At 44.3% G+C, this 72,089-nt stretch overlaps 2 protein-coding genes across 11 annotated transcripts in view; both read right to left on the bottom strand.

The window, feature by feature from the left end:
- Positions 1-7,473, bottom strand: part of RAD51B (RAD51 paralog B) — a 417,762-nt gene extending 410,289 nt beyond the window's left edge. For 2 of the 3 annotated variants that reach the window (XM_063332868.1, XM_063332870.1), the window contains exons 1-4: positions 7,174-7,459; positions 5,525-5,618; positions 4,605-4,718; positions 1,209-1,325 (exon numbers count right to left, since the gene is read on the bottom strand). In XM_063332868.1, the coding sequence (XP_063188938.1) occupies positions 1,209-1,325; positions 4,605-4,718; positions 5,525-5,608 (315 nt within the window). In that variant the 5' untranslated portion in view covers positions 5,609-5,618; positions 7,174-7,459. Of the gene's footprint in view, positions 1-1,208; positions 1,326-4,604; positions 4,719-5,524; positions 5,619-7,173 lie in introns of all 3 variants that reach the window. The other variant, XM_063332869.1, reaches the window with a different exon arrangement.
- Positions 7,474-21,732: 14,259 nt separating this feature from the next.
- TMEM229B (transmembrane protein 229B) lies at positions 21,733-64,612 on the bottom strand. 8 transcript variants are annotated; one of them, XM_063332876.1, is made up of 4 exons: positions 56,482-56,599; positions 54,041-54,159; positions 51,234-51,403; positions 21,733-29,129 (listed from the first exon to the last, which is right to left on the bottom strand). In XM_063332876.1, exon 4 carries the CDS (start codon positions 29,100-29,102, stop codon positions 28,599-28,601), a length of 504 nt encoding a protein of 167 aa, XP_063188946.1. In that variant the 5' UTR covers positions 29,103-29,129; positions 51,234-51,403; positions 54,041-54,159; positions 56,482-56,599; the 3' UTR covers positions 21,733-28,598. The 8 variants fall into 8 exon arrangements, with proteins under 8 accessions (XP_063188946.1, XP_063188943.1, XP_063188945.1 ...); XM_063332873.1 differs by lacking the exons at positions 54,041-54,159; positions 56,482-56,599 and adding an exon at positions 64,481-64,612; XM_063332875.1 differs by lacking the exons at positions 54,041-54,159; positions 56,482-56,599 and adding an exon at positions 62,221-62,531.
- Positions 64,613-72,089: the final 7,477 nt, after the last annotated feature.

Below are 72,089 nucleotides of genomic sequence, written 5' to 3'. Positions count from 1 at the left end.
CAAACTTCTCACTTCTACTCCTTTACTGTGGCAACTTGCCACAGCAGACAAAGAAAAGCACTTGGTAAGGACTGTTAAAGTGTTTAAGGAAAAAAAAATGGTTTCAACCTGTCTAAATTCAGAGCATGAGGCAAATTATATATTTTTTCCACTCATTTCAAGGGCACAGCTGAACTCAGAACTTTACTTTAAGAAGCAAAGTATGGCCACATAGCATAAAACCAAGGTCCATCTAGCTCTGGATTCTGTCTCTACCAAAGGACAACAACAGATGGCCGGGGCAATAACATAAGAACAAGGCACACATATATTGATACTCCCTCCAATATATATACGTTTCCTCATCTCCATTTGTAGCTCAGCAAATTCCTAAGACAGAGATTGCATCTGTCTATTTTTATAATACTCAATGATTCCTATGAACATCCACACAAATCCTTTCTTTCCAGATCATAGAAACTATGCAAACTGTTACGACTTTCTGCAAGGCCATAGAGAAATCCATGTACTAGAAGATTAAGCATTCCCTTGTTCTTAAAAGAAAATTCTAAGCAAAAACATAGCAGTGCATCCAAAAGCCAGAGTGTGACAGAGTTATAGATAGACAGATATGCAATTTGTAGTATGGCAATGTATGCACATATAATACAGGCCTTAATTACACTCTCTTTATAAAAGAATGCATTACATATTTATTGCATAAATTAGTCACATTTATATATAAAAGCTCTGTAAAGTCATTCTCATGACTATATGCTTCACATTTTTGTCCTAATTGCTTATTGTACCTTCATAAAAACTAATAACTTGGTAAAGTCCGAGTGAGTCAGTATTAAAAGGACAGACTCCTGATTTAGCACCTTGTGTTCTGACCATGAAACCACACTGCAACTTCCCCACTGTAAAATCCAGCCAACAATTCTCCCAAATTTCCTGGGAAAATTTTCACTTTTTTTAAACAAAAGTGGGGTCACCAGATTTTTTAATTGCTTCATTTTCTTACTTACCTGACATGCTGGGGGGAAGAAAAAAAAAAAAAGCCCACCCAAAAAATGTGCAGCCTCTACCAATTTAAAAAAAAACCACACTTCTGATCCAAATTTTTTATATATTTTGTGTTTAAAGCACCTGACACAATCCAGTCCAATCTATCTGTGACTTTTGACTTCTAGGTGTGCAATTGCAGTAAAATATGTGAAACAAGTTACCTCTGTGAGGGATCCACAGGGTACTCCACCATGCAAGACTTTATCCAAACTATGCAGCGTCGTGGATAAAAAGGCTGAAGAGGAATTGACGGAGTTCCTCAGTTTCATTTCATAAGCCTACAAAAGGAGGGGAAAAAAGCAAAAGAAAACACACAAATCAGAAAATTACTTTTTTTTTGTTAATGGAAATAGCAAGCTTCTCGAATTTGCTTTCATCAACCCGGAATGACTTAACACATGCCAATGAGCAAAGTATTCTTACCTTCAGCTATAGTCCTCCCTTAGCTCATCACCCTTCCTCACATTTATATCCCATTTATAGCTCACAGAGTAGATTTAAAATTTTACAGTATCTCCCTCACCACAATATTTAATTATAACAAGCCTTAAATAATGTTTCAAAGGTTTTCTCTACTCCTATTCAACAAGGCTCGCTTTCAACCCATAAAACTCCAACTTTTAAATAAGGAAACACTGTATGTATGGTTAGTGACCAATGCAGAAGACTCACGTGAAACCTAAAACCAAGGACTCCCTTGCCAATGTTCATTACCAATTTGAAATTACCTGGGTTCAAGAAAAGGTTTGATAAAAATTCCCAAGTCTTTGAGCAAGCCTGGGCTGAACCTGCAGCCATTAATAGTTTTCCACTTTTGTGAGGAAGACTAGTCAAGACAACATGACAGATACAGAACTGAAAATAGTTGAAATTCTAGTTCCTCCACTGACTAGAGGAACTGGCCCAAGATCAGAATTCTAGTTTGTAAGAATTATTTTCATTTAGGGAATCAATTTAAACCAGACAAAGAAGAAACAGCAAAACAGAAATGGTGATACGGCAATGCCATAACATGATGTTTCCAAAAGAAACAGGTCTTGCTCGCACCTTGTGGACCCCTGCTAAAACTGACACGTCTCAACCACTGGGCATCCTGAACATCAGAAGTCTGATTTTAAAAGGAACAGTCCAAGATCTAATGGTTGTTGCTCTAGTTATAGTTAAGAGTTCCCAGAGGTTTCAGGGTCCTCGCCCAACAACCGAGATTCTTGAAGCCCTGTCACAGTATACCACCATAACCTGCCATGATTGACCACTCCAGAAAACCTGATTTTCTCTATGCCTGAGAGAAATATGGGCATCAGATTTATCCCAGCCTTAAGACAGTCTTCTGGGAGTATGGCGTACTATGGAAGCAACATCCACAGGAATCATCAATAACTAACTAAATAGCTACACCATTGAATCCCAGATGGTTTAGTCCACACTTGTTGGGCCAACAAGTGTGCATTTTTTGCTGAAGTTGACCAGAAAATTTTCCAGCTAGTTCAACCAACAGCTTAAGATAAGATAGCTTGTGCTTTCCTTTTTTATGCTACCGTTCTTTCCTATGTTATGACAGGTAGCATATTAGAATAACGATTTGAAATTCATTCAGACCTTCTCTGTTCTTCAGTACTATTGAGGAGAAATACAGATAAAATAGCTTTCAAGACACACAACAGGCCAATACAAAAAATCAATTAATTTTACCTCACTCATATGGGATCAGAGTTTTTGCTCAGATTCACTTTAAGAGTGAATACATATACTGATGAAGAAGGATTTGCAACATAATTTAATCATTTTTTTTTTAAGCTCTGACAGGACTTGAACCCTGTAGACTGGAAACAAACCCTGTAGACCATGGAAACAAACAATATTCTAGTCTAGCTTTCCTACCCAGTGATTTCAGTATTTATCCCACAAAATTATGGTTGAACCAGACTGTCTTTCAGTAAAATAAAAATATTAAAAATTCAGTTATTAAATCAGAGTTCAAGTGAATTAATCTTTTCCAATGGTAACTTATGTTAGTTTCTAAAGATTTTCTTATTGCTTCCCATTTCAGGGATTTATTTTTTAATTTATCTTCCAGACACTGGATCTTGTTCAGCTAGACTCTAGAGACCTCTAACATAATTATCTTTTTCTACTCAGTGTATAATGTGATCAAGTTACCCCTTAACTAGCTTCCTCTCTGATAAGCTCAGTAGGCTTCACTCTGTACTTCATACTGCGAGCCAGGTTTTCCAGAAATTAAGAATTTTACTGTGTATCTTGGCATACTCTTAAGTTTTGCTGCCAGTGCTTTCAACAACTATCTGAACAATATTTTCCCCTTATTTATAACTCCTACTACCTAATTTTTTATTTTTTATTTACTCAAAGATATAGTCAAACTTTCTTACTACATCAGTCATGATGTTACATCAGTCACTCTGACCTCAAAGTCCATTTGAAATCCTGTGTTTGCAAAGATTCAATCCACAACCCCTGAAAATAGCCAACACCATCTGCTTCTGGAAGTACAGCTCTGTATCATACGTGTTTACGTATTTGGTCATCTATCAGCTGTCTCTGTATTAACAGTCCTTGACAACTGCTGTCTGACAAACTTCACTATCTGCCAAGCTTCTTGGCAAAGATTTTATTCCAGAAATTTGACTGAATAGTGATGCATGGATGACAGGCAAAAGCCAATGCTAGAACTCTACTTAAAACTTTCATCTGTATTCAATTTATTGATGATTATTAACCGCTATTGATGGAAAACTAGGAATTAGCTAACTTTTAATCCATTCATATAAGGCATATTAATTCTGCATATCACTAACTGTAACACAGTATTTTTGTGAAATTAAAGTTTCACAGAGTTACTGCTACACTTACTACGCCAATTACACATAATAAACTTTGACATGGCTTATTTTTTTCAGGAAAAAAAGCAGGCTGCATTGACACAAGTCAGAACTGTCCACGTCCTCTCTATTCTAAACAAGACACTATTTTTGACATCTTTTCACCTGAATTCAAAAAAAGAAAATGAAATCTAGCCACTGCATTGCAGCTAACATCTGTTTCCTTCTTGCAGTCTCCCCAGTTAGGCTACCTGTAGCCTAAACCACACTACAGCTCATTTACACGGATGGAAAAAATCCTCGAGAAATTATTTTCAGGATCACTTCACTTCTTGGCACCAATTTCGTCTAAAAACAATTTATACTGAAATTCTTATTCTTTGCTTGTACTAAACAATGCCTTTTTTTCTTTTAGTTGCAGGGTCCAAACTAGAAGCAATTTTTACATGCTTGGTTGCAAGAGAGACTGCCGTATTTCCCTATTGCACTCAGAACCAATTCTGCAAACCTGAACAATCTCTTGAGGCTATAATACCTAACAAAAGTCACTGCATCAAAATAAAGTGCCTCAGAGATCTAAATTTAAAAATAAAAGTATTATTTCATTGTGCAATCAAACTGAGACATCAGAAAGCTCCCAGGTAAAAACATGAGTGACATTGTTTAGCTTTTTCACAGATATTGCATGAAAAACAGAATCAACACAAGCATACTTACTGTCTGCATTTTGGGAGCACAAGCCCGGCTGACTTTACAAAGAAGTTTCTGCACATCATAGTAGCTCTGTCCCGTCACTTTCATTAGCTCCAAGAAGGAAAGACACAAAAAGTCCTGAAAAATGATGGAACAGTTCAGAGAGCTCAAGCTAGAAATTCAAGACTGGGGACTAACTTGATGCAATTTATATACACCTAATACACATTCTACAGGTTTACCAACTGTGCCACGCTATTATGCTATACCTCTCCTACGTTGCTCTTATACCAGTATAATAAAGGAAATTGTATTCATATTTTAAAGGACGTGGAGTCAAAGGATCAATCATTCAAGAACTGTGTGATGGAATTGCAACAAGGTAACACCTTTTTGCCCAGAAAAGTCTCTACTAACTAAAAAAAAAAACATTCAAATTACATCATGTCTTCTAGATTGCAGTCCTAGGGCTAGGGCCGGTATTTATCATGCATACTACTGAAATATGTAGGGCCTCATGGCTCTCTTTGGGTGAGCATTCATAACAACTTCAGAACATACTGCTGAATCAACCCATGACTGATACTGTAACATCGCAGTATGTTCACACACTAGATTATGTAATATAAATGTGCTTTTGTGAAATGGATGTTTTACTTCATAGCAGTAGTAGCTGCACACCCCTGCTAACATAAAGCATCTTCAGATTCTTTAGAAGGGAAGGTAGTAAGTACATACATGTTCAAACGTTTTAGTTAGGCATCCATCCCTTTAAAGCTAGTTTTTACAGGGCAGCAGGCCAGATGGAGCCTGAAATGCCTCCTACTTTATAGAAAGTAAAGCTCCCTGTAAATTAAACTACAAAAAAGTAAACAATACATGCGTTAAAACACACACACTCCCCAAAAAAACACACCCCCACGAACACAAAACAATCCTTTCACCTGACAGGTAGTGATCTGATGGCGACTCAGCCTTTCACACAGCTCCTGAGACAACCTTGCTCTCCTTAGTTTCTTAGCAGCCATGCTTCCCAGCCTACAGGGTAAACAAATAAAAAAATTTTTGAAAGATGCTTGGAATACAATTATGCAGACAATTACACTCTCTCCTTACTAAAGAACAGGAAGTGTGCACATGTGTGTATGTATATATATACATAATTTAATATGATATAGGCTTCCCATATAAGTCCATGTCACATTAAATTACATTACCACTCTGAAAGCAGTTATGTAAAATTACGTCTCCTCATATTTGACCATGTATAAGATCATTCCAGTAAGAACAGAAGAGTCAGCAATGCTTATAGGCCAGAGGTTTCTGGGACATAAGAAAGCTGCAAATTACTCAGTGGTGAACTGAAGGAGAACTCCACATGCTACACTGCACTAGAAAGAAATGTTTATCTTTGGATGCCTAAACACGAACAGCAGAGTAATCACAGTAAGTATTTAACCCTCGAACATATCCTGCTAGAACACAACACTCAGTTCTGGTGATCTAGGATTCGTGACAGATGTTCAAAGTGTAGGAAGGCCCCAGGAAGACTGAAGAGCTGGAAACATCATTTAGCATGCAAGACTCAAGATAGTCAGACCCATCTCATAACATTCTATGTAACAATTTATGAAACAAACACAGTTAATAAAAAGTTCTTTAATTTCGCCAACAGTGTAAAAGAAACCAGAGGCCAAAGCTAAGCATAGGAAGAGAACTACAATGTAAATATTATTTTATTCTAAAAGCAAACAGAAATACCATTGGACCAAAGCAGCAACAATTGTGGTATATTCAGTCACTTAAGCAAATTGTGTTTACTGAGACTCCTGCTTAAAGCGTAGCCGATTATTTTAGGTAGGCCTTAAGAATATTTCCTTAAGCAGGTAAAATTATACTACCACTATGAATCCTTCTCCCCCTAGCCCTCAGCTATTTACATTTGTCCCTTTTTTATTTTATCATTCCATTCTACTGAACAAAACCCCAGAGGGTGGTATTGAGCTCGGTACAATCTAAAGCACGCGTGTTTTCCTCACCTATATGTATGTTCGAGTCATATTATTGGGAAATACTCCTAGCATTTATTTAGCCAGAAGTTTAGGCAATAAGGTTTGTAAATAACGTGGAATTGCTACAACGTCTGCAGATGCACAGGCCTCCGCACCTCCACGAGATGGAAACTTTATTGCCCCCTCTCCAAAACCCTCTTTAGAGAGTGGGGGGACGGGGAGGGGGGGGAAAACCAAGCATGTGAGGAGCTCGGTGTCCTTCCCAGCCACCAGCTCCATGTCCGCCAACCACCAGGGCTCACGCAAACCGCTCTGCCCCCAGCGCTACGGAGGACGCCGCTTTGGCGCCTGTCCCTGCAGCTGAACACAAGCCGAGGCGCGGCCTCCGGTAGCCGATGCCGTCAGTGAAGCGATCGCAGCGGCTGCCCGCGGCCCTTCCGGGGTCCCGGGAGGGGCGGGGGGGCGCACAAAGGACACCGGTGAGGGGACAACCACAGAGATATACCGGCACGGAGCCACGGCAGGTGCTGGTGAAGGACCTGGGCATTATCCCCTCGCCTGGAATGAGAAAATGAACTTACGGCCCCAAGACCTGAGGGACAGCAGGGGCTGCGCGGCGCCGCACAGGTGACTCAGGCGCCGGCCCGCCCCATCGCTCCGGGACCCGGGGCTGCGCCCGCAGCCGGAGCGCTAGCACGGTCCTCGCCGCCGGCACCCGAAACCTCGCTCCCGCCGCAAACCAGCCTCGTCCCCGCAGCTGCAGGGGGCTCCCGCCGGGCCGGGCCGAACCCGCCCGCCCGGGTAGGAGGGAGGCAACAGAGCCACCGGCGCACCTGAGAACTTTTTCAAAGCCTCCCCGCGGCGGGCCCGACGGGGCGGGCAAGGCCTGCACTCGCGATTGGCTCCGCTCCCGCCAATCCCCCGCGCCCGTGAAGGCCGGTGGCGCGCAGTGCGTGCCGGGAGCGGTGGTTCCCGGGGGAGGCGGGAGCCGTCCTGTCATGGCGGGTGGGGTCGGCCGCGGCCCTTGCGGCCTAGGGAGGGCCCTGCGGCCGCCTCCGCAGCCGGGGGGCCGCCCGGGGTAGCGCCCTTCCAGCTCTGGGAGCAAGGAAGGGCCGAGGGGTTGTTCAGTGTTTATCCCCGCTCGTAAACGTGAGCGCTTCCCCGGAGGTGGGAGGCGCCGGGCCAGGCTGTGGGGGTGCAGTAAGCGTGCTCCAGGCAGGGAGACCTCGGTGCGGGCGTGCTCGGGGTTTGCCTTTCACAGTGCTTCCGTGCTTCTCCCTAGGAATTCCTGCCGTCCTCTGCACATAAAACATCTACAAAACTTGAAAGTCTTCAGCATCCGTTCATTTTTTTGGGGTAAACGCTATTGGAATGCTGATTCTTGTCTTCAGATTGAGGGCTTACAGACATCTGGTCGGTTGCCAGCTCTGGGATAAATGCCTTCTGACTCAAGAAGCTATTACCCTGTAACATAAATGTAACAGGGAGAATCAGTCATCGAACATGACTGATGTGCCTTTATTAATGTCTGTAGGGTGTGTTTTCCAACTTACTCTAGCTTATCATAGAATCATAGAATGATGCAGGTTGGAAGGGACCTTAAAGATCATCTAGTTCCAAACCACTGCCCTGGGCAGGGGCATCTCCCACTAGACCAGGCTGCTCAAAGCCTCATCCACCCTGGCCTTGAACACTTCCAGGGATGGGGCATCCACAGCTTCTCTGGGCAACTTGTTCCAGTGCGTCACCACCCCCACAGTAAAGAATTTCTTCCTAATATCCAATCTAAATCTCCCCTCCTTCAGTTTGAAACTGTTAACCCTTGTCCTATCATAATACTCCTTGATAAAGAGTCCCTCCCCATCCTTCCTGTAGGCCCCCTTTAGGTACTGGAAGGCTGCTATAAGGTCTCCCTGGAGCCTTCTCTTCTCCAGGCTGAACAACCCCAACTCTCTCAGCCTGTCCTCATAGCAGAGGTGCTCCAGCCCTATGATCATCTTCATGGCCCTCCGCTGGACCCCTTCCAATGGGTCTGTGTCCTTTTTATATTATGTTGCATGCCCCAGAGCTGGCTGCAGTACTCCAGGTGGGGTCTCACCAGAGCAGAGTAGAGGGGCAGAATCACCTCCCTCGACCTGCTGGCCACACTTCTTTTGATGCAGCCCAGGATACAGTTGGCTTTCTGGGCTGCAAGCACACATTGCCGGCTCATGTTGAGCTTCTCGTCCACTGGCACCCCCAAGTCCTTCTCCTCAGGGCTGCTCTCAAGCAAATTCTCCACCAAACCTGTATTTGTGCTTGGCATTGCCATGACCCAGGTGCAGGACCTTGCACTTGGCCTGGTTGAACTTCATGAGGTTCTCACAGGCCCACCTCTCAAGCCTGTCCAGGTCCCTCGGGATGGCTTACACTAGAAAGTACTGAAGTTAGTATTTTATATGTGTTGTCTGTTCAGTTCTAGAAATTAACCTAACTGAAGGGAAAAATGGACCAATGTTACTCGAGACATTCCCATGCATTGCGAACTGCATGGCTGTTGTTTTTTTTCTGTACTGAAAAAGAAACACAACAGTGAAGCTGCAAAATACAGAATGCTTCAGCCAGTTTTCCGAACTAGCAAACAGTAAGAAGTGTACAGTTATGAAATGCCCAAAAACCACAGTATCAAAAAGGGTCAGTGAAATTAGTGTTTCATTCATACCCTGAAGGGAGCTTACATGCCCAAAAAAGTCCAGAGGATTTAAGAAGCTGGACGGGGAGTAAGCAGCCCATAGAAAAGCAACTCAGAGCTTTAGTGAATAGCTAGCTGAGCAGGGAGAGAAGAGGTGAAATGGAGGAAGAGCTCCTCCTAGTGTAGTTGGCCTTTAAAAGGTGACTTGAAAATTCAGTCTAAGTCACAACTGAGAAAAGCTGTCTAAAGGAAGGGAAAGGATGTCTGTTGCTGCGGTTTAGTTTCAGTGGAAACAGAAGGGCATGACCATAGTGTAATTCTGTCATAGACTACTATTTCCTGCTTGGTACAGGGGTACAGGAGCCCTACTTTCCCACCAGAGGTGCAGGAAAAAGTAACATTGCCTGATGACTTTTTTGCCTCACAAAAATACAGCAGGGCTTCCCCTTCATCTCCAGGCCAACAGGCTTCCTTTAAACCTACTGGCAAATAGTCATGCATCATCTTCTTCATGTAACTCAAGAAAGTTGATTTGATATTATATATCTAGAGGATAATCAGAGAAGTGTTCACATACGCCTAATCACCATCAACGTTCTCAAGCAGCAACCCAGCAGGCAGCTCCACAGGTTCCTATGTTTGACTAGGACAGTAGTCACTAGGGAATCTGGGCACACTGCAAAGAGCTCTCCTCTGTGACCTCTGTCAAGTCCCTAAATGACAGGGTGTCTCTTTTCCTTCTCAGTTTTGATTTTACCTATTTAGACTGTAGACAGAGTAAGTAGCGCTGTCCCAATAGACTTACGTGTCGGGCATGACAGAGCAGAGAGCTGCTCTGGTCTAAGCCTTTAGCTGCCCCTGGAACTCATAATAAGAACGGATTAATAAAGCTAAGAGACGATTACTTTACAAGAACAGAGCTTCGCCACATTAATTTAAGAAGGTCCTTTAAACTAGGAAGACTGGAGCAAGACTTGCAGAAAGGCAAAGCATAACAGCAACAACAAACGAAGTCTCATAGAAGCAGAGTGCTCGAACATCAAACACACCAATTACAATAAAAAAGGGAATGGTGATTAGCTTGCTAAGGGGGAAGCCAAAAGGGACAGAGTCTGATTTGAAGGGCACAGGATGAAATAATTCTCAGTTCTCACCCGAATAAATACTCAGGAGTTAAGTAATTCTGCAAGCCTCCAGAAGTGAAAAGATAATGGCAAAATTTCTCCCTTCTGGAACAGAATCCACAGAAAAGTTTCTTCCTCAAACCCAAGACAGCCTTTGTGAGCATCTTCAGATAATAGTTTCGCATTCCGGAACGTTTCAGATCATTCACTTAATTATTAACACAGCATCAGCTCACTGATACTGAGTACAGTCCTCAGCTTTATTACTATTTTCCAACTATCAATTCTTGCCTTAAAATTAGCAGTGTTCCCCTGGCCCTGTGAAAGGAAAGTGTCTCCCTAAAAGAGTTCACTCTATCAGAATACAGCAACAACTCTGACTCACAAGGGTAATCCAGATATTCAAAGCAATTCCCCCACCTTATGCTCACTGACTAGCAGTTAATTAGTCTAATATATTCTTATTCCTTGGGGTTATCTACTTGATGTCTATCACGTTCTTTAAAAAAGCCCACCCATGCGTTCCTGAGACTGGAAAGCGATTATAGGCCAGCTCACGCTTTCCTGGGATTAAAGTCCCAATAGGTTGCTCAATAACAGTACACAAAGGAGCCTCCAGTGAAGTATTCTCCGTGTTGCTCTCTCCTCAAAGGAGATGAAGATTTACTTCCAACCCTTTGAGGCTTCCCCCCATCTCAAAAAAGGGAATTTAAAGGATCTCACAAGGAGGCCTGCACCCTGGTTAAAAGTGCTTTATTTTCCATGCTGTACATACCAGTACAGCTTTAGGAAAGCCACTTCACTTGAGACTTTCCTAGCTGCATCTGACCGAGGGATGGGGTAGAGGGAAAGGAAACCACCTCTCTGTTGTTTCTACAAGCTGCTCAGCACAACCTCGCTGTTATCATTGTCCATAACAAACAGAGGAAGAACAACAGACCTGTGAAAAAATAGCCCAGTCCTCTGAACAGTCTGTGGACCAGATAAATGCTTCTCCCCAGGCAATTAACCTTTTTCTTCTGCTCAGGAAGGATTAAAACCAATTATAATGAATCCTCCTCAGGTATTAGTGAGAACCTGTCTGACCACACACATTTACACCCAGAAAAAAGCACCTTTTCTCTCAGGACAGGCAGAAGGCATTTCTCTGTTTTCTACCTCTTCATACATGCTACTGTAGATTCAGAATTATCCATCGGGGTGATTTCCGATGGATAGCATTTCAGAAATATTCTCTAGCAATGTAGAGTTTTTGAAAGAGAGCACCTGTACCTCCTACCCTTTTTACAGAAAAGCAGACGAGCCACCTTCGCTGCTATTGCGGGCAGAAGGCCAGACCCACCTGCACATTACAGCTTCGAAAAATTCAGCTGCATTTGCTTTCTGACCAAATTACAGCAAACAAAATGAGAGACCTCAGGGATTATTCCACTTTTAGCCTGTACTCATCTAAGCAGATTGCCCTCCAAGATCAGCTTCCTACTTCATTTAGCTTTTTCTGGTTAAAGGGACAGCAGGAGTCATGCAAGTCTTTGGGCGTTTTTTATTTCTGTAAGGTTCTGTTAGATGAGAAGGCCATGGCCTGGCAGAGCGACAGCATAATAATCAATCTGGAGTTGTTGTAACCAGAGCAGATCTTTACGCCTACATCCTAAACCCATTTTACCCTACATAAAACAAACCTCGTCCTTGCCTTTCACCCGTGCCCTACCACCATCCTTTTTTTACTCCTCATCTTGAGTTTCTGTTTACCGAGGTGCTGGGATTGTCCCAGCAGGGATGTCTGCAATCACCAGGCCTTGCCACTCTCGCCACAAAATTTCCTTCAGCTTTCCCTGGGATGCTGAGGTAGAATGATGCTGAGAAATGACAAATATCACAGCAGTAGGCCTTTCGGAGCATTGCACGAAGCAGATAATATCTCACCAAGGTAATCCTTAGGCCCCACTGCAGCTTTTTGTTGCTAGAGCATGGGAAAATCTGCAACATACCCTATTACTCAGAAACTTGAGCTATATTTAGACTTTTGTCCTATGAAGCAGATCTGTTTCACTGTAACCAGCTACGGAAGCAAACTCAGTAGTTCAGTCATTCCGCTTTGATCAGCCTGGTACTCTGGGGACGTGTGCATCCAGCATGTCACCCTGTGATCCTTCACAGCAGCCAGCCTCTATTGAAAACCTACAACTAGACTAGAAAAATCCAAGCACCTCACAGTGACCAGTACAGAAAGTGCACTGTGTACCCCTTGTCATCGTACACAGAGTCAGACACCACGACATTAGTACTGATGATGCCTGGGTTTAGCAGTTATGGTAGGACATCTGTTGCTCTCAGGTACAGCCCTCGCTCCATCTGCAGAGTTCTTCAATGGAGAAGCAAGACAACCGGAGCTGGTGGACTTTTTCGAGAGATGAGCTTTTTTGTTTGGACAACACCAGCAGAGAAGGGTAGATCCCAGACACTGATCTCTGTGCAGCTGGCGGAAGCAGGGATGCCCCTGAAAAAAAAATCAGACTCATTCACATGCAATGTCAAAAAAAACCCTGATGTGACTATTTCAGTCGAGCTCACCACCTGAGGACCATGTTCCAAATCCGTAATGGCAGTGAAAGTGCCTTGTTTTTTGGGGAAAAGTCTTCACTTTGTGATGTTACAGATTAATCGCTCTGATAACCCAGCAGCTGAACTGAGCCCAGTAGCTCTTATTTCAAACAACACACAAACCAGCAAGCAAACAAAGCCTGGAACATTTCATTCCATGAATCATTTCAGTCTAGGGCCTTTAGCTCTTGCATGCTTTTCATTCTACTTCTTTTTAAAGTGACGAATGAGACCCCTATGGCTGAGACTACAAAGCTCCAGATGTCCTCACCATCCTTCCCAGAAGATGTTGCTGCACTGTTTCCAAAGGTGGCTGAGTGGTGTGGAAGAGAGAAGAAACCACCAAACCTGGGCAGAGAAAGCAGAGGAAGGTCTCCACTCCCACAGTGTTTGTGCCTTACAGTTTTCTGTCTGGCCCTGAAAGAATGAGACATCTTCATGCCCTGCAATTGAATGTTACTCACTTTCACAAACCACCTACAAGGAACTCGTCGGTCTCAAACAAGATCAAAACAGAGCCCCAGCGTCCTATGTCTTAGCAGTGTTAGCGAAAAGATGCAAGAGATCTCTTAGTGGCTAATTATAGAAGAATTTAGCCACAGAGGACAGAAGACATCAAATTAATTCTGTGGTGATTATTTTTTACCTTGAAGCATGATGCTTCTTATCCATTTTACTGGGATGAGCGCACAGCAATAATATATTCCAATATCACCCCAGGACTCCACAACCGCAAACTCAATTGCTATAGAGTAGCCAGGCAAGCATGTCTGCCGTTCACTGTTTGGGCATGATGCCATAGCTATGATCACATTATCCTCACCCTACATTGACTACCCATGACAAATTGATTTTACAGACTCATAGCTATTTTTTAAATCACTACAGCATATTTTATTAAATGAACTGTGCAGCAAATTAAGCCTATACTTAATTGAAGTAAAATAGAACATTTGTACAGCAAGAAGCTGAATGCATGATTAGCTGTTTTGCTGATCCGGGGTCCTATTAATTGTCTGATAACTGAACTTTTGTTTCAGTGGTCTTTAGGATATAAGCTTATAAATCTGCAGGAAGCACCACAGTCCAATCCAATCCGTTCCAGTCACTGGAGGCATATTTTTCCCAAACCTCAGGAGTTTTCACACCCAAGAGGGAAAGGGCATGAAACGAGAACGCTCCCAGCTTTGCAAAATAAAGTGCAGCGTGAGGAAAGGTGCCCGTGAGCTGACAGAAGATGGAGCCCTCCTGCATTTGTCACTGACTTTCCCGGTAGCTGTGCTGTCATGGCATCAGCGGGGATAGGTGTATCCTGGGCTGTGTGACTCAACAGCCTCATGGTACCAAACGTTTAATTCAAACTGGCTCTCATTCAGCTTCCACTGGGAGCTGCGTGTTTTCATCACCTCTCAGCGGGGACTCACCAACTCAGATAGGAAGGTCAAATGATTTTTAAAAGCCTCTGATTTGAGCTGGCTTGATTTTAGGGTTTCCAGCTTGAAATACTTTCAGCCCCAGGGGTGCACAGCTGCCATACTTTTAACTGGAGCCATCTGAAGGAAATCAGGATAGAGAGGTCCTAAACTGGTAAAACTTTAATCACTCTAAATCTGTGGTCGCTTTTCAAATATCTGGGCTTGAATAATAAGATCAGGAATGTAGACAAGCCATCGGGGCTGGGAAATGGGCAGATGAGCAGGAGACTTGTTTGTCTTAACTCTCAATGTTATGTTTAAAACAAATACTCTTTAAATATATCACTCGACTTCCTTCCGACATTGGTGAGGATCCAGAATAAGGTCGGTGAAATGAGTAAAGTTACACAAAGCACACAAAGCAAGACTAAGAACAGAATCATTTTTGGGGGTATTAAAAATATGGACCATAAACACACAGTTTTGACTGTTTCTTCTCTCTACCTTTAAACCGACAGGGAAAAAAAGAAGAAGCTGGGAGGATGAATGAATGTCAGATGTGAAGAAAATCTTTGGGCTTTCAATTTCCTATTATAAACCAGGACTAGAATAGTAAAAAAGCAGCAGAGGTCAGGAATGAGATACAGTGAAAAAAAGCAGCGTGCACACTCTTATTCCAGGGATAATGGTCTCAATCTGCTGCGTATGAAGAGACACTGGGAGAGAAAGGCCAGAAATAGCAGAAGGTTTTACAGGGCACGGGAGGGATACTGTTATTTGTACTAGATCTACGTATGGTTCAGTCTGAGGTTTTGTAGCTGTAATCCTGAGAGCCTGGCATCTGCCACCCCACGCCGCAGTCTCTTACCTAAACCACAGCGTGAGTGCACATGCCCTGCTTTGCCGTCAGGGAGGAGTCAGAAGAAGAAGAACAATTCTGGAGCCACCCCAGAAGCCAAGACCTCTGTCTCCATCCCAGAGTGCCCGAGGAGGGCAGATGTTTGGTTTCTGTTGGATTAAGCTTTTGGCTGGAGATCAAGCTTTGTTGTGGGTTAGCTGCTGATCTTAACTGGCTAGCTTTCCTACATATCTGCCAAAAATGCCTAGAGTAACACATTGGCTCTTCTCATGCACTCCGTCAACAACCAAAGTCAACATAAAACATAAAAACTACATATTTTAAAAGCAGTGGAAAAAATAGGTTGGGATGGGCATGAATTCCCTCAGTTTCTTCTCCACACTGCTAACTTCCCCTGCTTACCAGTGCCTCTGTTCCCTCTTGTGCCTGTTCAAAATATGGAGATAAAAGGAAATTGCTGCCACCACATCAGCCACAAAACTGTCTATTGAAGGAGTCCAAGAAGAGCAAGACATTGCTCATATACAACAGGGAGAGAGGACTGATGACTTGAGTAAAATGACATTTGTTATTGCATTGCTTCTGAATAACTGTGCTCCAGGCATACTGCTCAAAAACTCATTTACTTCCAAGCCTGAAAAAGGTTAGGTGTAGATCCAAGCATCACAGCCCAACGTGGCATTTCTGTCTGGTTTGCCGACTGGGGGAGCTCAGAGAAGCACCGCAGACTCCTTGTTCCTCTAGATGTCACAGTGACGTCCTGACCCCCCAGTCCCCTGAGGCTGGCTACTGCAGTGCTGCTGGTCCCTAGCAAGGGGAAAGCACATCCTGACAGGCATCCTCAACCATCCTCTTACCATGGCTAAATTTACTCCCCTGCACGGGGACTATAGCACATGGCAGCTGTTTGCAGGGTAAAGAGAGAAACCAGGGCTATTTGTGACATCTCTTGAAGGGCTCTTTAATATATACGCAGCCTCTCATGTGATCGGTGCTTTATCTAACCATAGTTTCTACATTCCACCGCACAAACGCTTCCTGACATTTACTGTTTCTGGCACCATTAAACTCTGTGCACGAGGGTGGGGGGAACATGGTGGGGCAGTTCACATTTGAAGGCCAGCTGCAGTGCGAATCTGAAGTGATGCCCCATATGGCTCTGCAGGCGTTGGAGGGCACCTGCTAAAACCAGCTCCTTGGGCAGATTTTAGCACTTGAGGTAAATCCTGGTTTCCTTGGTTAATGTTTTCTTCTTCCTTAGGAAAACACTCATGGAAAGTCGAAGCCGCTTTGTCTGAGGAAGGATTTAGTAATAAGTGAGGTCCGTGCTCCCCTTGGTTGTCATCCAGTGCTGTTACTTATTTCAGCATTCAGGGAGCGTAAAACATTCCCTTTGTGATTTAGTAGCATTTTGCACTGAGCCTGTGAGCTACGGGTGACTGCACGAGACACAGAACAATGGAGAAATCAGTCTGGGCCAAGGATGCTACCTTTTCCTTTTTTTTTCAGGAACTGCTGTGGGAAAGCCCATGTCTGTGCTGGTGTGTGCGTTTGCCTTGGAAGCAGGTGGGCTGCCCCGGCACTCCCTCTTGGGATAGCCCAGCATCACCACCCGCCGGAGCCCCGGGGAGCACCACCTGCCTGCACTGGGCCAGGCTGGTGCTGGAGGGGGCTCCAGTGCCTTCCGAGCACTGAGAGTTACTGATATTCTCAGGGCTGGATTTTAGAGGTGCTGGTGTCAAGGTTTGGATTCCTAAAACTTGTGGAATTGGAAATTCCCATTCTAGCAGGGCTTGCTCAGTCTTAATCCTTCAACATAGAAAGCAGATAAATTAACAGTCATGCAGGACTGGGAGTAGGAGGAGGCAGCTTCTTTGTAAAACCCCATTACATCTCTGGCTTGTCAAACCCCAGATCATCTCTGGCTTGTCACTGTGTACAGCGGGGACCCCGTGACGGGTTTTGTTGCATCTTTGGACCTAATTCTCTCCCTTGCAACGTCTTCTGTGCTGGCCAGATGATGATTGCCTTGGCCAAGATAACTGCATTTCACAAACACCGTACTGTCACAAAGTGCCCTTTTCTGCCTGCTTTTACAGAGACAGTTTTCCCTCACATGATCAACCTTTTTACAGTCCAATGAGGAAGCGCTGCGCCTCTGCTCAGGCTCAGCTCCTTTACTCAAGCTGCAAGGTGTTGCAGCACTGTGAGCCATTTGATCAACTGCTATTATTATAATAAAAGCTATCCCTGACAGAGCAGTAGGTAAAAATCTCTCTTGGGAGCAGCATTTCCTGCTGACTCCATATAGAAGGCTTGGCAGAACGCCCTGTGCTTTACAGATATTTTTTGCTGGAAACAGAAAAAATCCCCCCGCGGGGCCATAGAGCCAGGCCCCTAAAGCCCTTGACCCCAAATGTGTAATCTCCCTGGAGACCCAATGTACACAAAGAAATATAATCTTCTTGAAGCATCTGCTGTCTGCGTTGCGTTAAAATATGACTGGGACACAACCGTCAAATCTCCAGGTCGGGCAATAAAAACCCCTGACCCAATCTGAAAGGAGCTCTTGCACACAAAAGGATCTCCCTGTATTGCTTTAAGGAGGGCTGTTTTACCACGGCTGCAGCCTGAGAGGTTTCTGTGGCATCCAACAGACATTTCACCTGCTTTTGTGTCCTGGGAAAGTAACAGCACACAACAGATGGGAAACGCAGCCGAGTTTCGGGAGGTCACTGTAACGGCATCACATGCAAATCCTTCTCCCGCTGGGACCTGCACGGCGCCTGAGCTGCGCTGGGGATGCCGGAAAGCGCTTTCCTGCTGGCACAGGGGCAGAAGCTCAGGCAGAGCATTCGGCGAGGAGGCCTGGGAGGGCTGCCTTCGAAAATGGATCAGTCTGACAGATCAGCTTTCCCACTGGGGTGAAAGGGGAGGGGAGGTGTCTGTTATCACAGAAGACACAGAGAAAAGGGGTGCCTGCTGATTTTTTAATTTCTTTATACATTTTTAGAGCCAGATGGAAGACTTGGTCTCTGCTTTGAAGACAGAGGTGCAGGGAGCAGGAAAAAGTGGGAGCTTAAATGCAAAACTAGCGAGGAAAGAGCACTGATGTGGCTTGTCAGTGACACTCTGATCTGCTCTTGTTTCAGTTTTCTGCTTTCTTTTTTCAACAGTGTAAAGTTGCGTCCTTGACATCTGCCCTGCCCTTGCTCTCGGTCTCCCCATCCCCCACTTCGCCCTTTAATGTTGGTGTCCTCATTTCCCCTTTTGTACGCAGGACCCTTTCACTATGCAGGGATTAGTATCTCTCTCAAAAATATGTGAAACAGATATGCAGATGGTTTCATTTGCTAGGTTTTGTAGGGTTGGTGAGACAGACTGGCATGGGCAGAAGGGTATGTTCTAGCAGGTCAGCTGAAGAAAACATCTTGTGTATGGAATGAGTAATGGGAAACAGGCATAGGGAACACCAGCACCAGCCCAGCAGGGAGACCTCAGGGATGGGGACGAGGTGGTAAGACATAAAGGCTGGGCAAATAAAGAAGAGCAGGAGAGAAGGTCCAAGATGTCTCTGACTCCCCCATTTGTTATGTGTCTGCCAAGGAGAAAGGACAACAGTGGGGAAAGTGAGAAGCTAAAGGGGAGCAGAAGTCCGCTTTGGCTACGGGCAGTTTGAGTTGCTGGCAACTCATTCGGGAAGAGATGCCAGAGGAGCCAAGAAAAATGCAGGTGTGGAGAGATGTTGGCAAGGTAGGAGGGAGGCAGAGAGAGGTCTGAGATATGAGGAGGAGATGGCAGTAAAAGCTGTGTAACTGGATGAGGGCACCCAGACGAGGGACACATGTGAACTTACCATGGATACCCGAGGAGGAGGAGAGACAACAGAGAGGCCATAATAAGGTGACAAAGAAGAGCTGGAGATGACTCTGTTGTGGAGCCCTGGCCAAGGAAAAGTTGTCAAGTGGCAAGGACTAAGTTGCCAGGTCCAAACCAGGAAGTTGAGACAAACACCAAAGCCTGACATGCAATGAGACCTTGCCAGGAGGCAGCTGGTGAGGCGGAGAGGAAGGACAGGACTGAGGCGATGGGAGATAAAGCAGAGAAATAGGGTTTAATGGACCATACACAGTGGCAGCCAAGGCCAGGCTTCTGGCTGGTTTTGCGGGCAGGCGTAAGGTCACAGGCAGCCTTGGTGGGACACAGTGTAGTGGCACCACCACCTTCACCACCAGCGTCATGCTGAGTGCATGCTTGGCTCTCGCCCAGAGACCAGTGGCCAGGACAACTGTAGCCTATGCTGGGCGTTTGGAAATGTTCATGCTGCTTTCATCAGTCACGCAGCACAAAGTCCCACCAAGCGTGGTGCCATGCTGTGGGCCACGCTGCCTTTGCTGCGAGATGAAAGGGAAGCTGTGCTTTGCCAGCGCATTTGTCAACCAAAATATAATTACCATGCTAACTCCAGTCGGGCTCTGCTGAAGAGGCAGATGACTGTCCAATGACCTTAAAAATTTGTTTTGCTAGAGCACGCCAGCAGCCGGCTAACATGGACACCCGTGTGTCATCTGCAGAGGAGTCCTAGGGAGGAGGCTCCTCGTGTACCACCAGTCGTGCTGCCCTCCAGTGACGCTGCTGGCATGCTCGGGTCATCAGCAGGGATTTGCTTTCCTGCGTGATGCTCGAAGACAAGGCTGGATGCAAAGGGGCAACAGAGGTGCCTCTTGGACATTTCAGCCAAGCTGTTTTATTAGTTTTATTAGTGGAACAGAGCTGGGATGTTTACTCTTATCTTCAAAGTCTTCAAGAGACTTTAATGCTTCCTATGGTATCATAGCAATTACAGATCGTGTTGGGGACAGGCTCACGTCGATGTTACAGCAAAAAGACAAGTCCCGGCCTGGAGAATTTGGAACGTGACTGAGATCAGAGATGGCAGATAGGCACCAGTGGCCAACAGATGGAGCAGCAGAAGAACAGAAGGACACCTAGGATCAGCACGGCAGCCTGGGTGGGAGAAGTACTTTTGGTGATGCCTTAGCTGAGGACGGGGAGTGGATGGGTCTGACTCAGGCTGGGTACACGCTGCTCTCGTTAGCAATAAGAGGGTGCAGACAGAGGGGAAGGCAAACCCTACTGAAGACATCAGAAGGTCCCCAAGGCGATAACTCCTCTTTTTTACAAAAGATGGAGCAGGATAGGATGGCAGGTTTGTCTTAGACATTAATCTGATTTGAAAAACTTATGTAAAACACATTTGAAAACTATGGGCCTAACCCCCCTCTCCGATCCCAGCACTCATCAATAAGAGGCTTTAAGCCGCTGCCAGATCAAACTGAGGCCTTCCCACGCACCAAAGCACGCAGACACACAGCTTGCGAGGTCGAGAGCTGTCAGCTCACATCTTAACCTGCTTCATGTGTTTGCGGAGCTTCGTTTTGGATCTTCTCTGGATCTCATATGCTCAAGAAAGTGGCAGTGAGTGGGCCCAGCCTGCTGTTGGCAGCTAAGAAGTGATGGCTCTTCTTTGCCAGTAGAAGTTGTGATGCAATCAGTGGTGCAGCGTGGAGGCCATCCGCTATGTTTATGCATCTAAAGACACACACTCAGTATGCATATATGCATTTATATGAAGGATCAGTTGAAATTACTTATTATTCCACATACACTGAAACTCAAAACAGATAGATGGAGAAGCATTTTGCTGAATATAGTCCTGAAAGTCTATTATGTACCGTTGTGTGGATGTTATAGCAAAGGCACTGAACAATAATTGCAAACTTGCTGCTATACTTGTGCCTGAAGGCAAGCGTGGAAAATGTTTTCTGTTCTGAGCTTCCAAAGCACTGACAACTGCAGCTGTTGTGGGCTTTAATGGAAGCTATAGCTCATCAGCAATCAGCCCATTTGTGTTAAATTGGCAAAGGTGGGGTTCAGATGGGAGCCTTAGGGTACCTGTGATTGCAGCATGGACTTACAGTGGAGGTGAGGCATGGAAAGGGACAGGTTACCAAAGGAGCTGACAGAGAAACAGGAGCAATAGGAAGAGCTGTGGCATCATATGAGTGGTCTGACAACAGAAGCAGTAACACAGATAAGCTCTGCAGTAACTGCAACAACACGAGCTGATGGAGCAGATGGTGACCTCAGTTTAGCCTCTAACGTGGCTTGCTGCCCCTAGCAATATTTACCCAAAAGTACTCTACTGATGGAGATGGGATTATGTAGCAAACAGAGGGAAATCAGTCCTATTTTCCAGCAGACAGAACTGTGCTGCCCATCAGCTCTGACAGTCCCTTCATGTGCTGGCTTTGACTTAGGCAGATGGAGTGATGTGATGATGCACAAAACCATTTCTAGGACAGCTTCAGATGGTGGAAACTAGGTAGCACTTGCGCAGTTCCCCAACTTGCTTGGAACTTTATTAACTCACTCCTCAAATCTGGAAACTTGGTGAACAGGTAAAATGTTAAACTCCCTTTCCCAGGTCTGAAGTGGCTGGGAGCTGTCAGGACATTTCCATCAGCTCCTGATGAGTGCTATTTGGGGTTAATCCTGACCTACTTCAAGGCGTGAAGGGAGAATTATTTTATTGGTTTGTGAAAAGCACTTAAGAGATCCTTCACCGAAAACGGAAAGGCAAATACTGTTAGTTTCATCCCCAAAATACTAGTTAGAGAACCATACTGAAGCAGCAATATAGATACGTTGCAAAAGGAATTAACCACACAAATTTTGCATTGGAAAATGTCCCACGTTTGAAAGACCAGAGACCTACAAGCACTATGCATATCTCAGCTCACATATTTAATAAATATTGTCTCAACTGCATATGTTTACTTATTTTTATTAAAGAACAAATTGCTTGTATTTCCTTCTCTTTCTCCTTCGTTATAGCATCAAAGCAGGACAGCATGCCACACAACAGTATAAACAAACAGCATCACCAGATACTTAAGGGTCTTTAGCTCCTAAATTGACTAAAGCATAAATACAAACTGACGTCAAGCATGTGGGATTACCATTTAAAAATCACTACTTTCTGAGACGCTAATGAAGGCCATTCACATCAGAAAAATCCAGTGGCTACTAAAGGAGTGAGCAGCCCGGACTGCAGAATAAGGAGTCGAGGAAATGGTCTGCTTCTGTCAGAATAAAAAAACCTGCCAGATTGCTTTAGACCTGCGAGAAGTCCCGAACACAGAGAACATGGAAGAACTGCTTCCAACCTGGCCATCTCTTGAAGATCTGGAAACACAGATGTCACCACCAGTCCTCGTTCTGCCACTGTTACCAGCAGCGCCCGTGTCACCCCCTCTACTCATCACAGTCCTCGTATGGTGGAAGCTGGTCCTGGCCGTGCACTGGAGCTGCACAGCACACCCTGTGCAATGCAGTCTATGGGTGCGGGATGACGGTGACCTGCCTGTGACAAGTCACCTTCCACATTTGGTCTCTGAGGTCCCAGTTAAGTAGCTGAAGCTTTAAACAAAATGCTCTCAAGTGAGATCATAAGCAGTGATGAAGCTTATACAGTATCTCAGTCTTTCTCCCTCTTTAGTCTGACAAACATTTCCACTGGAACCCACAGGATTAAGAGTAATTTATAAGGCAAAATGCATTCCTGAGTAGGCGTTTGTACTAATTCAGGTGCTGGAAGTGGTATAGCCACACGGCAGCACGCTCTGTGGGCGAAGGTATTCTGCTTCTCAGCACGATTAACTTAGCAGGATGGAGCACGGCACTGTATGGCTTTTAGTACCTCCACTGGCTTAATGAGCACTAGCTTGCATATCTTTAGGTGATATATTTTTCCACAAAGATGTAAGTCACCTAGATACCACCTAGATAAAAACAGAACTAGAGATTTTGAACATCCCTTCTACTTCAGGGTCAGTTCAGGCAATCATACTTTGCAGCAAGCAGACAACTTTTGCCTTTCCACAGGTAGTGACGACCTCAGAGGCAAAGTGCAGCTTTCTGTCTGAAGCAGTGGTGCCTCTGGACACAAACTAACCGGTGCATCCCCAGCCCCTCCCGAGGACTTCCATCAAGACAGCACTTCTTCCTCTGGCATCTGTGCTAGCTGCCACGGGGCCAAAAGCAGAGCAGGTACTGGGGGCACCACCTGCTTCTGTGACTTCCCTCTAGGTCCCAAAGCAGCGAAACAAGTGGCCAAACCCTTGATGGAGCAAACCCTTGCCATCCTAGAAGAAATAAGCCATTCCATGCGTTACAAATTCACTATCATGCCTGTGGGTGACCTGCTAGTAACAAGCCTGAAGCCCAGAGACTTACAGCTCTTAAAATCAATGTTCCCCTGCCCAAGCAGAGACCACCTCCATTAGCTTAAAACCTTGAGTGGCACAGAGGCCCCTGGGCAGCAGCAGAGCTTGCTCCATTCTCTGGGCAGGATGTGGAAGGAAGGGAACGTCCCTTCCCCAGGGGATGGCTCAGGACACTCTGAGGGGAGTAAGGGAAGACCGGAGGCCCTTTGCTGAACAAGGACAACACTCCTGAGGTCTCACCAGCTCTGTGACCCTACTCGGTAAGTGGGTGCCGAAGTAACTGGGCGAGGGAATGCATGGTGGGAACAGCTTCTGATTTAGCAGGGGCTGCACCAGAAGACAGACTTCCTTCTACAACAGGGGATGGATCACAGAGGGATTCGGTAGCTGCTGATATACAGGAAGAAAGGGGAAAAGGAACAGTTTCCTTCTCACGTGGTTCAGCTGCAGTTTACAGGTAGAAGAACTGAAGCAAAGGACTCGGGTCTGCAATCCTGCCCCTTGAATACAGGACACATTGCACGTACTCACGGCCCAGGATAAACTAAAATAGAAAAACATTTGGTTTCAGTTCATATCTGAGCAGTGGCTCATGTTTTATTCATAATACAGAAAGGGCAGAAGTTCCCATGAACGAAGAAATCCCCTTTCTTTCTGTGCAGGTTTCAGAAAACCAGTCATCAGCAGAGCAATACTATTGAACTCAGGAGGACTGCAGTCACCCGCTTCCTAATTCTCAAGGCAGCTAAAGCCCTGCAGTCTTTTTACCTTTTATAGTCACAGGACTAGTCAAGCAAAACCTTGATTGGATTATTCTGCTTTAATTACAAAATGCAGTCAGACCAAAGGCGCAATAGTACCTTGTACATATGTACACATTTCTCTCAATTGTAACACCGAAGACCAAAACGCAGTCTGGTCCTGCTGTAAATCCCCCATTTCCCTCTGGCAAGATCTTTGGAGTATGAACAGACATCACAGTAACGCTTGAACTGTCTCCTGTGTGCAGGGCACCAGACTCTGTATCTCATCATGTACTTTGAGATCCTTTAGGGTGGACCGTACAAAAGAGAAGCAAGAGAAGGGAGGCAAAACTGGAACCTCGGGATAACTGGAGTCCATATCCCACCACCCACCAGAAAACCAAAGCAGCAATGGGCCATTCTCTCCTTGCTGCAGTTAGGACAAGGTAGATAAATCACAAGATTTTTTTTATTGCTGGTGAACTCAAAACAGGCAACTTTAATCTACTGAGGAAGATACACATACAAAGAAATGTTAGGCCTTGTGCGTTTTTTTCTTCTTAATGTAAATGTCTCTACAACTTCAGTCCAGCTCCCAAGCTCTTGCTGAGCTGCCACTGAGACCCCGGTAACATGCTCTGGGCACTTCTGTAAGACATTATAAGAAGCATCACATGTATTAAAAAGGGAGATTTTGCAGAAAAGACAAAGCTCTGACTGTAGCCACATTGCTCAGAAAGGAGAAGTCTGGCTAATCCTGCTGCATTAGGTACATGGTATTTTGTAAAATTATTTTAATTGATTTAAGAATTTGCGGGGTCCCAGTCTGTTTCTGGTGTGCAAGCTGCAAGTAAAGTGCACTTCCGGGTGTAAATTACCACTCTATGAGGGTGCAATAGCCGGGTGGTACCTGTCAGACATCGGTGGAAAGCAGACTACAATAGGCGTTACAATAGCACAGGCAATAAGCATAATGGAATAAGATACTGGATGCTGCTGGGAAACCCCTCCTGTCGTGGTTTCAGCCGGGATAGAGTTGCTTTCTCACTAGCAGCTGGTGTAGTGCTATGTTTTGCATTTGGGATGAGAAATATTGTTGATAGCGCACTGGTGGTTTTAGTTTGTTGCTGAGTAGTCAAGGCCTTTTCTGCTCCTCACACCCCCCCGCCAGTCAGCAGGATGGGGGGGCACAAGAAGCTGGGAGGGGACACAGCCGGGACAGCCGACCCCAACTGACCGAAGGGATATTCCATGCCGTGTAACATCGTGCTCTAGCAATATAAAGCTGGGGGAAGGAGGAGGAAGAAGGGAACATTCAGAGTAATGGTGTTTGTCTTTCCTAGCAACTATTATGCATGATGGAGCCCTGCTTTCCTGGAGATGGATGAACACCTGCCTGTCCCTGGGAAGCAGGGAATGAATTCCTTGTGCTGCTTTGCTTGCGTGCACGACTTTTGCTCTACGTATTAAAACTGTCTTTATCTCAGCCCATGTGTTTTTTTTCCCTGCTTTTACTCTTCCAGTTCTCTCCCCCATCCCAACAGGGGAGAGTGAGCGAGCAGCTGCATGGTCCTAGTTACTGGCTGGGGTTAAACCATGACACCTCCATAGTTTGAGCACCTAAACATTACATCACAGAGAAAAAACACTGTCATTTAGTGGGGAGCTTCTGTAGTCAAGACACATGACTGTGACTGTGCACCAGCCCCTCCTCCCCCAGTCTCAGCTGCAGCCGGCAGTCACGAAACCACATGGCTAACTCCTTTTACCTTTTTAGAGTTTTTTAACAGCTAAGGAGAAAGCAGGGATCCTAAGGATGTTTCTGTGAAGGCTGAGGGTTTCAGATGAGGCAGAGGTGGTGCAGGAAGCAGGACGACACCACAATTAAGCTATGCTGCAAGGACAACACAGCTTTAGACACTGCATTTAGTGACCCTGTCAGAACTGGGGCCAAAATGGTAAGATCCCAACTCCCACCTTCTTGTTCTGGTCCCGTAGAGCTTATCCACATTATCCCACATACAAATCTCATCTCTTTTTTTCCCCCCATGTGCAGTGTCAGCTGACTATTTTGCCTGGGTCTACACGGCTGAGACCATCAAGGCTGATAAACGACATACTGTTCCTCTGATTTCACAATACTCGCATCACAGCATGAAAAAAATAATCTGTTCCGTGTCTGTTCTCTTTTAATTTAATGAACTATAAAAAGGGAACTCTAAATACCCACCCAAGTATTCTGGGTGCTTCAGGAGACATTGCATACCCAAGGGCAGATTTGATTAACTCCTTGCCGCTAGTGTTTTTGTGTGTCCGTTGCCAGCAACGGATGCCATGTGAGAAGGGGGAGGAATAAAATAATTGCACTCTGTGTGATACAAAAGGATTAACACTGCCTTCGTAAGAGCAGAACCAACAAGCAATTCTCCTCACAGAGCCAGGAGTGCTTTTCGCTTCAGGAATGGATGCCCCAGGGCAAGGAGCAGGTTCACGGCTGAGCACTCCCTACCAGAGACAGGTGACCCCCACAGAAATAGCCTGGCCATTTCCAATATGAGAGTGGAATCCCACAACCACACCAACACATTTGCATTTCAAGCCAAACTGACCCTGGTGCAGCCCTGTTGAAGAACAACTGAAATTAATCTGTCCCTACAGGGCAACTAAAGCAAACCTGCCCCATGAACCAGTTAGGAGTGAGATACACCTGACAGCTGGAAGCTCCATGTTTGTTGCTAACTTCAAAAGCCAAGATTTGCCAGAATGAATTATGAAACTGTGGCTGCCACCATTCAAGCACTTTCCCTGCACTACAGCTTCCCCTATGCTCCTCAAATGTCCCCAGCAGGTTAAACTTCAAACTGTCCCCAGTGCAGGTATTTCTACAGCACTCCTTCCTGCTCCACCTCTCTACTGCTGCTCTTGCACTCTAACTCGAAGCCTCACTCAGGCAGAGTACAAAGAAGTGCTCTTCAGAGAGGGAGTTCCCCCCCCCCTTTTTTTTTTTTTAAATAATGAATCAGGCGACATGGCATATCTCTTGCTGCCTCCAATTATAGAATCATAGAATTGTTCAGGTTAGAAGGGACCTTAAAGATCATCTAGTTCCAACCCCCCTGCCACGGGGGGATCATTATTGTCCTGACAATATGGCTGTGATTACTTAAAGCAGAATTTGGGAAGAAAAAGCAAATCCTCTTGATACACTGAGGAAAACACTGGGTAGAACTGAGCCAAAACCTGCCAGTGCCGAAGGAAGGCGAGAGTCAGTGCCAGAGGACCGAATCTTGGATACCATGTTAGCCACATGAAGGTTTTGACCTTCAAATACAATGGGCTGCAGCCAGACTAAGTCATCAACATCACCAGAAACAGAGGAATCCCTGGGAAGGAAGGCAGAAAACTCTTGTGGCCTGTACAGTCTCTGCAAGGTTTGCACGGCTGAGAGTGGAGCTGGAATCTGCAGCAGACCCTCAGGCAAGGTCTGCTTTGGGGGGACAAAGGAGATGGGAAGACTTACGCTATTTCTTGCGCCTTTTGCCAAGATTCAGATTGCACAGATTACGGTAAAATTCACTTGGCAAAAAAGGCCTTTATTAAAAAAAAAAAAAGAAAAAAGAAAAAAAAGAAAAAATTTCTAATGAGTATCAGGACTGAGATTTCAAAAAGTACAAGATCTGTATAAATTCAGCAAGATGTCCAGCACCAGATTATTTCGTGGTGCAACAAAGAACCTGGGGAGAGGCCAATGGGACCTCGAAGGGGAAACACCATCTACCTCCCCAGCAGATTGCCAGTCTTTAGGTTCTTCTCAACAGCAGATGGATTTTCCTTGTTCCTGCAGCATCTCAGGTCCCATGGGAGGTATTGGTTGCAAGCAAGCACCTGAATATTGCCTAATGGAATAAGCCAATCACTAACTTAGCTGGCGTGTCCATGCCCATCCACTATTTAGTTTTTTCTCTTTTTATATGCATTTCCACCGTAGCATTTCTTTTTCTTCTTTCTCCACATAAAAGTGTAAGCAAAAGGACTGCTTTCATCTGTAATAAGTTAAAATCAGAAATGACCTAACTAACAAGTAACTGATATTGGTCCTTAGAGCCCAAAGAGTAAAATCCATAGAAAATCTATTGGTTCCACTTTTTTCTGGTATATCCCATGCACACCCCCATTAGAAAAATGGGGTTTATGAATCTTATCATACAGCAAGGAGCAGTACCTGAGAGCCAGAACTGACAGTCCTTGGCAGAGGTCTGGGCTCTCTCAGATTGCTAAGCGAGGTTCTGAGTCACTCACTGCTCAATCAGTCTTCACATGGCCGTTGGCCAAGGCAACGGGGACAGTGGGGGCCCCCGGCTCGGCAGTCTCATCAAATCGTAAGCGCAGGGTGTTTCTGATCACCAGCTGCTCCATGATGAAAGAAGCACAAAACCATGGGATGGCATACTCCAGGGTGATCAGGCCCATGAAGTCAAAATCGAACTGGGAATAGTCCCATGGGCAGGCATTGAACTGGCGTAGGATGAGGCCGGTGGTGAACTCCCAGAGGTATGTCCAAAGTGTGTAAATGAAGCAGCGCACTATAATGTTACACTTGTCTTTGAGATACAAATACATCTTCTCCACAATGAGGATGGAGGTGCCATAGATGAAGAGTGCCCACACACTGGTAACACCTGGAAACTTCCAGTTAAAGTTGACCACAAACTCCCAGGCAGCTGTGAACATCACCTCACAGAAATAGCCGTGAATGGCGTAGAGGTACCACCGGGAGAAAGCAGTCAGAGGTTCTGCCGCAGCCATTCTTCTGCACACACCCCGGCAGGCACTCTGAAATGAAGAGAGAGAGAGAGAGAGAGAGAGAGAAAGAGAGAGATGTCAACAAGGATGTCACAAGTCTTTATCCCCCAGATGGCAACGCACACAAACTCGTAACATCCATAAAGGACGAATCTGAGAAAGATGCGAATTTTCAGTCGTCTTATTCTTACCACAGCAAATTTTAGGTCCTGGGGTAAGGTGGCACTTTACCAGGCTCCGACTCTCAGAATGGGCCTGGACAATGTACACTGCTCTGCCTGAGACGCGGGATGCAGCTGGTATCGCGTTGGTGGTGAGGAGGGAGCTGACAGGTACAAGGCCTTTGCCAAGGGTGAGGCTGCTAAAGAATTTACTGGTTGCAAGTCAGTAGAAAAAAATACAGACATCTCACAAGCAGCCCACATGACCTTTTTGCTCTTTTCAAGAAACAGCGCTGTACCCTACTTTTCCGAATGTAATATGGAAGAGATTACATGAACACAGCATTGAAAACCTGGGCCCTTCTGGCTGTCACCTACTGTCTTTATACTCAAAATCTTTACTGTAGTGAAAAACTGAGCTTTGATGGGAGCTACAGAAAGGCAACCGGAGGAGAAAGTTTCAGAGGTTTTACACTTTCAGACACCACACCTTGCATCCATTATTCAGCTGAACTGTTACTTCTTCTGTTAAAGAATTCATCCATTGTATGGCTAGGATTTAGAAAATAATTTTCTTATGGTGTCAGACTGCCTGATACCAAGTCAAAAAGCACAAGACAGCCATTGAACTCTATTCAGATTTCGCTTCAGGACAGCAAAACACAAAGGAGGAGAATAAAAAGGAACAGCTGAGAATTGAGAGAGGTGGTTAGTCATGATAAATAGGAAGTGAGAACAAACTCTAATTGTCTCTACAGGAAGAAAGCTGGTGAAGAGGTTTTAAAAGGGCACAATTTGCTTATCACCAAACTGTTTCAGCATGATTAGTTTTTACAGTTTTTATAGAGATTTACAAGGTCCTACACATTGCTCTGCTACACCACAGTCACTGGCCCAAGCTGATTTTAAGCATAATTTAATTGAAGTCTTACATATTTACACCACAGGGGGAATTTGACCTCTTTCATTCTTAGAAACGTACTCTTTCGAGTTGGGGTTCTCTTGACTCTTCATCAAGCGCTATTTAACTTCTTTGCTCTGCACTTGTCAGCTCTGTGGCAGAAGGTGCTAGGAAAAGACCACACTGATGTTACGTGCAGTCATTCCAATGCCATCTGGAAAAAGACTGTTCTTGCCCTGCCCTGGAAACACGGTGCCTCTCTGAACAAAGTATTAATACGCAGTATGACTGAAATTCTCATAGGAGATGACAGAATAGAAACATTTATAAGGAAAAAGGAACTATAATAATGAACATAAAGAACATATGCAGAATATTCACCAGGGAATATTGAACGTGTAAAGGACAGAGCTGTATCCATGATTATTCCCTCTTAAACAGACAGCCAAACAACCGAAGTCTTGGCAGTTCATATGATTCAGGTGCTTGAACAAAGACTTATTTCCTCGTGGCACAATCCATTTTACACAGGACACTGAACTATCATCAGATGCTACAGATCTGGGTCAACAGTACATTGTGAGCTTGTGGATGAAACACTAAGAGTCACCAGGAATTCCCTCATGTCTCCTAACATTTCAGTCCCAAGAGACGCTGCCACGACAGCAGTGGAGGTGGCACATGGGAAATATGCATGGGGTGTATCTCCACACAGTCCACAAGAAGCTGATGCGTAAGGGCACCACAAGCTTTCTCTCTGAGGAGAATGAGAGTTTGTCAACATAACGCTACCTGGTTGGTCTGCCAGCAGAGTTGATAAGCTTAGGGGTTCAAATCCTCATATCATTCCTGCATTCTCAGCCGTAAGAAGGAAAGCGGTAAGAAGGAAACGGACTGTAGGTATCTTTCGTCAGAATGGGAATACATGGCTGCCGCAGGAAGGGAAAAGTTTTTTGTATCTGAGGAGACAGACATCAAAAGATGCAGAGGCCTTAGAAGTCATACCTATTGCTAGGTAAGGCACTGAGGAAATACGGAACGTCACTCTCCAGGGAAAAAAATTATTGGAAGCTTTTACTAAGCTTCCACAGGGTTGTATGGTTTTCCTTTCTTTTCAATAAGCCTTTCTAAGCGTTTCCACTTGTGGTCCTTAGCCTTTGCACTTCCCTCTACAGCTTTACATGAATTGTATTTAACTGTTAGCCGGGAGCATCCACAGCATGCAGTACTATCTCTAAGGTTTTCCTTGTAATTTTGAAAATCTCTTCACAGAGTTGGATCAAATGTGCACAAGGTCCTTCCCTCTCAGTCCCTCCCTTCTTATTACAGGGATCCTGTCACCAATTATTTCCGTTGCCTTACACCTGCCCACCAAAGCCAGACTCACACAAATATATCCAGCAAGCCACACACTATCTACCCCACACTATTTCCTCTGTACAACAAAGATTTTTCTTTCCTGGTTCTACACCACATACTTAATAATTATCCTTTTATTCTCTATTTCTTTTTTGAACTTTGCAAAATATCTAGTGACTACACTAGAAGTCTAATACTGAATCTAGAGCAGGTCTGGGAAAGCATCTACAATACAAATTAATCCATCGCAAAGACCACTATTGACTTCTTTTGAATCCTGAGCCTTTCACCACAACTGCAAGGAGACAAGCATCAATGCATTGACACTGTCTCAGTATTTGCCTTCTACTGTCACATACGCAGTCAGTCCAGCCTCGATGGGAACTTCCTTCTTACAATATGCTTGAAAGAGTCTTCGCAGGCTGGCTGCTGATTAAGAGCATCCCAAGACAGGGCAGATGCCTAACTATGGTAGCCCAAACACAAACTGGTTCCACTGTGCTAGGCACCAAGCAAATCTGTAAATCACAGTTCCTCCTGTAAAATATTTCATTCAAAATAAAACAAAAAGTACACAGTAAGGAGCAGAAGGGAATGGAGGATACCTAGGGACTACAACAAGCAACAGCACATCATTGCACAAGTTGGGGACTGCACAATGTAATGGTTACAAGCCACTTGAGCATTTACAAAACAATTAAAATTGCAGCTGTTCCCAAGCATCTTATTTCCTAGCCATTCAGAACTGGCTGGTGCCTGGTAGGCAATACAGCACAAGAAGGTCTCAAGAGGGAAAGAAAGGCGAAAAGTATTGTTTTATTGGACAGCAATTCACGATAAAAGGATTGAGATGAAAAGTAGTTGCAGGATATTAGTGGGGGAAGCATCCAAACAGAAGGCCAAGACTGGATTCAGTAAGAGATGCAGATTTGTGAAAAGCCTTAAGTAGATAATTGAACTTGGTGATGCAAGACTTTTAATGGAGTGACAGTAATACAGACGAAAAAGCTCTGAACGCATCACAGCTATTCAGTCTCCTGAGGAAAACAAATGACATTCATCACTGAGGTAGTTACAGTGGGATGGGCAGCAGCTTCCTGAAAACCAGAAACACAACTGCCACCTACGCAATTGTCTCAGCACAGACAATTTTTTTTTTTTGTCAACAGGGGATTTAAGATCCCCCAGCCCTCTGAAAGCTAAGCTGAGGGACCAGAGCTGGGGAGGGGCTGGGAGAAGAGGGACAATGTTGGGAGCCGCAGGGAGCGACTGTAAAGTCAGGGTAGGGCAGAGGGCTGCCCAGGAGCTGCACATGGATGGCCATGCTCGTACTGAGCCTGCTCACACTGTGTTGTTCTGTGAAAAACAGGGAGCTTCTAAATTCACAGCTATGGAAATACTTTCCATCATCAGCAAATTATATTTCAAGCAGCTAAAGTAGAAACAGTTCTTCTAACATAATGTTATTAGGGAGCTTGAGCTAAGCCAGCACAGAAATTTTCCCTTTGTCCAGTAGGACTTTCTTTCCCAGCTTGCTGATAGAAGAAAAAAGGCAAGTCTATGAAAACACGCATGGGCCTCGGAGGAAGACGCAATCCTTTCCTCGACTGCGCTGCTTGTGTGGATAACGGGAGACCAAGAAATAGTGGCAGATTTGTCACACACAAGCACTGCAGGGGAGACATCAGTGCATGTCATATTCATGCCTGATTAAGTTTCTGAACCCCGCCTGGTTCGTGTTTTTGGTTTTTTGGGGTTTTTTTGGTTTTGTTTTTGTTTGTTTGTTTTGTTTTGTTTTTTTTTTTTTGTTTTCCAAAGCTCTCCTTTGCAGTAGTTTCTGCCTGTTTCCCTGCTACCAAGCCAAACTGTGCTTCAAAAAGTCTCTCCCAGATTGCCTCTATTCCCTCTACACCAGCAGAATTATTTAGACCTAACAGCCTCTGGATGGGTATAATGAGATCTCGTCAAGATACTTTGAATTAACTCTGAAGTCCCAATAAAAGAAAAAACAAACAAAAAACCTCCACAAGACAATTCCCCTGATTAGTGATGGCCCGAGGCTATAAATTCTGTCAGCTACTTGACTGACTGCAGGTGAACTTGAACTACTGCCGGAATTTCCTTATTCTTAGTACCTGGTTGTTTCTGCTAGTTAAAAATGTAGGGCACAGTGTTATTTTACAAATTCATATTTGAAGTATTTACTAATATTTAGTTTTATAACATGCATGTTCGTATTTCTAAGAATTGCCTTAGATACATCTATAAACCTATGTCACATGTCATAATTAGTTTGAAGTTGAAAGAGTAACTGCAGACAGAGGAGGCACATATGTAGTAGGATACTGCAGTCCCTCCAAATGACAGAACTGCAAGCAGCAGATAACTCTGAAGTAGAAGGCACCTGCCTCCCCCTGATCGTAAGCTCTTCTGCTTATGATATTCTCTTTCCTCAGACCCTTTTACCCAAACAGTACTTATGGGAGTAACAGTTTTTCATGACTTTTTGAATTACTTTCATTGGCACACCGTTGTAGCCGCTGTGTTCTTCCTTAAGACTGGGAGAATCAGACATGTTTCTGTTTTTCTGCTTTAGTAGAGTAGGCGCAGGATGTGTGGATGAAAATTGACATGCATTTTTGGGCAATACCTTTTTAAATGTAATTTTTCCTCTCTAATTTTGCATTTTCCCTGGGAATAAACACCAAATGAGCATGCCTTTGCAACCATGGACAACATTCAATGAACGTGCTGCAAATCTGGCTTCAACATTTTCATACAAATCTCACACAAATCATTAGGAGTAAAGATTTACAGAACACTGGTGCTGGATTTGGCCCCAAGACATTAGTTCATCAGTGTTTAAAGATTTATGCAGTAAAATCTTAGCAGTACTTATGTGCTGAAGTCATAACTCTGAGGACGTATTCATCCTTCAGGTAACTGAGAGCCTCAATTAACTGTGGCTCAGAAAATAGAATATCGATTGTACTGATGTGTGGAATAGTTTCAGCAGATTGATTAATCAAGCTCTGCAATGAAGCTAAAAGCATGCCACAGACAGATGTCTCGAAATACAGACTTAATGTCCATTCCTCACTCTTAGTGCTTTCAGGATAGGTCTGGAGCCCTGGGATTTTGGTCAGTTCTGAATGTATTAATCATGGTTTTGCTGCTTCTCTCTCTGGACTCCACCTCCATCAGGATGCACGTTGTCTCCCTTCCGCTGAGTTCTGCTCAGACCACTGTGTATTGCGAGTAAGAAAACACAGACCATTTCCAATCTGCATTTTCCCCTCATTTTTGTCTCTAGCTCCTTTCCCTTAGAAGGCACATCATTTCCCTGCCACTCCTCGTTCCCTTGCCCAGTTCATTCTGTACCTGCTGGCAACCTCTGATCCCTGCCTATCTTTCAAATCTGTTTCAAAGAGAATTGGGATACAGTAAAAAAGAATGACGACAAAAGGAAATTAAATTAATCCAATTACCAGACTAAGCTAAAGGGATGAGGAAGTGTAGTTCTTACCGGTAATGCCTGTGTGTGGGCTGCCCAGAAGGCACCATTTCACAACGGGAAGGAGAAAAGTAGGGTTTTCTTGGGAGGGAGTGTAGAGGGGGGGCTTTTCAGAGAACAAAGAGAAAACATGAAGACATTGATAGTTTAAAGAATAGTTTTCTGACTAATGTGATCTCATGAATGGCAGGAGAAGTGCAGAAAGCTGATACTTCCCATGCCCTGCCTCACACATAGCACCATGTTATTCAAACACACCTTAGCCCACAGTGACCACTCTCTCCAACCTGAGAACAAATTAAAGCAGCAGCTCTTTACTTACAGTGACCAAGAAGGATGCTTCCTATGTTCCTGACAGAAGTTAAGACCCCTCAAGACTCAAGTAAGTAGCAGACTTGCAAGACCGATCTGTGAAAAATGACCAAGTCCAAACTCGGCATCTAGAAGCATTACCCCCGAATCTCCCCAGCATCTCTTTCAGGTAAGGTCATGCCCTTCTCCAAGCCTGTTGCTAGGAGACTCCTGTGCCTTACCTGCTGCCCTCCCCTGTTTGGAAAAAGCTGCTCCAAGTCCCCAGCATTTGCTGATAGAGAGCTACGGCTCTCAAACAAGCAAGCGAGCAGCAAGGGCCCAAGTGCTCCTGAAGCGGCCCCAGCACAAAGCAGAGACTTAGAACCCAGGACCCTGCTGTTGGAGCAGGCAGAGATTCCCACCAACACTGTGGAGGAGGGGGCCAGGACTATGGAAGGTCTGCCCTCAATAAGATGGCATGTCCAAGGGGGCGCAACCTGCCCTGGGAATCTGTATCAGTCATCCTCCAGTTTTGGGTGCTCACTTGCTGGATTTGTTTTAACCGAGGCAGTAAATCCAGGTTGACTTCATTCTCTGCAGCGAGAGCAGAATTGAGTTCTTAGAACACATTTTTCAAAAGCTGCCGCAAGTTTACAGCCCATGACCTCAGGCCTCAGCTCTGAGCGCTCACAGTTCCCTGATGGGCAACTGCCTGACTTGTAAGCTCCTGCAAGCTGGGACCCTTCATTTCAAACCAGGCATTTGAGTACAGTGGCACTCAAAATTCATGGCTGTTTTTGAAAGCTTGAGCTTAACATGTTGTATTAGCTGACTGAAGCAAATCTGACATTCAGAGAACACAGTGCACATCATGGCTTACCAGGAAAATGCAGCCCAAAACAGACTGATGAATGGAGAGAGGGAATTTACCCTGAAAACGTGATGACAGTTTACAATATTTTGCCATAACCAATAGCCTTTCCACTGTCACTGGAGAGCCAACTGATGTAAAGAAGAGACAACATTAAGGTCAAGACATTATATATCACCCATCTTACCTGGTTTCTTAAAGCCGTTTGTAAATTCAGACAGTTCTTTTTTGAAAAGGGTTGGTTGGTTTGTTTCTTCTTAGCAAATGCTCCCATCTTCTTTCCAAAGCAAAATGAAAAGCAAATACACCAGTCTACTCCAACACTACTATAATAAATTGATTTGGACAACTCACAGAGGTCAGTAACAGTAACAAACAAATATGCTTAGCCCAGCTCTTCTGAACAAGCTGCAGTAACAAGCCAGAATCAGCATGCAACGGAGGAAAGCCAGGTTTGGAAAAAAAAAAAAAAAAAAAAAAAAAAAAGACTAAAAATCCAAACACATTTCACATTGAAAATTAAGCTTGGCAGAGAAAAATATTATCACCAAGGCAGTGAAGTAAGAGTCTCTAAAATCCTAGCCTGCTAATACCCTGACCCAATCCAAGTCACTTAAATCTGTGAAGAACAGCACTGTATGTAAAAAGACACACACACAAAAAAAAAATAGAACTGTTGACAGATCCAAGGCAGTCTCTCATAGTTTGCTACAGGTAAAGCTCAAAGCAGCATTTCAGAAAGTTAGCTGCTTCTTTTACCGGAAATTCATGCTACATATACGCAACTGTAAAGAACTATTTCCCTCTCCTTTTATTGCTCTTCACTACAGCACAAGCCTTTATAAACTCCCAGCATTCAACTGATAGTAGGTAACTGGATAGTGTAAACACCTGCAGCGAGCAACTACAGTCACTCTTCATCTAGGAGGAACAGAACTGCTGCAGACCATAAAGAAACCTAGCACCTCGGTCTAAGCTGAGTTAGGTTTAAACCTTGCAAACAGAAGACACTGCATAAAGAGAGAGGGAGCACACTTTTAAGCACCCTCAAAAACACAGCCAGAGACTGTCATAGGAAGTTTTCTTCTCTTTCCCCTTTTGGAATTCTCTTGATGGCAATTTTAGAGAAAATAATTTTTCCTCCTCAATATATATTTTCCTTCCTAACATTAAACTACTGCTAAGATGCGAAGAACCAGGTATTCCAAGCACTATCTGCTATCTGCCAGGCTGTGATTCCTCAAGTTTCCTCCTAAGATCCCTGGAGGAGAAAATTTGAGCAGCCTCAGATTTCTAAGTTATTCTTTTTCATCAAAGGAATCCTTGTGGATCCCAGCCTCCAAGACGGTAGCTACCTGATCTTCTTAATTTCAAGTTCACACAGGTCCTCAGAGGTAGAAATGTCCTGGGAAGTAAGCGTAGAAGAGGATAAATCTCAGAATCCTACTAACCACCTCACTACGTCTGACAAGATCCTCAAGTAGGCAACCATGTCTACAGCTGGGAAAGGCAGCTCCTCTGACCAGTTTTGCAGTTTCTCCCACTAGTGCCCACCAGTTAGTGTACAATGGATTGTACACCAGTGATGGATTAATCATGCCATCACTGCCTTGCAAAGTACGTAATTGGCAGTAGAAATATACTGTATGGGCAAATAAATTAATGGTAAGTTTTGTACTGTATTGTTCAGGTTTATTTCAATTCAGAAAAAACAACTCTGATGGTGTGCTCTGCCCCGGTCCCCAGCCTGACCTTTATCGCCCATAACCCTGCCCAAGCGATAATCAGCCACGGTGGTCACAAGGGGTTCACCTAGTCGTGACAGCTGCGTCTGGCTCAAAGTGGTTTTGAGGAGACGGATAACAACACAATAGCCAAGGGCTAACTTGAGCAATGCTGGTACTGTGGTTGATATGCAAATATGAATATAAGTCAATCACCCTGCCCCCACAAATCGTGAACAGTCCTGGCAGCAGCAGGCTGCACGCCAGGATCTCCCCTTGAGCAGAGACGCCTCTCAAGGTTACTTCTCGAGATTCAGAGCTTCCTTGCCACAACAGATCCTCAGTAAGAGGTCCACAGTATGCCAAACTTTGAAGTCTTAACTAAGTGATATAAAGGACTGATTGTGCACATATAATCCTTTAGACATAAACCACTGACCAAGTCTGCAACTAGGATATTGGATCCAGCTGCACCTCAACTCCTCTCTGAGAAGTTCAGAAAGCAAGAGGGTCCCTTCTGAACCTCGTCGCTCAAGCGGAGGATCTCCCTGGCAGTTCTGTGTGACCCTGTCTGCTGTGCAGTACATAACCAAGTGTGCCTTGTCATTGAAATCTTGTTAAAACTCTGTTGCATTTACTATCAAACTTTGTTAAATCCCTGTTTTACATCAATAAATTGTTCGCTGCTTCTCTCTACGAGTGAAGTGCATCACTCCATCCACAACAAGAAGCAACCCTAAGCACATCACTCAGGTAAATTTGTCTTCATAGATCAGTCAAATTTCTCTGTCCTGAATAACAAGTAAACAAAAACTTAGGTTTTAGGGCCCAGTTCCTACACAGCAGACATACCCCTCCACTATATTGGATGCTTCCTTCCTATTTACATCTTTCTAAAAGAACGCTTACATTTTTAGTGCTGTTATTTCCTCAAGGTATCAGGAAGCTTAGCGTTTGGGTTACAACTACAAATACACTATCTTCATGTTTTATGCACACCTGCCATTTTTCTCTTTTGTAAACCTGAAGCATCAGATCCACCATAAACCTCTACTGTTTGGCAGTTTATGACACCCCCCACGTCAGACTCATTCATCTGACTATGTGCTGTGTGTCCCAAGAAGGCAGCACCAGAGCTTTCCCACAGGGGAACGTGACTGAAACTCTCAGCCTTCTGAAAGGTGGTAAGCTGGACACTCACAAGCTCTTTTAAATACAGCAAAAACTCAACAGTTGTGCCCCACACAGAACTGCTATTTGCTGGGCTATTTCTGCCTGCCATTGAAGGAAGCCTCTTATCTCTTCAGACATCATTTTCTTAATTCAGCATTGGTCCGTAAGCTTTTACTGCTGTGTCCTACAGCTCCCTCCTTTTCCAATCAGTCAGCTTATGAAGGTACAGTCCCAGGGGACTTTCCCAGCACTGTTCTTCCAACTGGAACATGTGCTCCCAGCTGCAGCTTCATGCACTCCAGACCATAAGCCAAGGAGCTGGATGCCCCACGTCTCCTCTGACTACAGCTGCTATCACCTTGGTTCTTTTCTAACTCTTTCTGAGCTTCTTACTGCCTCTCCCCCAGATCACAGAACTGGACTGTTCTCCCGCACTCCAAATTGGACTGGACCACAGGTATCTGCTTTAACTAAGACAAATCAACCCGTTATGCCTACACAATTTTTAATTCTATCTACAGATGTATAGGAATATAAAGATACACAACCTACTCATATGTTGTCCTTATTGGTTTGCCCTCTCTTCCCCTCTACTTGAAGGGAATGGATATTTCCCCCCCACCTCCTTCTTCTGACTGGGTTCACTTTTACACTGAGACGACCTTTTACAAACACTACTGATGGATTCAGAATTCCTACCTGCAGTCTGCCAATCATTTATCACAGTTCCACAGGGCATGCTCAGTTCCAGCCTTTACACAGCCCCTCTGAAAGTAGATCTATTTAATATTATGTTTATACCTTTCTTCCATGTTTCCTTTTGTGACTGCGCTGTGTGCAAACGACCATGCTCTATTGAACAGTTTCCCCAACGCAACCAACAAACAGATTCATTGCTCCAATATAGGAAAGCATATTCAAAACTTGCCTACATTTATTAGTCAACATAAGTGTAAGACTTTAGGTTCCTGAAGACAGAAAAGCCTGTATGTATGTGCACTGGGATGCTTCAGATGCTTCTGAATGCCTGGAGTCCAGGAACTCATATTTCATAGCACAAGGTATCTCAGATCATGAAATAAAGCACTACCACAGCTTCAAGACTGCTTTTCAGATCTAGCAGTTTATGGCTGCGGTACGTGCTGAGATCCTACTCACATTCATCCCTTTTCCCAGATCCAATCTACACACTCAGCCTTCTGAAAAATTCTCAACCATCTCTTGTGAATAGCAGCAAACATGTGTCTGCTTCAGGACTCATGGAATTTAACTGCATCATGTTAATACCACCTACTTGCTAAACACCTAAAAAAGGAATTAAGCTCCCACCTTAGAAAAGAAAATCCTTAAGAACTGCTAACTCTAATCCTAAACTCAGTAAGGATGTAAAAATACTACTCACCTCTTCACTCCTATCAGCTGTCAATCTGCACAGAAGACATTTTCCACTCTCAGCTGCAGAAAGATGGCACAGTCGCAAAAGGTCAAAGCACAATGATAAAAGATACTTGAATTCAAGTCCACACACACAGCTACCGCAGTAGAAGGCAAAATTCTCCAAGCAATTTTCTTGCTTGGTTCTAAAAATTACTACCATATTTGTGTTGGCTTCTCTAGGACCCAAAGTGAGACAAAACACAAAAAGAGAGGAAAAGCTGACAAGAATTAATTTGGGGTAGCCTTGCAAGAACCTTGCCTTGCGAACAGAAGATGGATCTAAAAGAAGTAGGATTGGAAGACCCTGGAGTATTTGTAGAGTAGAGGGAAACAAGGAAGAACACACAAGTAAAGTTGTAAGTTATTAGTAGCTGAAGCCTTGTAGGGGGAAGATATCAGGGAAGTAATTTCATCACTGTCTCCTAATCATTAACTTCACCTAAGCAGATAATAATGAAGATCTATAGATTTCCACAGCTACTACAGTAACAAGATAACATGTGGATACATTTTCCATTCTCCTTCCGGCTACCAACCCCAAATTAACAGAATCCTTCAAACCAGCCTGGCTGGGAACCTTAATGGGGCTAGAAAATGACCTGGAAAAGCGATGCTATTTTCCTCTCATTGTTGAGCTGCTGAGCAATCGCTGAGAAGAGGTAGCACTCGGGTATGAACAAGACATTTAAGTCAGAAGACATGGGGAAGGCACATAAAAGTCTTTCAATGGCCAAACAGGGCAACAGAGAAAAGACTTATGAAAGTTACATTGGAGCAGTTTAGGCATATCATCTTCCTGCACCAGCGCTTGTAGAATCGGTGCAGCTGGAACAAAGAATCAGACTTTGCTCAGTGGCAAAATTAACCTGGCAGTACAGATCCATGCTTGGCTTAGGAAAGATGTGCTCTTCACAAGTCCTGCTTGGAAGCTGAGTTGCTTGAACACAGAAGAATGGGGAGACTAAGAGGAAGATGCTGGGATATGGAACAAAAGTCTGCTCTGGGATGAAGAATGAAAAATAATCTTGAGAGCACTGGGAGAAAAATTAAGATTATGACTCTTGACTGCATATGCTATCAGACAGCTAAAAAAAACTCAGCAATAAAAAGTGCCAAGGTAAGTCAAGACTGCTTCTCTACCAGTTTCTTGCCGCAGATGACTCTGCTTAGAAGGCTACATTAGTAACAGCTTCTCTGGACAAGCAACTGTGTCCAGTTCTGGGCTCCCCGGTTCAAGAGGCACAGGGAACTCCTGGAGAGGGTACAGCAAAGGGCTACCAAGATGATTAGGCGACTGGAACACCTCTCTTATGAAGAAAGGCTGAGGGATCTGGGTCTCTTCAGTCTGGAAAAAAAGACAGCTGAGGGGGGATCTTATCAATGCTTATAAATACTTAAAGGGTGGGTGTCAGGACGATGGGGCCAGGCTCTTCTCAGTGGTGCCCGGTGACAGGACAAGAGGTAACGGGCACAAACTTGAGCATAGGAACTTCCACCTAAACATGAGGAGGAACTTCTTTACTTCGAGGGTGGCAGAGCACTGGAACGGGCTACCTAGAGAGGTGGTGGAGTCTGCATCTCTGGAGACATTCAAAACCCGCCTGGACGCGTTCCTGTGCAACCTGCTCTAGGTGACCCAGAGGTCCCTTCCAACCCTCCCGTTCTGTGATTCTTGATACAAGACACAATTTTAGTTTTTCCTAAAAGTAAGTTTACTCTGCTCTGCAGGCAGGAGTTCACTGTGCTTGTCTAGTTCAGCACTACCTCCTCTCCGAAGTCAAGCAGCTGCTGCATGCAGAAAGAAGAGAAAATAACTGAATATAGCCAGACTATCTGCACTGACTCATTTTGCCCTTACAAAAAAGGGAAGGCAACTACTTTAAAACCTGTCTCCACTAACCTGGCACTGCAGTGGGGATGGCTGTCATTTGACTAGCACCCTGACAGAATGATCAGCAGCAGGAAGGGTCTCCTGCCTATCATCTCCAGCAGTCTCAGCCCTGGACTAGCAGCGCATGTCACTGGCTGAAGGCTCCAAATGCATCTGTCTGTCCCAAATGATAACACCATAGATGAAACTGAACATCCTGCCTTTCTAAAGTAGAATTTAATTAAGACAACTTAATTTCTTACATCTTCAATTGTGTCAGAATACTTCACAGTAAGACACCTATTTGCTTAATATTACTACTAGAAGAAGTGGCCATGTGCCAGCAAATCAAAGTACCATAGGCCTGTACATGGAAAGACAGCCTGTGCCTCAAAGAATGTGTCATACAATGTCATCTTTCTTGCTGGCCACTGCTGCAGAAGTAAGATCTAGAAACCAGAATCCTATTTATTCTGTTTTTCAGGCTTCAAAATGAAAATGTTACAAAGCACACATAGCTCTTGTTTTTTCTAACATACATTTGTTTAATTCCTGATGATTGACAAAACATCCTCATAATCCAGACACAGTACTAAATGGTTCAGGTCCTTGGCCATCTCAGAAGAGAGACAAGACATCAGTTGAGTCTTGATTCTTTCACTTGCCTCTGGAAGCTGTTCCTTCCAGAACAGGTAACTCATGTTGATGCACAACACAAAGTTCATCTTCTCAGTGTCAGGGCTTCTCTTTCATTTACAGACGCATAAATGTCCCTCTGGACAGTCCAGACAGTACCTGTCACCAGCCTTGAATTCCCCTTAGATAAGTGTTTGTGATGGTCACATAGGGGCCTCAGGAACATGTGGGGACACAAGTGCAAAGGAGAAGGAGCTGGTGTCCCAGTAGCTCTGTCCATCCGGGGTTGAGATGAGCACAATCTCTCCCCGCTCCTGGGCTCCAGAAGCAAAATGTGAGAATTAGAGCCACTGCAGACCCAGACTGTGTTTTCAGTAACTTTGATCTTACTACTTTGGTCAGATCAGAGACAGAAACCTGATACTGAACTTCAAACAGCTTCAAGCCCCAAGATAGCCTGAGTATCTGAAACTTATTGCCCCCCCTTCACCACTCTGCAACATCAGCTGACCCAGCAAAACGTATTACCTCTCCTTAGAAAACCATACTGCACTTGATCTTTAAAGAGAAGGAAATGCTGAGCTGAACATACGTCACCTGGTTCTCAGAAGAGGCTTATTTTCGAAGTCTCATGGCAGCCTAGCTGCCAAATCCTACGATATGCAGGACACTCCCAACTGCAGCAGCAGAAGAGATGCTATCTACCAGGCCATGTACTACAAAGCCACTTATACCAGATGGAAACGTATAAGAGGAAGTGGTAAGATCACGACTTCTCATCCATGAAGTTCATTCTTAACACCTCCCATAATTAGTTTTTCTTTTTGTCAAGTACCAAGTCTCCACTAACTTCTGTCAACTTGTCAGAGGAAGCTTACTGCACACTGCACCTGGTCGGAAGGACTCAGTTTCCCCCTGGGGCCTGGCAAGCACAACCAGAAAAGAAAACAACCGCGTCTGCGCCATCCTTTGCAGCACAGAGGCCAGGCTGCCATCCTGGGATCTCATGCAGCAGTAGAGGCCTTTTAATGGAAGGCAATTCAGCTGGCTTCTTTCCATTGAACTGTAACCTAAAGCTTTATGCAGCTACCATGTAATTATCCTTTTGTATTTAGACAGAATGGCCTTGGCCAGGGGTGACAAGAGCGTCCTGCCCAGTTAACGACTGGCCACAGAGCTCTCAAACAGGGCAGGGCTTTCCCAGGGTCACGCTGTTTTCTGCCAGGGACTTTCTGCCCAGCTCTTTATTTGCACTGCCCTTAACTCCTGACTTATGTTTTCAGCTTTTATTTTGCCATCTCCTGAAGATAAAAGTTTAAAGATATACTTTAAACAACTGCTTGTTATTTTAGGAGGCACAGTTGTGAGTTAGGCAGTGAGAAGAAGATCCCTCCTTTGGGCAGGCACTGAGCTCTCGTTGACTGAAACGCACCTCTGACAGGGCCTTGTTCTTTGAGATTCAGCCTTTAGTAATCTGCCTTACACTATTACTGCAACATGACACCATTGTAACAAATTAATTATTTGCATGGTTTTACTAGCTTTACAATTCCATATAAACATTTCTCTCCACACACGCAGAGGCCCAAATTCATTCATGAATTTCAGGCACTGAACAAAGGTACCTTCGTTACAAGCTTTGTCTCTGCAGACTCCTATTTGTAGTTAACTAGAGCCTGTGAAGGTAGCTAAAGATGGACACATCCTGGAGACAAAAGTGGAGTTTGATCATTCCTGATGCTACCATTCCTGCATCTTTCCAGTACCTACTTAAAAGTGCTTACAGCACGTACAACACTGATTTATCCACCTCAGTTATATACCCGAGGTTAAACAGGGTAATTTCAGGTCTTATCAAACAAGAAGATTTTTTTCTTTATCTTGTTTTCCTTCTGGGCAACAATAGGTACCTCATGCCTCTGGGCAAAGGGCCAGCTGAACAAAAATGCCAGTTCTCATCTGTGTGTTGGGAACTGTCTTGTGATAAGACTAGAAAAGAATCCCTCAGTTGTAAGTAAAATGGTTTCATGTTGTTAACACTGGCCACCAAAAAAAAACCCCTCTCCAAAAACCCCAAACCCTACATTCTTTTTAAACCATCTTTAAAATCTGCTCAACCAATAGAGCGTCAGGTGACCCACAGCAAATGGAACCAGAGAGGCACCATATGTTAACTTGTCCCTGCTTATGTAAAATGCTTAAGAGCTGTCATTTTCATGCCTGAATCATGCATCTACTATCAACAGTCCTGGAGGCACACATTCTGGTCAGCTTGTCCATTCCTTTCTAGAGGTACACAAACCTGCAGCACGTAAGGACTTCTATGACAGTTACTAGGTATCTAAGCAATATACTGTTGGTAAGATAAGTAAGAATTTAAGTTTTTATCTCCCACCATGAGTAAAACAACCTAAATATGCTTGCATTATATAACTGGTCTTGATACATCCAACAAACCCGTCACATTACACATATGCTAAACAGCACTACTTCCAGTACTTTGCACAACAGTTCATAGCAATGCCAAGGTGTTCTAAACAGGTATCATGACATTTTTCAAGTGTGCTCTTTGTGCACAGGTCTGTACTAACTTAGAACCTATATATATATAATGCAGCTAACCAACTTCCTTCACTGTATCTTGTCTCTCAGAGTTCCCACAGCTGTAAAGACATACAAAGTTAACTCAAATGCTACATATGCAAAAATTAACTTTTAAATGAATGTGCCTCAGTCAAGGCAGTCATACATGGGTGGAGCACAGATACAAGTTGTTCTAGCAGTGCACATCTGTTCCTGAAAAGAACTAAAGGGTGACTTCTGCTATCTCCTGCTGATAATAGTTGCTTGGGTATTTCTTACTTTATGCCTAAATCATTCTTCTGAGTTACCTGCACTTGGATACTTTGACAGCAGAGTATGACATACTAAGTTTTGCACTGCATCCACGACATTGACAGATCTTCCTTCCTTCTCCAACTGGGCCTACAATGATCAGTTTATAAGCATAGGGAGCACCTTCTGATGCCTAGAAGTGGCCCCCATTCAGCAGTCTTCCCTCACCATCTTCCCTGATGGAGCTACAGTGTGTGGCTAATAGCCAACTCGGGAACTGGACTGGACATCAGAGGATGCTGCCAAAAAGTGAAGCTCTTTTGCAGAGCTGCATGAAGGCTTAGCACTTAAAAAGCAGGGGATGGTGGAGATCACCCCAACACCTCTCATTCCTGGGAGTACTAAAACCAAAATCCTATCTAGAATACAGTAGCTTTCTCAGAGCAATTCTAAAAGGTGCTGAGATTCCTACAACAAAGCATGAAAAGAAAATGAGAGAAGCGAGTAGCAGCCAGGACTCAGATAGAGAAGCAAAAGGACCTTCCTAAGTCAGTGCCGAGGTTGATACATGGATGGGGTTGTTGAGCAGCTGTGCTGCCTCATGAAGCAATATGCAAACTGATGCAAGTCTTGTAGTGAACTATGCTGGCCCTAAGAGAGACAAGAGGGGCCAAATAGTGCAGCACACAAACACAGAACTGTTGAAACCTCCACTTTATTACCAGGTTTGCTATAATCTGCAACATGACCTTGGATGAGTCACTCCACCTCCCTGTGCCTCTGGCTGCCATCTGGCTAATTAGACTGAACTATTTGTTGCAAGGGCTGCATCTAACTACAAATTAGTTTGGCAGGTAGCACAATTGGTTATCAATACTGCCAAAAGCAGTCTAGCAAAACTGGAATACAGAGAGCAACTGTGGCCAGTCACTTGCAGAAGCGCCAGGTTCAGACAGAGTCAAAGAGGCTGCACAAGTAGGTGGCTCTCAGCACCGGCCTCATTTGCGCAGTCATCGGTGTCACATATGGATTGCCAAGTTTACCAAAGCATTTCCTTCAGGAGCCTGAAGGTGTATCTCTAAGCCAACTACAAGCATTTGTATTTAACAGCATACACAATAAGCTTCTCTGTACAGCACTTACAAGTGAGTAATTAAAGGAAGTATTACTGCAGTAGAGCCACTCATTAGCAACCTAATTAGCCTTCTGAAAATAATTAACATTCCTTTCTATAAAGGGAACAGATGACCCATTACATCCATTAGACAAGCAAAACAAATAACAAAGGTAAGGGATATTTTGTTCAGAGAGACAGCAAAAGAAGCATCCAGCAGCAGTACCAGTAAAAAGGAGGAATACAAGGCACAAATGCCCATGACTCACAAAGACTGGACTATGCAGATGGGTGTGTAGGACTGGTACGCGGCTGCCTGATGCGTGCATCTAGCATTCACACTGAGCACCTTCCTTCCACTGATAATCCATCAGCTGAGATGCTGAAAAATTCTGCATTCCAACTTATTTTGAAAGCCAGATTTAAAGGCTCTCATATTCAACCACTCACAGTCACAAACTGCTCTCTCCATATGCAAAAACTCCCCAAAGGTCTTACGTTTGGACTATTACAACACTCTCAAAATGCCCATTAAAATAAAGCATGATTTAATGTCACATGCAGCCCGTTTCTGTGGCCCAGAAGAACAAGCGAGGTGACAGCTATGAACAGCATGAAGCAGACCTCTCCAAGTTTTGCAGGGTGGTATTCTGATCGGTTAGCATGCCTGAAAGTGTTAGGTATAGATTTCTTGATCGGTGCATGTTTGAAAACACCGTGGATGAGCAGAGTGTCACAGGCATCAGTGTTGTGGGATGTGTGTGTATGTACAGACGAGAGAAAGCAAAGGATACAGGTCAACATATCACTGCCTGGTGGAACAAGAACTGTGGCATTATGACAGTTTGATGCACTGTTTCAGTGCAGCACAGCAGATAAAGGAGAATTAAGCCATGATGAAGCTGAACTTCCCAATATCCACATATTCAGGTAACACAGCAAGCATAACAAATCATGAACATGCCGTTGCATTTTCAGCCATTTCCATGTTTGATGTACATTTACATTTCCCTGGCAGGAGAACTGAATACTCATAGCCTTCAACTGTGATTGCAGTGAGGGCGAAGCTCAGCCGTACAAAAGCTTCCACAGCTACATCACTATGGAAACCACAAATCCACCTCCTGCTCTGTTTGTCTACTTCTTTCGCTGATTAAAAACAGGAAAGTATTCTTCCAGTTTATCGTTTTCTCACTGCTGTCAAGACCACAGGAGGACAAACACGTTTTACCTGCTTCAGGGCAAACCCTTTCTTCCTCAAGAGCCCCCTTTGTGAAACCTGCCCCGCCTCTCAACCCAGCTGGGCAATCTTCCCCCTAGGATGCTTCCACTACTTTCAGTGAGGACTCAAACACAGTCTGGGATTTTATCTAAGCCTCCACAGCTTCCCTAGGCTTCTGGACTAGGACAACTCCAAAGGTAGCTCACTCTAGGCCAAATCCAGCTAGCTGGCACAATGAGAAGCTGAAAACTGTTCTGGACACAAGTCTTGTCTTGACTGAAATATCATTCACTTCCTTTCCTCAAAGCTCTTTAAAAACAATTGAAGTGCTCTCAAAACGGGGTAGGGCACATTACAAGACAGCTGTAAATGCAAGGGTTAAACTTTTGCTGTAAGAAGCCCATCAATTCTGCAGCAGTTACTAGTTACAGCTAGCTTTTCCCACACTAAGAATCTGAGTATCTCTCAGCAAAAGCCTAATAGCCAAGAGCAACTCCGGAAGATTTAGAAGGAAAATGGCTAAAAATGCTCAGAGGTCTGCAATATGGCATGCATGATGCAGCCTGGCTATGTGAAATGGCTAAAGGAATCTTCATACCAACCAGCAGGAGGGAAAAAGCAAGAAAAAGAAAGAGTAAAAACCCCTCCACATCCAAGTATGTGCATTTTATGCTGTGGAACAGCCTCTGAACAGACCTTCAGCAGCACCTTCTCCCACACTGAGCACCTCTTACCTGAGCTCAGAGCAATTCATGGAGGAAAATTTAGTCTTTGAGGCTTCATAAGTCCTCAGTGCCTCTCAACTTCCAGCTGCCAGTTGACAACCATTACATAGACAAATGCCCACTAGTAAGTAAGTTGAGAAAAACTACATATTTCACAAATGTTTCCAAATGGCCATTTAAATACACTCCTCATACGATCCCGGAGAGGACTGTATGGCGCTCTGCATGGAGAGAAAATCCTGCCTGTGCTCAGGGAACTTTTAGAAGATGTCACTTTGGCTCCTCAGCAAGACAGAGCTAGGAACAAACTGACACAGTGTAAGTTCTCTTACAAAACTCAAAGCAATGCTACACAAAACGTGCAGCCCCCCCGCCTCCCTTTTGCAAAATGGGCCAGAACAGTCAGTGCTTCCCGCTTGGTCCTAACTCACTGCTCTCACCTCACAGCCAATTCCAGGCTGGCATTACCAGATGCGTCCCAGTTTCATCGGTATTACAAGAGTTTCTACCAACAGCCCACAGGAACATCAAAGGTTACTTCTGTGTCTTCGAGGACATCAGAACAACAATGCACAAGGAGTTTTCATGGAGGACAAGCTGAGCGGAGTGGCGATCACAGTCTGCAGGGTCGTGTCCCCCTGGTTTTGGGAGCAGATCTGTCTGCATCTCCAGCAGACAGTATCCTGAACAGCCTGAGTGGATGGAACATACAGGAGGCACTGGAGGAATGAATAATTCAAAGTCTTGTTCTGCTGCCAATGGATCTATGTTTTCTTGTGCCCATACAGCACTCAGTTTTTGTTTTAACAGAAATAGGAGACGTCTGCGCTTTCTTTGATGCTTCTTGAGGGCAGGTGATAAGCAGCATTTGCTCTACTCACAGCAATAGTACCATACACCAGAGCGCTTGCCAGACACGGCTTTCTTCAGAAGTACTCATGGCTGCATTGTTGACAAAACGGATGGACTCATTCCAAGGCTCAGTCCATCACCAACAGCCTTCCCGGGAAGCTGCTGACACTTGCTTTGTCATAACCTTGCAGCACTGGTCTGGACTTTACCGCTCAGTATATGACACTTTTTGACCAACTGAAGCCCTGTATTCAGCTACACAATGAGCAGGATCAGTCGGGGCTCGAAGCCACAGCTGACCCTGCTCATCCAAACTGTTAGCATTGCCATAATTAAGTCTACTGCTTTCCTTCAGCAGCCGACTGGGTCTGCTCCCCAGCCTCAGTGAGGGACAGGGGTCTATCAGAGCAAGAATACCTACAAGAGTGGGACAACGGAATACACTAGCATAGGATCTCTTGAGCACTACCACTAAGAGAGGGCAATGAGACCCCTGAGACAGGATGGGCAGAGAGAGGAAGGTGATACATAGATCTGAATTTTATATATGTAGCACCTACATATTCAAAGCAAGTTCCCAGTTAGAGATAAAGTACTGTGCACGACCTACCCATGAAACCTTACCCACCACAGGGAAAACAATACTGTAGCCTGAACTGCTGCAAGCTGTATCAGAGCACCTGAGCTTAACCTCCTGTTAGGGCACCACACCACACACTGCACACACACGGAGCGCTCTGAAGAAGCTGCAGGGTCTGGCGATTGTCGTTCTGGTCCCACAAGGTCCAGCCCATCTAACAGGATCAATATAAAGTTTCACTCCAGGATATAAATCACCCTTCCAATTTGATAGTATTTTACATCCACTCTGCAAGTGTAACAGACTGCCATAGATAAAGGAGAGTGAGCAAGATGAGCCTAAGAAGATGAGTAGAGTAACACACCGGTGAATCAGATGCAGAGACTGCGCTGCTTGCTACGGCCAGGAATAGATTCTTCATCATCCAACTCACACCTGTGTTTTTAACACCGGAGACAGCAACCCTCCGCACTTTACCTACTGCTCTGGTTTAGCTCCGAGATACTGTTCCACTGTCCTGATTGTTTTAACTACCTAAGGTTATCAGAGTGTGAGGTTTTAAAGAGACAATAACACTGTAATAAGTTTGGCAATGTAAAGTACGAGCAATCAGAACAACGTGACTCAAAGCAGGCAGAAATTAAGGTCGACATGTGCAAATGGCAATCTTTCTTACACTTCCAGAAAGCAACTTGCAGTTTGAACCGATGGAAATAAATAACTTCACATCTTGACCATCCTTTATACACTCTACATATTTAAATTTCAAAGGTCACATCTACAATGCAGTCAGCTCTCTACTCAGAGAACTGCTCTGGCTTTCTGGTCTACGAGTGCACCCCTATTGGTTTTACCCTCCAGCCCCTTACCTTTTCTGGGGAGGAATCCTGGAGCTCTCCTGCTTTTTGGTCAGCTCCTCGTTCACAGCATCCGCAGGTCCACCAGGTTGCCTCCAGCAGGTCCACACTGTTTCAGACACCAGCAGTTTTCGGATCAGGTGCTTGCGACCAACAGCTAATACACCAACCAGAGAGCCTTCCTAAACCAAAGAAGTATACAGTTTAACCTTAATGAAGTGCAGTGCAAGAAAGGCTTTAAACACCGAAAGAGCTATAGCTTAGCTCCATTACATTGGGCCCTGGAAGACCTGAATTCTTCAGAGCCCCAGGTGTGCGCCTGTACCTGCCCCTCGCCCAGGGCGGCCACCCAGCAGCTGCCTCTCCTCTGGTGAGGCTGAGCCTTTCGACTCTTCACTGTCCTTCTGGATCCCAGCCACAGCAAACACACAGAGCAACTTCATTGGAGCCAGTGACCAAAGGTTCCTCACTGCTACCATCTCAGCCGAGGGCTTGGTTAACCCTTGAAGGGTCTACCAGGAAGTGCTTTATTTCTGTTTTCCTGGCTGATCCTCCAATTTTTGAAGTAAGTCCCACTGGTGACTCCTTTTCATGCCCATCTTCCCCCTCCTAATGTTGCCTCCCTATCTCCTCCACCTCCTCTGCTCCTCGCTTCTCCAATCATCATATTTCTCCTCTTCTCCCATCCCCATTCCAGGACAGAGAGTGGCCTTCATGCAAGCAAGTCCTTGCCACTGTCACCCACCCGCCACCCCAGCCCATTCCTGGGGGCACCGGCGCCGCCTCTTCCCCCAGCTCTGGTGACCTGACTGTCTTTCACCTCCGTGTTGGGCTTGGGCAGCATGGCTGCATGACCTGAGCAAGCAGAGCCCATCCGCTTGGGCTATACTTCTCCTTTTCTTTGAGCACTGACATTTAGGATGCCATGCTCCCGATTTTCACAGAAGTCGCACCTCGAGGTGCCAGCTCCAACACACAAATATCTAACATCGTACTCGTATCAGCCTCACAGATCTTACACTCCGAGGGCTTGTCTATACACAGCATTTTTTCTGGATTAGCTGCATGTGAAGAAGTTACAGAGCAAGAACATTTACGTGTCAGACTGTGTAACAAATGGGATCTTCACGTTATTCTAATGAATCAGAGCACCAAAGTCCAACAGGAATTCAAGAGACATGTTTCCCTAAAAAAAACCAATCAACCTACACTGTTTTTATTTAGGTAACACTGAACAACAAAAACACTCCAATTAAAAATGCAGATTAAATAACTAATCCTCACCCAACAAAACCTTCCCACCAAGATTAACGGAGTGATGAATAGCATAAAACCTCTAATTAAATCAATGTAACATGGGCATTATAGAGACACATTTAGCACCTTCTGCCTGTGCACTGAGGCTTGCATCTACTTTGGAGTCTCTTTCTATTGAGAGAAATAATTTAACAGCTAAGTATTTGTACATCAAATTGGGAAAGAATTTGGTTGTTATCTAGCTCTGGTATAAATTATTCTAAAATTTATGTTCCTAAAAATTATTTGCATGTGTTCTATTTTCATCGTATGTCTTTTGTCACAGTTGGGTATAGGTTTCTACTGAACTATTTATCAGACACATGCAAACAAAATTTTAAAAAGTGCTTCCCTAGAATCACAACACTGAGAACCCTTCTTTCATAATCAGATCTATAATTTGATTTGTAAAAGAGCGAGGAACAAACCCACACAAAACAAGCAACTGCAACGCACTCACGACTTCTTCAACGCACCAATATGAACATTACAAAAGGCTTCAAGCCAACCTAACTCTAGGGCAACACAGTCACGCAAAATTCAGCCCCTTCCCTGGCACCAGCACTCGCCACCCATGGGGCATTACAGCAAGCGAGTCCAAGGAACTCGTCAGCCATTTTAATGCTACCCCGAAAAAGTCTGTTGCTTCTCAGCCATAACACCTTCCCGATACGGCTCACCTGCAACCACCCAGCAGGAAGAAGCTCCTTTTTCACAAAAATGTTCATTTCTGTGAACTCCAAGTGCTGGAGAAACCCTTCCTTTAGTTACTCCTGTATCTACACTTGAAAGGAAGCATTGAAGAAACCCTTCATTAGCAAAGACTATGTCATAACATACATGAGCAGAGAGGTAGAGCTGAAGATAACGGTTTGCCCTTAGAGCTCATACAATTAATACAACGCTTAAGTTGTTCAGAAAAGGGGATTTGTTTTTTCTTTTGTAGATAAATGAACTTTCTGTGTTGAAATACTAATGATTAAAAACTTTGTAGTAGGGAAAAAACAAACAAAAAACCCAAAACAGTGGTGTGACCATTCAACTGCATAACAGAAACAGTTAAAAAAGTATAAAATCCACTATTAGGCGAGACTCAGGCTTCCCTGACACTGCTGTGAAACAGCACTTGTTCATGCTTTGAACATTCCTCTAACAGAGACGCCAACATTCCTGATGTCAGCAGGTTGGGGACCACATGTTACCATAATTTAGCAGTAGCACTCATCAAACGAGAATACAAAAAACAAGCAAACAAAAAGGAAAGCAAATTCCTGACCAGAAACTGGTTACTTGTGCGTTCCTTCAACTATTTTAGTACTTACGCTTCTTCATGATTTCCAAAGTGCTCCAAAAAAGAAAGCCCAGATCCGTGCATCTATCTGGTGATAAACTGACCCACCAACTGAGTCACAATACTGTTTGGTAACTTATCTGGGATTCTCCTGGGAAGAAAGTGACAAATTTGGAAAGACAAAGCAAGCACCTGTCTTCTCAGAAACTCACCCTGCTCTGGTAGGACTTACACTGAGGGTGATGCAGATTTCACTTTCAACCGAAGACCCGACATGCCTTGCCCTGCTGCCTTCTGATGAGGGTTTTTGAACCTGCACACAGACCAGCTGGGATTTGAACATCTCTGAACCTGGTAGACAGAGGACAAAACACGGTAGGTGTGGCTGAATTTCCTTCCCAGAAGGACTGAATTACCTCTGAGAGATACCTAGGGCATGCATTGCTATGCAGTCCCCACCTCCTGAAAAGCACCTTTCTTCTGGAACAACAACAAAATTGCAAAAACAGCCCTGTAAGGCAACAACTTACAGCTACCTGAGGAAAACAAATTCTCTCCAAGGCTCGGTTCATCCTTCCCCAGATATCTCTAGGTTAGTCCCCTGTCTCTACTGAAAGCTTCTGGCAAAGCCTGGAGAAGCACATTAGACCTCCAGAGTTTCAGATTTCTTTTAAAAGCCATGCCACCACCCAGTAGCTGAAGAGGCTTGGGCAGATGCCCACACCCCCACGCAACTACAGTATCTGCAAATGCTTCTGTGGCCATTTATCGCCAAAAGCAGAAATGCGTTGAGAATAACTGCCAAGAGTCTTTGTTTTTTGTTGTTGTTATCCTGCAATCTGTCTTTTAACAAAAAAAAAATCCACCACAAAAAAGGCAACAAAAAACAAAACAAAACTCAGGTTTCAAACAAACACACAATCAAATTCCCTCGTGCTGCTAGATCTGTCTTGTATTATTAGACTCTCACCTACTTTTTCTCCATGTACACTCTTCCCTGCTTATGTTTCTTCCACTCTGATCCTGCTAAGTCAGATGGCTTTACATTCATGTGCTACCACGTCTCTTAACATTTTGGGGCCAACTGGCCACAGCGAGGGCTTAAGATTTCTCACAGCTTGCCACATATCCCTGTCATCTACCTTTTAACATACTCTCCTGTCCATTTTCTTATTTTTCATGTCCCAAGGATGAGCTATGGACTACTTTCTGTAAGCTGGTGAACCACCAAAGACCCACATGGCTTTTTTCTTATATACATTTATATATACTTCATTACTCTTAAGAGCTCATCTAACATTTTTTTTCTATTGATTTCAGGTTCTGTGAATACATTTATCTGAAACTGGGGTTAAATCTGACCTTGCAATATGGCAGGTTAAGCAGGAGGTGAGTTAAAAAGGAGCAACTCTTACAAAACTCCACCTACACTTACTTGATGAAGAAGTACAGAACACATGTTACATCATGAAAGCAAACTCATTGGCTTTTTGGTAACTGAAGGCAGGGTACTGTTGCCTAGCAACTTATCTGATTACCATTTTTTCAAGTATCACATGCACACTTAGATATGTTGCATAATAACGTCTCACTTTTATGCTGCCTAACCCAATGGGAAAAAAAAAAAGGGGGGGGAAGCTACCAAAATCAATACCTTTAGCCTCTTTCCTGGCAAAAGAGAAAGTACAAGATAGTAGCTCAAAACCCGGCCGAAACGTTATTATTCCTGAATTTTATTCCTGCCTTTTTCTGGCTTGCTGAATGTGCTTATACAAGCATTTTATTTTATCTACTTGTCTGCAAAATGACACTAATAATACCAGCCTCACAGAGACACACTGAAAATTCATTAAGAACAGAGAGATTCTCAGATGAAAGATGCACTGGAAGTGCTGGTGTTAGCACTTACAGCTTTTTAGTACTCCAAATGCTGCTAAGCTCTGTCCAAAGTATAGCAAATTTTAATCGTTGTCATGACATTGTCCAGTCCTTGTTTCTCAAACAAGCATCTCAAACCACGAAAACTACATTTCTCCCATCAGATCGTGACACCTTCCTGCCTTCTATATCTGATATAAAGCTGGGATAAGAAAAAAGAAAACAAAAAAAGCACACACACACAAGGTAGCGTACCCCAACTTGAAATTGGAGCACAAAGCATTATTGCAGTGCTTGGAGCTTGTACCATGAAAATCAGAAGCGAATCAGAACGTGTGCATACATGACATTTTTAGAAAGCAACATGCTGTACTTATTGATCTGATCTTTGAAAAACTAATTACGCTCTAGCTAATCTATGAAAGAATTAAGCGTTTAGCTGCCTTTGTGGTGAGCAGTAACACCTGATAATAAGAGCATTAAACTGCGGCATTGTTTCGAAAGGATATAATTATCAAAGAGGATCAGTTGACTTTCTGCACATCCACAAGTTATATGCTAATATAACATAACATACTGCCTACTTTATATATGCACCTGAGTCTTCCATTGCACGGAACGTCCTCAGCTGCCCAGGGCAGTCCTAATACCGTGCTAGCCTCTGTCAGCTGAAGTGACCGAAGCTGATGTTTTGGAAACTTGGTATCTCATCTCCATGGTAAAGTATTAACCAGCAAAGGAAAACTGAAAGCAACAACAGACAAGCTCTATATTGCTAAGGAATCATGACATTACCTTCACGGTGGTTCCTCTCTTCCTGGTGGACATTAGAGCATTTTTATGAACTGCGCTCTACATCCTGCAGCTCTTGTGCAAGACCACTTCCAATTAAAAGCTTAATTGCAAGATCTGCCTTGGAAAGAGCTGCTGGATCAAAATAAACCAAATCACATGGTATCTATCATGCCACTAGGGGAAACTATATACACATCTTGAAAACACCAGAAATCACAAAAAGAAAGAACTCTTCCTCTCTAGAACTTACTGGAAGCATCCTTACCATAAACCTCTGCTGACACAAAATACAAAGAAAATACGCGGGCCAAAGCGTGCGCTGTGGATTAGGCAAGCCCAGCTTGGCTAGGTCGGTGAGCAGGAGAGGAAAACAGCCACATATACCAGTATCTGTCATCAGGCACTCCCTACAGTAAGCAGCAAGAAGCCACTCTACTTAGAGCTCTGTATAGACACAGTTCCAGCCCAGACTTCTCAGCCCAGATCAGGCTGGTGGAGCCAAATGAGTTTGACTGTCTTCAGGGTGAAAAACACACACAACAGACTCCCCATCCCCAAAAGGCACTTAACAGTACACACAGCACTATGCCACAGCTACCCATGCTAAAGAGAGAGCTTCCTCCTTCAGAAATACTTCGTCATCTCCTTCAGGCTCCCAGCAGCGTCAAGGAGAACGTGACAGAAATGTGCTTTGCAGAATTCCTTCATACAGGCTACCTTCAGTATACGGCGCACCTGACAGCAAAGATCCAGCAACGAAGGAGTCAAAGAGCAGCTTTACCACTCTCTGCTATCAACACTTATCTAATGACTACTAATGCTTGGATCTTATGCAATGAAGGCAAGGCAGCAAGCATTTGTGGTAGGGAAGATTCCCCCCCAGTCATCTAATCCAGCTTTGACAGAAGCCTCTGCGGGCGGGGGAGTTTTGAAATACGGTTGCAGCAAACTCTCGTGCACTGACACTAATAAAAATCCAGAACAAAAGAAAGGGTAACATAAACCACTTCTGTCTTTTATACAATGATTAGACACCTCTGAACTAGGAACCAATAGGTGTTCTCATTCAGATGTGCCTACAAACAAATCTCTAAAGAAGTCTCGCTTTTATTCAGCCTCTAAGGATGTGTTAAAGAGCAGCACGCACCTGCAAATACACGTCTTTTACACTTGTTTTAGCTGGACCGCGAGGTGCACAGGCTCTGGCTCGCACTAGACATTATTGGGTGTATCATTTACAACCGGGAATGTAGCGCTCTGACTAACCAGAAAGAGCACGTTGTTCCCAATTGGCACAGATGTTGGTAATCAGCTCCTGCAGAGCCAAAGCCTTTGCCCAGTCTGGCTTGCTTTCAGGGTTCTTTCTGGTTGCCTGCACAACCACCTTACCTAGGAGCTCAGAAACCATCTGGGCACTCCTGCCTCATGTACCATCACAAAAAGGTGAAAAGCAGACCAGTTTATTTCTGACGGTACAAGGCAACCCAGCCCCCCGCTCCCCCACCCAGTATGTATTGAGCCTGCAGAGCTAAAAGCAAGCAACATGGTCAGGAGATAAAGTCACCAGAGAACACTACAATACATCCAGGAAGCAGATATGAGAAGGGGATCATTTACGAACCCACACCAGTGAGCCACAGGCAGATAATACCTTTTATGTTGGAAGACATTAGCTAGCTAGATGATCAATCTTCTTTCAGAAGTAAGGAAGAATACCACACTTCACCTTTCACAACAGGCAGATTTTACTTTGAAAGAGAACTCACACTTTTACTGTTCAACTTCATGTCTTTCACTCCAGATCCAACCCAGGACCACCTTTGTTGGACACTGCTTCATTTGCAGCCATTCAGGAACAAACGACAGAAGAGACCGCATAGAAGTTTGCTCAGATGCCATTTCCCCATCTGCAGGACATGGCTCTGGCATTTGAAAGCTTACCAAGATATTGCAACTGCCGATGGAGGCGGGCAGTGCTTCCCACAAAAGAAAAGTGAGGAGTGGGAGCAGAGGCTTTTCCTGCCTCCTGCTGGCAAACAATTTCTCTAAGTAATTGACCCATTTTCTACAGAATAATTAGCCCTAGGGAATGAAGCACCACTGCCCTTTAATTAGTCATGTTCTTACCTCTCCTGTCTTACCATGTAATAACAGGCTGCCTAAGACTCAAAAAAGAAATAAAACAAAACAACACAACAACTTAATTTAATTTTCTCAAACGTGGCATTTATTAAAGCCAATCCAGAAACAAAGAATCCTAAAATACAATTGGCAACAATAAAGTTTCCCATTACTTCTATGATTTCATCATCAGAACAAGCAGGTCTTATTCATGCCACTACGCTTTAAACCTCCTCAATATATTAGGCTTTGCTTTTTTTAGGAGCTTTTTCAGGATAATTTCCCTTCATCTTCCATGAGGAAAACCTTCCTTCTGCTGTCAGAAAGTTTAAGAACAGAAAGGACTTGGTTGGACTTGATGATCTTAAAGGTCTTTTCCAACCTAAACGATTCCATGATTCTATGACTCTTTGCCTAAAATCTAGGCAAATCTCTTACATATCACAATTTATTAAAATTTCATGCAGTTTCTTGCAAGAGAGCTCAGTAACTTGGATAAGGACAGAAGTCCTTTAGTCTGAAGAGATTAGACTTGCATATCGCAAACAAGGAGCACAAGAAATCACACCACAGCCAGCACGGCAACTCCAAAACTGGCACAGGACTGTTCAAATGAGTCTCATACAGATGACCCTTAGTGACCAATCCCATGCTGCAGAGGAAAGAGAAAACCTACAAAATCTGGCCCCAGACTCTATGGTAAGTACAATTCCGAGGACACAAACAAGACTTGCCATCAAAGCACGTGATGACAGCAAAAAAAATGGGTCGTTTTCCCCCAGGAAGAGTGCATAGTCACCTCACCATTTCCCCCACTCCCCCCAGATGACCTCCTCCTTTCTGGCATGCTCAGCCCTGGATTGTGGCTCATTGCTAATGCTTCAGAGGAAGGCAAGAACTAAATTCATCTGGCTTATTATGCCACGAGAGGAAATACCCTTCCTGGACACAATGCGGTCACTGCCAGCAACCCTGAAGCACTTGAGCAGCATAAAATAATTGTCTTAACCAAAAGTACAGGTATTATAGGCACATTTAGAGCACTGCAAAACAACTCATCTCCAGAGCTCTTGATGTGTGGGAACAAGCAGATCCACAAATTACAAGGCCAAAGGGATCCCTACATCTTCACTCCTTAGGACTTCTCCAAGATGCTGAATTAAAGTATAGATTGTAAAAAGCTATCTCAATTTAAAGACTCCAAAGGCTGTTGAGTCCATCACCTTACCCAAAAACCTCTTCCCGTCTTACATTCAAAGTCAGGAACCTGTATCTCCCTTCAAGGTTAAATTTGCCTTTCACTGCTCGGCACCACATCACATTATGACATCGTCAGCGAAACCGAAGAGTCCTCACTATCAGGTGCCATTTCCATATGTATGCAGAGACCAACCCCCATGTCAATAAGCAACCCACAACTCTTGTTTTAGCCCTCCCCTTGACCATTTTCTGTAAACTGCCATGAGATCTTGCCACAAGAATGCCAAAGTTTGAACTCCCAATGAAGCAGCTCGTGTTCTGCCTCCACCGTCACGCCCAGCAATCCTGACCAAGGCTATGGACCTGCTACCAGAGCAGCAAGGAGACGTTACACAGTCACAAGCAGTACTACCTCAACACCTGCTTGCCCCTCTGTTTCCCTTTCACCAGACTGCACTACTTCCTCTTTTAATATGCCTGTGGTCAGAGGATCTCAAAATGTTTCACAGACATTGAATAAGATGCTTGTAACACTTCTGCTGACGTTTGTTTAGGAAGCTGCTATAAGCTGCTATTAGCTAAACTAAACGATTTGGAGTTAACTCTTATGTTTCACATCTACCTGTGAAATGCCACCTTTCTGTACCTCAGTTTCCCATTCTACAAGCAGGGGGACACCCATGTTCTTCAGTGGGAATCTCAACGCAGAACTATGACATTTGCAGACATATGCACAAAGCTTCTCAGGGAGAAAATACCTACTTTCAAATTAAGCGAACAATCTTTATTTATCCACAGTAACAAGCTGTTGTCACCCCACACAGAAAAACTGACATCCCTGCATGGAAGAGGTCATACCTTCTCACTGGGACTAGGCGCTGGGATTCAGGAAGGACCCTTCAGGATGTGTCGTGGGCATCAGAGTCCCTTACAGTCTTCCTACAGGGCTTTCCTCAGTGCTGGCTGAAAGCGGCTACAGGCATTAACAATTCTATGTCAGTAAGTCTTCCTTCTCTGTTTCCAGATAATTTTATGTTAGTTTTTCTTTTCAGGTCTTCCTGTTTACCACCAAAGAGCAGCTAGCCCCATCTCTAACTGATGCAGTACATATATCACTGCATTTGCATTCCTGGAAACCACAGAACAGAGCTCTTCAGGGACTCTGTTCTTCTTGCAAATCCCCAACATGCACAGCTCTAGCGGGCACGGAGTTGTTACCACCTCACCTGCAAAAAAATCCAGCTCCTGCAGGGACTGCTTTTGCCTCAGAATTAAGAGGGAAGCAGAACAAGCCTGTCAAATAAATGATGTCATAGAACAATATGAAATACTTCATCTGACAGAGTTTCACTGCTTCTGCTATGTAATTAGGAGTCTTAACGAGTTTGTACCTCCCTGGTAGCTTGGGACCAGCAATGCCAAAAGCTCTCTAGGAAGTCCCAGCGTAGATGAGAGGGACGGGCCAGCATCCCTGCTCCTAAGCACCCTAGAGACAATTTTCAAAACCCTAGTGCAAAGAATGGGGGACAGACGGAATCAGATTTTTCCATTTTGCCAAAATTCAGCTATTCTGAATATTTTTCCATACCAAAAATGGAACAAGAGCAAACATCTTGAGACTAATTTAAACTAAAAAAAAAAAAAAAGAAAATAAAACCAGAAAAACCCCTCTCATTTTCAGCTGATTGTAATATCCGGGTCCCTGACCTCCGAGCATTACACATATGAGTAATTCACAAGGTTGCAGAAAAGTCACTGAAAGGCTCACAGCCAGCCCCCACCGCCTAATTCTGCGCTGCAAACGCCGGGCTGCTTCACATCTATTTCTCCTTTCCTGGAATAAAGTTTTAGTGAAATCAACACAAAAAGAAAAGATGCTTCAAAACACTTCGTTTTTGTCAAAAAAAAAAAAAAAAAAAAAAAGAAGGGGGCACTTTTCTGCGAAAAGCAGCTCCAATTTCAACAACTCTTCCACCTCGCTCCCCCCCCGCGGCGCCTCCCAGCCGGGCCGGGGGCTCCCGAGCAAAACCCCGAGGGGCGGCGGGGCGCGGGCCGGCGCCCCGGGGGACGCCGCTGCCTCAGGCCGCGCCAGTCGGCCCCTCTCCCCGGGAGGGGGCGACACCCCGCGCCCGGGTCCCCCGGCCCCCGCTGGCGGGCGGGGAGGCTGGCGCTCCGCCGCCCGGCCACCGCCGCCCGCCTTTGTCTCGTTCAGGCCGGCGCCCGCCCCGGCTTCCCCGAGCGACGCCCGCCCGGCGGGAAGCGCCGCCGCAGCCCCGGCGGAGGCGGCTCGGCCCTCCTGCCGCCAGAAAGCGAAACCAACGGCGCCGGGCGCCGGTCCCCGCCTTCCGCCCCGGGCAGCGCATCCCCTGCCGCCGCTGCTCGGCTGCGGGGAGGCCGCCGCGGGCGCCGCGCACCTACCGGCGGGGCGGGCGCGGCGGCGATGGGCCGCGGGCAGGTGCCGGTGCCGCGGCTCGGCCGTCGTCGTGTTCCCCCCCCTTCGCCCTCCCGGCCGAACCGCGGCTCATCGCCTCACCGGGGTCCATGGGTGCCCTGCGGCCGGCGGCGGGAGGTGAAGCGTGCCAGTGACACTCGCCCGTAGTATGGATGCGGTTGCAATCTGCACATGCTCGCTTCCGACAGCCGGCCTGCCCCGCCACCTTCCCTTAACTCTTTCCCTGCTGCCCCGCACTGCCTCCCCAACGACGGGGCGGCAGCGGCCCGGCCCCCCACAGCCTCCTCCCGCGGAGGGGCGGCCGGTTTGCTCGGTCGGCAGCCGGGGAGGGGAGAAGAGTGACCGGCCAGGTGGTTCCCCCCGAGGCCTGCCGGGACCGGTGCGGGGGAGAGAGCCTAAACACAGCGGGGGTGGAGGTCCCTTCCCGGTGAACCGGACCCTGCCGGTGTGTGCTCAGGTGAGTGGCGGGAACACCCTGCTCAAAAAGCGCCCAAAAGCCCGGAGCGTTTGCCCTGGCAAGGCTTCTTGGCTGGTGAGCCCGCGTTACGGGTTCTTCAAATTTACTCTTCCAAAGAAATCCGTAACAAAAACAAATAAAAAAACCCGAGCAGTTCAGGGATGTAACCCCCTTGCGCCCGTTGTTGAACCTGGATGCTGACAGGACATCCCTGCAGTGCCGGAAATCAAACACAGCTATCAAAGGAAATATTTGTCTGCAGCTTCACTGTTAAAAAAGTGAAACGTAATCTCTACAAGAAGTGTTTTTCCACCCAGAAGGATCTCTTCAGATGCAGAGAGTTGCCCAAGGAAGAGGAGTAAGAAAATAAAGCATAGGTAGTAAAATAAATTAAAAAAGTTTCTACATTAACTCCTCAGCAGCATGACAGCACGGGCTAAAAATGCTTTTCTTGTAGGATTAGAAATCAGGAGACTGCAATCCTGAACGAGCAAACAAATGACCCCTCTGTACCTCTGGCTTCGCTCTGGAACATGGAAGTAACAGCAGGTCCCTGCAATAAGGATTAATTAGCTAGTTAATGCCTCTGAAGTGCCTTATAGTCTTCAGAGAGAAGTGAGGGAGATTTTTAGTTTTGTTCCTTTACAGAGAGAGAAAGCAAAATATTGTGGGGTAAAACGGTAACCTCAAGTGACACAAACTCGGAAGTGGCAGTAGATCCTGAACCCAGGTACCTGTGTTTAAGCAACGCCCTGTCTTTCCTAATTAGCTCCTGACTCTGGGCTCTGCTCTGCCCTTCCCAGGCCTCTGATGCAGTCTACCTTTTTTTTCTCACAGGCACCAGATTTCCTGGTTGCTCCTGCCTTCCATAGTACCAGAAATGATGAGCTAATGTTTTTAGCAGAGTAAGGATGTTTTTGTGACCTCTGTCCAATGACTCAGCATTTCAGATATCAATAATAAATGGTCCCAATGATGAGGCAACATCGGATCCGTGCAGGCCCCACAGCAATTATAATGAAGGGTTCTCAAGATGTCTGGCCACAGTGACTCTCTCAAAGGCAAGTATTCTCTGGAGAAGCGGCTCCCTCCGCCCCAAAACTGCGGGGCCAGCAGATGCTGCACGCTCAAAAAACGCGGCAGCTTTGCATAGCTCTGCGTAACCCAGGAGTGCCCGGGTCGCTGGTTGGCGTCCCCTCAGTGTACAGCCCGCTGTGGCTGCTCCGAGGATGCCACAATGCAGCAAACCAGCCTGTCACCGAGTCACCTGATTGCACAATCGCACTGCGAGAGCTGGAGTACCAGAAAGATGGAGCATTTTAAAGGGGAAATGGAGAATAACACACAGCTAGCCCTGCCTCAGCAGCTGAGCTGTGCAAGCTAGGACAGCGCTGCGCGTGCTGGTGACCTCAAGCTGGATGAAAAAAAACCCCAATTGTTTTATATATATTTCAACAGAGCTGAGAAGGAAAATGCTAAGACAGCTAAGGCATCTTTGGTGTTCTAAGAAGCACCTTTAAAATACCGTATCGGATTAGGCAGCTACAGAGGACAGCAGCCTAATGCAGTCTTATGTATCTATTGTGAAATAGCATCCTTTAGAAAGTACTGAGGACTGTGCTAGAGACACAGTCGAGAGAGAGCGTGAGAGAGATCATTTCACAGTATGAGACAGCATGAACATTTCACAGCATGACAGGAGAGAACGCCTTACAAGGAGCAGAGGAAAGGTCAAAGAGAAAGGAAGAAGAGAGCTAAGAGATACTCACCTACAAGGAGGAGAAATCAACAGCCAGAGATGGACTGGAAAAAATGGGAAGCACATGTAGGGAGTACATAAATCTGTATTCTCCTGCCTAGTCACAGCAAGCAGTGAGAGGAAGGAGGAGGTGAGGAGAAAGGAGAGGGCTCCCAGAATGAGAAGGGAGGAAGGAGGAGGCAGTGAGACAGGGGTGAGGGGAATGAAGACAAACACTGTATTGTGCTGAGGGGACAGGCAGGAGGGAGAAATGTCAGAGCAAGCACCTGGTGGTGGTGGTGCTGTACACCCGAGAGCTTGTTCAGCTCTCCCCAGCTGCATTAGCTGGTCCAGAAAAGCTGTTATTTTTCTGTCCAGCCTTGTTTCTTCCAGCCTGAGCTATTAACAGAAGAGAAAAAAAATGAAGTTGAGATTATAATATGGTGAAAGCGGTAGTAGGATGAACTTCAGGGACAAAGGAGAGGGGATTTCTAGAACTGCCCTTTGGTCAGGCATTCACCAGGAGGCTTGTGCTCTCCCAGGCCTGGTGCCAGGAGTGAACACCATTCTCTGCAGAGCATCCAGGCTTGGACACAGGAAGCTGGCTCCAAGATGAAAAGAGTTTGCAGCGACCTAAGTGTGCTCTAGCCCCTCTGCAGCCACTTCTAAACAGGCACAGGAGATGCAGCTGATCTTATTAATGATCTCATAATCCCATCATGCATGTGTTGCCTTTATCTGGAATAACGCAGATCAGGTATAACACCTGATCTAGTTCCTCTATATGTGTGCCCGAAGTCAGCTCCGATATCTCTGCACCATCCTGTCTGGTTCTGGAAGAATTTATTCATTTGGGTGCACCCTCACACCTGACTGTACGGAAACATCTTGGAAAGTAGCATAATCATATTTGCTTGCTATTATACTCTTGTATCTGGGCACAGTGAGGAGTGCAGAGTAGCAATACCCAAGCTGGTTCCTCAGTCATCCATTTTGTGTCTGGCAGAGCTTATTCCCATGCCGTAATTTCTGTTTTATTTATGGCACAATTGTTACACTGAAAGAAGAATGACTTATTTCTTCAGGAACTCTTTAATGTGGTCATTACACTGATACCTGAATGCATCACAAATATGCTGCCAGTGTAGTCATTCCCAGTGAGGTAAGATCTCACTCTGGAGACTGGGGTTTGAAGCTCAGACATGTTACAGTTAAAAGGACTCATAAATTTGAGATTCATAGCATCTCTTTTTCCCCAGAGAATTTAGTTTTATATGGCTCCTTATATTTACATTCCAGTTACGGATGCTCATCCAGCCCCAGTCTAGAAAAAGGAGGACCTGGAAAATCAAGAATCTGCATTAGTCATACCACTTTAGTCCAAGTGACTTGTCTGACATTGCTTAGGAACTAATGAGGAATGGGATCCAGCTTTCCAGAGCAGGGTTTAACTGCCTGGCTCATTAAATCACCCTTACCCTAATTTCCTGCTTCGCTCTCTACATGCTAACGGGTTCTGCAACAAATGAAATGGGAATCTCACCTTATAACGCTCCCTGTTCTCCACCCAGCCCTGGTTCAGCCTGATTCCAGCCAGCCAGTGCATCGAAGAAGACATCTATTGTGGAAAAATTCATCACAATTGTTTAAAACCTCTCAAGCTGCAGTCAGGGTTTTCCCCTCCTTGGGGAAGTTCGGCTTTTTCTCTCCTGTTTGCCTGAGGAGGTTCTGCAACTGGAAATTGTGCATTTCATCTCCCTGGATGTCTAGAATAGAGAGGAGATGCTCTGTGTTTATTTAATAAGCACCTCACAGATGTATATCCAAAACACAGGCTTGTCTGTCAGGAAACTGAGGAACAAAGAGAAATCTTGAAGCTTTCAAAGAAATTAAAGATCGAACTAATTTATTTTTTTTTCTTCGGAGGGAGCCCCCAGTCACTGTGGTGACAAATGTTCTTCAAATCCCTGAAGTAGGAAGTGCATTTTGAAGAATACCACAAATCACATGCTGTCTCAGATCAGCTTGCATAGGTCTTCATGCAATAACAGGGAAATTGCTTCCTTTGTCTCTTTTTCTTTTTGGTGAGGGTAGAAAAAATAAAAGCCATGGGTTTTCACTGCCTTCACTCATTCATTGAGTTTACTGAAGAAAACATGAAGGAAATTTTCAAATGTAATTCCTTCAAGCTGGAGGGGCCTCCCTGGCCTGATGGGTTCCTCTCTTCTTTCGCTTGTAGCAGGGGCTTCCCTGCCCCCCCCGTAGGCTCTATCAAAATACATTTGGGTTCTTTTTATGGCTTCAGACACTAACGCTATATTCATCACTCCTGACAAAGTGCTTGATTACCAAAGGGACTGAGGCAGGAGTAAGGTCCACGCAGGTTCTTATCTCTGCCCAAAATTTAATCCCTCTAAACTTTAGTTCGTTTATCCGTGCATGTGCCAGTCTCTGCTAGTAAGGTGCTGTCCTTGGGATCAGCCTCAAAATGTTAAAGGCTGAGCAGTATTCTCCAAGGTACCCAGAGTTATTTTTGAAAATTCTGGCCTTTCTCTCTGGGATTGCTGAAATCATTCCCTTACTCAGAGCATATTCTTTCCTCTAGATAAAAATTGTAATAGTAAAGTTTTCATGAGTATTTAGCTTTGCGCTATCTGCTTTCCTTCAAGACATTTTTCTGTAATAGACACCTGCCATACCTTGTGGCTCCCTAAGAGCTTGTCTCTGAAACTAGACGTGATGGATAGGAAACTTTTACTCCTAAGAGATGCTCCCAAAGTGGCACGCAGCAAACCATCTCTTACTGTCAGGGTGGCCTGTTTAGGAAAGCCCTGTCCAGGGGTGTTCACATTCAAGGTCTCCATGGGAATGAACGTTAGCAAGACATTTTCATAGAGGCTGTCAAAACTTTGAGGTTCCTCTGGGATGTTGTTCAGGGATCATCTCTTTGGACTAACTGATAAATTGCTCAGCAGAGTGCTAATAGCCTCCACTACTTCCTGCCACCTTTGCCTTCATGTGGATTAGATGCCAGGTGGGTCCTTCAGAACACAGCAGCCTCAGACTTCTTCTAGAAGAAGCAGCAAACAAAATTTACCAGAAGTGTGACTGATGTCTGACTAGGTAAGCCTGTATTTGCTTGAATTTTTAATAAAAATAAATAAAAGAATCCCTCATGGTTTCTCTTCTGGCTTCAGGGGCAGAAGAAAAGCAAATAGCATATATGTGGAAATTACGGATCCTGAAGGGTTTGGAGGCAACTCTGTTTTCTGTTTTTTTTCTGTTATATTGCCAGGTTTAAGAAAATGCAAATGTTGTTTTGGGGAGGGACAAGCCACTATACAAACCTGGACATGTGCAGTGCAACTCCATGTTTTGTGGTGAAGTGTTGCCCATTAAAAATGCCGGGAGACTGGAGACCTGGAGACCTTGGTTGTGTTCACAGACATGCTTCAGGCCTTCTCAATGGCCTCCAATTCACCTCTCTGTTTCTCTTTTTCCCCAGCTGTAAAAGAGGCAACACATTTCCTTTGCTAGAAGGCTTTGAGACATGCCAGTAGAAAGCAGGATAAGCAAAGAGGTTTTACATTTGAAGGGTTTCCAGAATGCCAAACAACCCAATGCTTGCATGTCACTGACACGTCTTGTAACTCTGAGCTAGCTAAGAAACTGACACAGAGAAGAGAGAAGGCACATGATTTACCTAAAATGCTTTTGAATGTCAGTACCAAAGATGGGATAATTATAATAAATAATTCTATTTCATATAGTGTGTCTGGTACATATTATACTGCAAAATATAATTGAAGGACTAAATATTTCTGGAGATGTAGTTTTTATTTATACAACACAACATGTATGCAAAGTGCTCCACACAACAGTAAAATAATAAGTGTCTGCTCCGAGTCCCTTACAATACAATTCTCAAACATTAGTCGTGTAGTGATAATAAACGAGGGATAGGAGGGGAATGAATGAGGGGAAATGATGGAAAAGACAAGGGTTACAGTATAAAACAAGATAAATGAAGAAGGTTGGGAGCAATTAAATAGTATGAATGAAATTGAAAAAGTGTTCCTCTGAGATTTGAAATGATGTGGAAAGTGGATGAGTCAAAGGAATACATAAAAGCGATTCAGAGCTAAAAATCACAGTTTGACTCTACTTCCATGTATCAAATATTCACAATGAGCTGCTCGAGAACATTCCATGGGCTAAGAGCTTTTTGAATAACAAAACCATCTGAGATGAACAAAAGCTGTTCACAAACAGTGCTGAAGCAGCAAGAGAAGTGGCTAAATTGGTCTGATAAGCTATCTACTATAAATACAAACTATCTACTCTGCCCTTCTCCATTTTTCATTCCCTGAATTTCCCTGAAGTTGCATTAGTGATGATACTCTTCAGTTTCTTTCTTAAACTGCTATTTTGAAAGGCTGTGCACTACCAGTAGCACCCGTGCTTTGCCCTGGAGCCATGGGGGCCTCCAAAGTGCTTTGGGATTATATAGGATGGAAGTTCTCATGGGCCCAATTCTTAAAAGCATTTAGGCACCCAGATGTACAGGGATTCTCAAGATCAGATTAGCAGCTATTCATGCCTATTCATTTTGGTGATACAAACATCAAATACCACTTTGGCAAAGCAGGTTCCCATATTCAACCATGGAAATAATGTTGCAAACGTTGCCTCCTATGGCAATGTTGTGGGTTTTTTTTTTGCTTTTCTTTTGATTTCCAAAATCAAACCAAAAATAGGTTCTTACCCAGCATCTCCACTTCCATTCATGTCTTCCAAAAATATTTTGTCTGGTTTTGTTAATACAATGTATACATGAGGCTAGGTTACTTACTTACCATAGGTGGATGTCACAGACAAAAAAAGGAAGTTTCTAGACAGAGGAATAAAGAAAGGGAAAGAAAGTCACACAACAACTTATATTCCCTATGTGTTATGCCAGTCCAGCTGGTAAAGTGACCATCTACTGGAATATCTAAAGAGATAAAATCAATCACGGACTTTTACAGTCCTCCAGTTTCTTTCATTAGTTATCTTGACAACCTTAATTCATCTTGTTATCATTAAATGGCAGCACTTAAAGGGCAGAACAGAGGGAAAGATGCGTGTTTAGCTAGGACTTAATGAAATAATCATAATAATTAATAAATAGATCTCTCTCCTACAGCATAATGGATCTCAGCAATCACTATCACCTAGAATGACCTCTAGATATCATTGAACATTAATTTTCGTGGATATATTCCATTATTAAATGCTATAACTCATGCTTGACAATTTTTAGTTGGCTGTAGGCCAATAAGAAAGACGTCTAGTCTTGATATGAAGACATAAAGAGATGAAGAATTCACCACATATTAGCTTGTTCTAGTGGTTAATGATTAGCTGTGTCTCATTCTTCACTTGAATTTGTCTGGATTTATAATTCCTGCACTCAGTCCTCAGTACGACTTCGTCTGCTGAGAGCCCTTTCCTGATAGTGTTTTATGCCTTTAACAGTACCAATTCATTAATCAAGCCATAAATCAAGTCATCTCCTTTTCAGTAAGTCAGACAGGTTGAGCACTGTAAGTCTTCTACAATAAGGCATTTTCGTTAGATCTTGAATAGTTACTAAGCTTATTTTGCACCTTCCCCAGCTTTTCAACAACCTTTGAAAATAAATATCCTGCATATGATTGGTCTCATGAGTATCACAAAGGGAAGAAAAGCAGCCCGGTTCTTCTACTCACTATTCCCTTGTTTATGCATTCAAGGATTGGTTTCACCCTTTTTGCCACAGTATCTCACTGGAGTGAAACTGCTCTGTATTCTGACGACCCTGATCCTTTTCAGAGCGCTGTTTTCCAGGGTAGAGTTTCTGATTACACATCTCCTAATCTTCTATCTGGTTCCCACATGCATAACTTTGCATTTGGCTGTAGTAAAAGGCTTTTTACTTGAGTGTGTCTGATCTGCTAGGTTATACAGCCTGCTTTATGTAAATGCTTTCCCCTCATCATCGCCGTTTCACAAGGCTTCCTAATACCTGCATATTTCATCAGCAGTGAGTTTATATTTACTTCTAGGGCAATGATAAAAATGTTGAATAGTACTGAATTTAAAATTCATCCTAATCCAACTTCCATGGCTTTTGCAAAGCACTGGCAGCATGATTTTGTTCTGTTTTGCTTTATGTCCAGCAGACAAACTCGGCTGGACTGTTTTCCTTAGGCTTTGGCCATCCTGTTGTCCTTTGTTTCTCTCAGTGAGTGGGAGTAATCCAGGTACAAATGTCCAGCACTGCCCCTGACCTGAATGCTATACATGAAGAAACATTCAGTGAGAAAACAATTTAAGAAATAAAGTCAGGCAGAATTCACATCCCATACATCCCTCCTGTCCATTGAGGACTCTCTGTTGGTAACCACGTTATCTCTTCACAGAACCACAGAAGGTAGGGCTAGAAAGTTCTTTAAGACCATCTCTAGTCATCTTCCTGCTCATGGCAGGGATGCTTAAATTATTCTTGACATGTTTTTTTTTTTTTTGTCAAGATTATTTTGATGCTGATTTATTTTGTTAAGATGTATTTTGATGCATCCCTAGATTTTCTTATTCGTTGTCAGAGGATTCTCTATCAGTTAATATTTTTTTCCCTGAACTGCTGTTGGCCTTGCTGGTGCATATCTATTGGGATTATTGACCTTGCCTTTTTTTAATATTGGCATAGAACAGACACTGTAGTATTCTGATATTTCCTCACTATTACAGGATTTATGAAATATCACTATCAGCAGGCTAGAGATCAGTTAAATAAGCTGTATTAGTATTCCCATGTAAGATATCCAGACCTGCTGATTTTAAAATATTTACCACCAGTACATATTTTACATTCCTCCTGGTCACTAATGGAGTGGAAAACTTTTCATTGGCCCATGTGATATAAGTACATCATCTTTCTTCTTTCCAAATGCAGAACAGAAATATTTATTGAATATTTGTTTTTTCTGCAACATTGTAATTTTATCATCTGCATCAAGCAGCAGAATGTACCCTTGTTAAGACTTTTGTTGTTCTTAAAATATTCTTAACTCATTTTATTGTCTTAAGCCATGTCAGGCGATGTTTTTTCACTGTTGCCTTATTTTTTTTGTCTATTTTTCCAATATATAACTTCTAATTTATATTGATTACTATGTGTTTCCCATTTTATCCATTTGCTATGTAGGCTTTTTGTTTTCTAACTATGCCTTCGCTTCATACGTTGACCCAGGATGGCATTTTAAACAACATTGTTCTCTATTATGCTTATTAATTGAGACTTCTTTTTAATCCAGTGACTCTTAAACAGCTTCCAGTTATCTTTCATATTTTTCTGTCTGAGTTTCTTTTCCTCAGTTTTGCTGTCCTTTGTCCTATTCTATAATCTGATTCAGTGGTCTCTGATAGATTTTTCTTCCACAATAATATCTTATGCTTTGTTATTATTTAGTACACTGAGCCAGTATGCATTAAAACACCTGTGGATCTGAGGTATTAATAATTCCAAAATATTCAATGGTCGTCTGTAAGAGAGAGCACATCCTCCTTACACTGTCTCCTTGTACTCCTATTTTATTCACTCTCTCGTCCGAGACAAG

This window comes from Chroicocephalus ridibundus, chromosome 4, assembly GCF_963924245.1.
Source record: "Chroicocephalus ridibundus chromosome 4, bChrRid1.1, whole genome shotgun sequence".
NCBI classification, from domain to species: Eukaryota; Metazoa; Chordata; class Aves; order Charadriiformes; family Laridae; genus Chroicocephalus; species Chroicocephalus ridibundus.
This window is presented reverse-complemented; position numbering and strand designations above follow the sequence as displayed.

Bases quoted from the DNA above. Each gene is read 5' to 3' on its own strand.
- TMEM229B (XM_063332873.1), bottom strand. From the start codon at position 29,102: ATGGCTGCGGCAGAACCTCTGACTGCTTTCTCCCGGTGGTACCTCTAC.